Source organism: Schistocerca serialis, chromosome 11 (assembly GCF_023864345.2).
Source record: "Schistocerca serialis cubense isolate TAMUIC-IGC-003099 chromosome 11, iqSchSeri2.2, whole genome shotgun sequence".
NCBI lineage: Eukaryota > Metazoa > Arthropoda > Insecta > Orthoptera > Acrididae > Schistocerca > Schistocerca serialis.
In genome coordinates this window covers 81,047,574-81,119,662 of record NC_064648.1, presented here as the reverse complement: position 1 = coordinate 81,119,662, position 72,089 = coordinate 81,047,574, and the positions used below count along the sequence as shown (strand labels likewise).

General features: G+C 43.9%; 1 protein-coding gene across 1 annotated transcript; it reads left to right on the top strand.

Annotated features, from left to right (window-relative positions):
• Positions 1-50,594: 50,594 nt before the first annotated feature.
• Positions 50,595-69,701, top strand: LOC126426952 (uncharacterized). The gene is made up of 3 exons (XM_050089066.1): positions 50,595-50,708; positions 56,669-56,877; positions 67,165-69,701. The coding sequence occupies exons 1-3, from the start codon at positions 50,596-50,598 to the stop codon at positions 68,640-68,642; spliced, it is 1,800 nt and encodes a 599-aa protein (XP_049945023.1). The 5' UTR covers position 50,595; the 3' UTR covers positions 68,643-69,701.
• Positions 69,702-72,089: the final 2,388 nt, after the last annotated feature.

The window sequence follows — 72,089 nt, the reverse complement described above, 5'->3', positions numbered from 1 at the left end:
TGTCTCAAGGACTGAGAAATGTAACCAATTACGTATTGTATACCGAGTGAGTCCCCGTGAGATGGGCGAGAATGCAACGTGGCATTCTCCGCTCTGCTCAGGGCCTCGATGCACGGATTGTCCACACCGATGCTGCAGTCAGAACTTTGGCTCATACGGAATGACGGCACAGTGTCCAGTGTTGTACTGTCGCCGCAGCTCTTCCCGCTCCCTCGTCAAGAGGAGCCGCAGCAGTGGCCGCCGTGCTGACGATCAGCTGACTTGTTGACCTTTTGCTTGTAAAAGTGTGCAGCACACTTCACGCCGTGTCGTTGGCTGCAGCTCTCTTAGTGTTTCACTTTCAGTAGGTGCTAGTACTGATGTCCATATGAGTAGCCCGTGGAAGCTCGTGAGTCAGAGTGCACACCTCGAGGTGACTGAAGAACATTTTGCAGATTGGCCACTGGGGTTCACAACGTGCGACAACCCGGAGCAGGCGCCCCCCGCGTGGTCAGCTGCGCAGCGCCTGACAGACCGCCTCAGGGACTTCGGACCGCCGCCGCCGCCAGCAGGTGGAGCGGCGGAGGGAGGGGGGTGCCCCGGAGTCCTGGCGCAGCTCCGCCGACTCACGGATGACGAATTCCGGGAACTCGAGATGGAACTCCACTGCCGGATCGCTGACGACTGTATCGACTCCCTCTGTGTACCGAGGTAAGTAGACCACTCGACGCCATTACTACTAACCGTACAACTAACTCTTTCCTTAAATTTATTCTCAATGCTGTCACCTACTTTTCCTATTTTGCGATACTAACTATCTGTAAATAAGGGCGCATTTGTGAGACCCAAAGAGGAAGCGCGCTAATACCTTCTGCCGCCGCCTCTTCTGTTGACACTTTCCACCGAGCAATCAATGGAATGTGCCTGGTAGCATATGTCTCTCTCCGCTCGCTGTCTCCGCATATTGCTACAGCAGACAGTAAATGATCTGATGATGACAGTCAAAGACTGAAAGCGGCAACTGACAACAAAAGCTTTTGCGATCGAGACTGCTAGCCTTACTAAAATTGAATTTATATCCCTATTTCCTAACCGTATTATCAAAAATTAATAAAAGTACAGTGTCGTTTGAGATGACAACAGCAGTAGCTCGATGTCGTTGTTAGTTGTAAATCAGTTCAAAAGTGAACAATAAACACTGCAAGTGGCTAAATTAATTACTTTTCGAAAGAAGCAATTATAGAGTCAACACCCTGCACCACCAGACTACAGTAATACTCCACAACATTTGCTGTATATACGTAATTAAAATCTCTAACAAGGCAGCAGTCAGCAACAGTAAAATTATGGAAGCCATAGGAATCGTACAGCCAACCAGTGGCACGTCAGATGTTTATTCACACTTTTGCCTTGCTTTACTGTTCATTAAGCCATGTGGCTATACCTTAGCATTTATATGGGTCATTTTAGTGTTGACTGAGCTTTATGACCTGTTTTCTCTTTTCACACAACAAGTTGGCAGACGTTACTAGTTCTTCCAAGGAAGAAAGGTTTATATCTGTTTAAACCTAGGTAAGGATTCGAATAAACTTGTGAAGTACAACTAGCTGGTGCATGATTCCCAATCTTTCCATGCATCATTAAGTTATAGTAAGACAGTCACATTCAAGCCAACTTTTGCTTCAAGGATCATGAAATGGCATCACGGTATTACCGCCTCTAGCCTCCAAGACTTCGTCAACTCGCAGGGAAGAGAGTTCCGAAAGTTTCTTCAGATACGCAGCATCTCCCCGAGGCCTCCCACTGATGCATCAGATCCCGGCTGCCACGTCTCAGCTGCTGTCCCAGACAGTACCGTACAACGTCTGCGGCTCTGAGACCGGGTTGTCTAGTGGTCGCCTCGAGGTGCTGTAGGGCGCCTGAGTGTTCGTGAAACCGGGAGTGTATGCACGCAGCCCTGGGAACACGACTGTGTGTGTCATCTTCTACAACGCAAGTGTCCAGAGAATAGGGCAACACTTCGTCACCGACAATGTTGAAATAAACGTGCTGTTCAGGTTCACATTAACCTTGGTGACTGAATCCAAGTCGCGGTGATAGAAACACCCCTATGACACCATGGAACCACCAGTGGCTTGAACTGCATCCTCTATAGGCCGTCGGTCCCATCGCCACCTCCATAATTTCAGAAGAGGCGAAATCGCGCGACTCGTGTGACGCACCTCCACCCACCCACTGTCCGTCTCTGTGTGGTTTGGCCTACTCAAGACGCGCAGCTGTGTGTGTCTGTGTGAGCGGCGGCCGCTGACTCCAAATGTCGAGTCTGTGCAGCCGCCTTCCGTACGGTTGCTAGGCAGCTGGTTCAGATGGAGCTGCTTTGCCAGGCATTGGCAATTTGCGTCTCGTTTGAAACCGATCGCCAGTCACTTGGAGTGACACTCGTCAACAGCCCTGTCAGCTGGGATCTTTTTACGCCACTGCCTCGCATCACTACGAGTGGTTCACCATTCGTTGCTGATACTTGGACAGTCCTCATTGATAGACCAACAGATCGTGTAACTTTACTAGTGGTGTGGTCGTGGACATGTCGAAACGCAAAAATTCCTTTCTGCCACTTCTCGACGCAGGTGACCGCCCTGATCCCACGCCAGCGACTGGCACGTACACACCGGATTGTCACCTCACCGTCACCGCTGACGTCAGTGGTGGAGCGTCACGTGACCGCCTGGTACCTCCCCTGCAGCACGGCATCCAGCCCTCCAAAGCGACCTCTGTGCTCAATTAAGTGGAGGCATAGCATTTCGTCTGATGAGATTAGTTCATGCTTTCCAGGAGGTCTGCGTTTTGTACACTTTTAGCCAACACTTAATTCGCCTATGATAAGCATCAGGTGGGAAATAACTTTGTAGTTGGCGACTTCAAGCATACTTTGTTTGTTTTTAATTTCACTCATAAATGGTGTACCATAATCGGTGGATTACTTTCTTTCTACAAAAGACATATCGTTTTCCCATCGCCACCCAAGTGTTGTTATTGCTATTAGAGGCATATGTGTACTGTTCACTGAACATACACAAATTTCCAATCTTAGTTCCTCATTTGCATATAATGCCATTTTAATATCATAAAGGAAAACGTTCCCGATGTTCTGCAACTCGTGTTTACATAATCACGGACTAGGATTCATGTTCTTATGCTGAGATATGATGGGTAGTGATTAAATTCGTAACATCTGCACAACATTGGGAAAATGTTTCCGTTCTGATATTATTTTCGTGCTCTGTCGATGATCGAACGATAATTCATTTACTTAATTTCATTTTCTGTCAAATATGGTTATGTCTCCGTCATACACACATGAAAAAAGTTTTGCATCACCCCAGTTCCCAGAACTGCTGAAGATAGACGTTGATTGTGGATATTATATCACAGTTACAGCCCCTTAGACTGTTCAGAGATGTCACTAAACCCGCCCAAAGACGTAAACAACCGTGCATGAGCAGCGCTCATTAGACGGAAGGGATCCGACAGTTCCAGTCGTTCCACCAGGAAGGAGGTACACGGCTGGTGTTGTCTGTAGTTCAACCATGCCTAGACGGTCAATACCGCGGTTCGATCGCGTCCGTATTGTTACTTTGTGCCAGGAAGGGCTCTGAACAGGAGAAGTGTCCAGGCTTCTTGGAGTGAACCAAAGCGATGTTGTTCGGACATGGAGGAGATGTAGAGAGACAGGACCTGCAAATCACATGCCTCGCTCAGGCCGCCCAAGGGCTACTACTACTTCAGTGGATAACCGCTACCTACGGATTATGGCTCGGAGAAACCCTGACAGCAACGCCACTATGTTGAATAACGCTTTTCGTGCAGCCACAGGACGTCCTGTTACAACTGAAACTGTGCTCAATCGGCTGCATAATGCGCAGCTTCACTCCCGACGTCCGTGGCGAAGTCCATCTTTGGAACCACGAGACCGTGCAGCGCGGTACGTGACCCACCAACCAATCTGAGGGATCTACGCCGATTCGCCGTTGAGGAGTGAGACAATCTGGACCAACAGTGCTTTGAAAAACTTGTGGACAGCACGCCACGACGAATACAGGTATGTATCGATGCCAGAGGACGTGCTACTGGCTATTAGAGGTACCAGTGTGTACAGCATCTGGACCACCACCGCTGAAGGTCTCGCTATATGGTGGAACAACGTGCAACGTGTGGTTTTCTTGACCAATAAAAAGGGCGGAAATGATGTTTATATTGATATCTATTCCAATTTTCTGTACAGGTTCCGAAACTCTCGGAACCGAGGTGATGCAATCTAATTTTTCATGTGTGTATTAAGTAGTGAAATACATCTCAACATATCCATATCTTACTAAGCGAGCTAATAAGATTGCTGAAACGTTGACCTGTCACATTGAAAAGGGTAATTAGGTTAGGAAGGAAGACTCTAAAGCAGTAGATGAGTTGTCCTATTCAGGCAGCAACATAATTGTTTGCAGCCGAAGTAGACAGGACATAAAATACAGACTGGCTAGGGCTTGGAAAACATCTCTGGAAAAGAGTAATTGTTTTGCTCTTTAACATAAATTTGACCTTCACGCTGTCATTTCTTAAGGTACTTGTCACGAGTGTATTCTTGCATGGAAGTGAAACATGGATGGTAAGCAGCTGACACAAGTAGAGAATATGAGGTACTGAGATGTAGTGCTAGAGCAATCTGCTGAAGAATAGGTGTTTAGATGGTTTAATTAATGAGAAGATACTGAATCCAATTAGAGACAGTAAAAAATATGCCACAACTTGACTGAAAGAAGGGATCAGTTGACAGAACACCTCCAGGGACGTCAGCGAATCGTCCGTTTGGTAATGGAGAAGTAGTGTGGGGAGAAAAACTTGTAGAGGGACACCGAGTGATGAGTACAGCAAACAGGTTCAGACGAATGCAGGCTGCAGTAGTGGAGGGCTCGCACAGGATAGTGTAGCATGGAGAGCGGCATCAAACCGGTCTTCCAACTAACAATGACAGCGACAAATAACTACGACAATTGTAATTATAACAGAAATAGAGTTATTTCTCACTAACCTGAAACCTGAATCTTGCTGACAGATGGAAACTGTGTGTCAGGCCGGCACTCAAACCCAGTCCTCCTCCTTCTGCGGACACTTCTCACACCAACTGTAGTGTCGATGTGGGCATTGTCGGTCCGCCTTGATGCAAAATATATTTGTTGTTCATTTATTTATTTATTCATTGCCCATGTTAGTTAGAGACAAATATCGCCATCAATGTAAAACATGCAGAAAATAGCACAGCTATAAAACGCTGTAAAACGTTATTACATGTTTACTGTTTGTTTTTTAAATATTGTGTTCTGTTGGTACTTTCATAATAGCTTATTTATTATACATTACAGCGTGGTTTTAAGATTCTTGTTGGTGTTTGGGGCATATTTTCTGTGTTTCTCTGTTGCCGTTTTTCTCAACATAAATCATGTCATTTGCAACTGCGTGAGCGACTGTTAGTAAACAAATACGAAAACGTGAACTTACGTATGTCAGCGTTATGCAGCTGGGACTACGATAGTGTTGTGGATAAAGTTTTGGTGTGTACTAGGTTGTTACATAGTTTCTCGTGTACTCATGTTCGCTGGACGGCTTGCAGCTAGTTCCATTCACAGAAAAACATAACTGTCGCACTTCTTTCATAATGCATAACGTTACGCCAACTTGCCGCGGGCGTGTCTCGTGAGAAATGTATCACACGTTGCAAGAAGGTTATGAAAATTTAAGCGCGAGTTCTGACGACTTCCGTTCCTCATTTATGTGTCTCTGTCTGATGGGCGAGTGGTTCTTTTGCAAGTGTGTGCTTTCTGTTGTGTGTCGTGCGCCAGTTCTCTCAGAGCAGTGAAGATTGTGTCGTTGAAAAGTGTTGTTTCTTCGTTTATTACGTTTTTCCCTTCCACTATTGCTTTTTGTATATAATAATTTTCTTCTGTTGTTGTTGGTATAAACAGAAAAACTTCTGGGATAGAATAAAATGACCAACCTAAGTGATTATTCAACACAAAGAAATCAAAGGAACCCAGAGACATTAATAAAAAGCATCACACGCATCCTCACACAGAACCAGACAAAAAGAATGATACAAAGGAGTCCTAGAGCTCCACTCTCAACAGGCCTCCCAGAGGTCCACAAACTTCTCACTCTAGTCAGGCCAGCGGTGGACTTCAGATAGACACATGTACACATTCCTAGAGAAAACATACACATACACAAACAACAGAAGCTTCAAAACGCCAGAAGACATAATAGAGAAAATTAAGAACATCCCCCCAACAGCAAAACTTGTATCTTCTGACATTACATCCATGTACACACACATACTCACAGAAGAAACTATAAACACTATAGAACAACAGCTAAAGTACAAGAAATTCCCAGAAAGACAAATAAATGAAATCTCAACCATTCTTAGTCTAATCACTGAACAAAACTACTTCACTTTCAGCAACAACTTCTGTTTGCAAAAAGAGTGGCTAGCCATGGGATATCCCCTGAGTGGGAAATTATAAGGCATATTCTTGGATCGTATAGAGAACACAATATTCAACAACTTTTTAAAACAAAAAAATGGTTCAAATGACTCTGAGCACTATGGGACTTAACATCTATGGTCATCAGTCCCCTAGAACTTAGAACTACTTAAACCTAACTAACCTAAGGACATCACACAACACCCAGCCATCACGAGGCAGAGAAAATCCCTGACCCCGCCGGGAATCGAAACCGGGAACTCGGGCGTGGGAAGCGAGAACGCTACCGCACGGCCACGAGATGCCGGCTTTAAAACAAGATGAGTACAAAATAATTGACTCGTACCGATACGAGGATGACATAATTGTCTTACAGATGAAACACAAAACAGTTGAAGAGCTACACAGTAACATCAACACAGTACTACCTCAGTCGCACTTCACAAAGGAAAGAGAGAAAAAAAAAAAAAAACAAGAATCTAAATTTCTTGAATCTTACAGTTACAAGAAACAAGCACCAACATTATTTTCCCATCTTCAGAAAATCCACGTCCACAACCACTGCTACCCATATCTCATCCAACCACCATACATTCAGTAAATATGCCAGCTTTGCACCCATGCTCCACAGGATAAACAGAACACGCCTTAAACTGAAGAGTACACACAGGAACTAAATATAATCAAACACAGCCGGCCGGAGTGGCCGAGCGGTTCTAGGCGCTACAGTCTGGAACCACGCGACCGCTACGATCGCAGGTTCGAATCCTGCATCGGGCATGGATGTGTGTGATGTCCTTAGGTTAGTTAGGTTTACGTAGTTCTAACTTCTAGGGGACTGATGACCACAGCAGTTAATTCCCATAGTGCTCAGAGCCATTTGAACCATTTATAATCAAACAGATTGCTGTTGAAAATGACTACGAAACAGATATCATAAACAAGCTCAAAAGCAAGGTAAATATGAAACATAAAAATAGTGGCCACCCATTCAAAAGCACAAGCAAAGAATCTGAAAACCCACAGGCCAAACACACAGACAACACAGCAGACTACATTACTCCAGGATACGGAAACATATGGTACACACTGACATACAGTAATAAAATATCACATAGAACTGGAAACAACTTGAAAAAGCAAGGGATCCCAATAACATTCTAAACAAACAACATAGTTCATAAAAGGCTAAGACCAGACAAAAGAATCTCAGAAAAATTCAGCATGCTGGAATATACCAGCTCTTATGTAACTGCTATTATACCTAACCCATAGGAGAAACAATCAAAAATATCCGAACGAAGTACACAGAGTCCTAAAAAGTGACAGCACACATTCCACTTTCGCAAGCTCACATGTAACTGCTATCAGATCTAACCCATAGGAGAAACAATGGAAAATATCCGAAATATCTACTAATATCGAAAGTGATCTACACATAACAGAATGCACACACACACGCAAAAAGACATAAACGAAGAACAGAACTTCCGCTACAATTTTCATAGCGTCCTTGTAACATGCGATACATTTCTCGCGACACATGCTAATGGCAAGATGGCGTAATGTTTTGGATTATGAACGAAGTGCGAAACTTACGTTTTTCTGTGTGTAAAACTAGCTGAAAGCCGTGCCGCGAACGTAAGTACACGAGAAACTATGTAACAACCGAGTACACATCAAAACTGTATCCACAACACTACGGCAATCCCAACTGTATACCGCTGACATACATAAGTTAATGTTTTTGTATTTGTTTCGTAATAGCCGCTCATACAGTTGCAGATGACATAACCTATGCCGCGAAAAACGGCAACAGAGGCACACAGAAAATATGCCCCAAACACCAACAACAATCTTAAAACCAAGCTGTACTGTATAATAGATAAGGTATTATGAAAGTACTCACGGAAAACAGGATTTATAAAACAAACAGTACACATATAATAATGTTTTACAGTGTTTTATAAATCTGCTATTCTCTGCATGTTTCAGATATAAAGATCCCATGACCCATTAATGATGGCGACACTTGTCGCTGAAACTAGATTGGGGAATAAATAACTAAACAACAAAATCGTTTTGCAGCCAGAAGGACTCACAGTTCCCTTTTTTTGTATGCAAACACCATCTGGAAGAGTTCCAAATAAAATTATTCTATGGAGACATGACTCACGACTTGTACTTACAGCTTCAGTTTTGACATTTTCTTTTCTCCGGCACCTCGTTCTCGGAATGATAAGATGTCAGCCACGGCAATTTGGTATGCATGTTCCTGTCTTGGAAGAGGCGTATGAAGAGCTGGAAAGAAGACAGGACGACAGGCAACTCCTACGGATAGCTAAAGCAAGAGATAAGGCGACCAAGGACATAACATCAGTGAGGTCAATAAAGGATAAATCAGGTGTAGTATTATACGACCTTGAGAAAATCCTGAATAGGTGGTGGGAGTACTTTCAAAGGCTATTGAATGAGGAAAATGTATGAGAGAAGTATGAGTAAGGAGATATAAATGAAAGAATGACCCAAAGTATAAGTAGGAAAGAAGTCCAACATGCAATGAAGAAAATGAAAAATGGGAGGCCCTAGGAGCTGACCAAATCCCAATAGAAGCATGGAGAAGTCTGGAAGAACAGGGTACTGATATTCTCTGGGATCTAATGCAGAAGATCTGTAAAGGAGAAAGAACGCCGCATGTGTGGAGAAGCAGTATGCTTCTATACAAGGGCAATTACAGAGGGATAAAAGTGATGTCCCACACAATGAAGATCTTGGAAAGGATATTTGAGAACACGGTGCGTCTAGAAACTGACGTATGTAAACAACAGTTTGGATTTATGCCGGGAAGAGGAAAAACCAACAAAGGATTGGAAAAACCTATAAATTAACCTGCAAGGAGAACAACTGATGATCAAGAAATTTAAATACCTAGGCTCTTACATGAAAAGTAATGGAGGAATGGAGGTCGAAATACAGCAGAGGATAAATAGTTATGGATGAACTGGAGGAAACTGAGCTGAGTACTGTGTGATAAGAAGGTTAGCTGCAGAATGAAAGGAAAGTTTTACAAGTCTGTGGTGAGGCCTGCGATGCTGTATAGTGCAAAAACTTGCCCAATTACAAAAGTCCAAGAGAAAAAGATGGAAGTGGCTGAAATGAGAATGATAAGGTGGATGAGTGGGGTGACACGAAAGGATAGACCAAGGAAAGTGTACACCAGGGGAACAGTGAAAGTGGAGCCCATAGGGGAGAAGATCCAAGAAAGCAGGCTGAGATGGTATTTACACGTGCAGAGAAGAGGGGAGTACTACGCGGGAAGTTGAAGACCTAGAAATCGAAAAATCAAGGAGAAGAGGAAGACCGAATCTGAGGTGGAAAGACAAGGTAGCAGGAGACCTACGGGAGAAAAGATGGCTCAGAGAAGAAGCACTGGATAGGAATTTATGGAAGAGAAGGATCCGGCAAAACAACGCCGACCCCACATGATGCAGGAAAAGGCTGATATGACGATTATGACGATGGCAATGATGTTCCTGTCATTTCTTTGGAATGTTTTAGGCAAACAGTAGCAAGCGTAAGTCACAATAGACGGATCAGGTGTCCTTGTTTGACAAACAGTTTAGGAGCTTTTCAAATCGCTGCTTCTAACACTCTGACCTTGTATACAGGATGATACTGGCTGTGTAATTCCCACCAGATGTTCTGATTATGTTACTTCGTGATCTTCCTAAATTACTTCAGGCAAATGCCCAGGTGATTCCTTCCAGGACTTCACGGCCAACTGTCTGCTCATCCTCGTTAAACTAGACTTATGGGTGTCCACATGCCTCTATATACATGTTTTCAGTTGTCAACCTGCTCACGGGCAGGCGTGTCGCGGGGGAGCTGTGGGGCTCCTGCTGCACGTGTCGAACATTAATGCTCTGGCAGACATAGTTAACAGTCACTGGACAGACGGAGTAGTTGTCTGTAACAAAGTGAACGTGGTCAGGGAAGGAGGGGAAATGTTGGATTCTGCTCGCGACGACAACGCACAGGAGGTCGCGCAGTCAGGATTTATAAGCGGGCATCCGAGGCTGCCGTCGAATGACAGTACAGGAAAATAGCTAAAATAAAGAGAACATATTTCAGTGCACACTGTGCAAGGAGCGCGCCCAGACACGGAAGTTACCAGGTTTAGGCCATTCTAGGAGGCCAAACTACTAATTGAAGATGGCAACGGAAGGGGAGGCGATTCACATTAACTGATGTTGGTGGCCGTTCGTGGAACGTCTCCCAAGAAAGACGTCTTTTCTGCTCGAGGTCTGGATTGCAGAGTGCTCCAGTGTCCACACACGTGACCTGTATCCCACACACGCTACTGGGTAAAACCGATGGCGTGAATCCACTAGCAGTCTCAGCACAGGGCTCAAGGCGCCTCTTGTCAGCGGCTTCAACTGGACAGAACTGCCACAGGCAGGCAACTTCTGTCACGTAGGCACAGCGTAAGTTGCTCTGGGAGAAAACTTGTAAAGATTTCATTGGGCCTTTGAGGTAAATTCTTTGCACCATTTCACTAAAATATTCCTTTACTGGCTATCAGCACGTCCAAAAGTACTACCTCAAAGCAAAAGCACCGCATGTACCTAATCACATCTGGATAAGATCTTAACCTTCGAGCTGGACAGTGTCATTTATCACAAATTTCTTTCTATATGCATTGTTAGCTACCTTACGCATTTTCGAGAACTACTTGAAACTTTTCACATGTAAGCGCTATTCTATTGCCTTTTGCTAAAGAAAGCTGCGGTCTCAGCTGCAACTTAAGGTAGTAGAAGGGCTTTTTATTTTTCTCTCGTCCACATGTCACACACCGTCCTCTTTCCTTGCTGGCAGGCTACCCAATTGTTTCCACCCACGGATCTTTGAATTTCTCTAGGAAAGTTGCTACGTTGACAGGAAGTGAAGCAACCTTATCTGTTTTGACTAGCTGAAGCCTCGCAAGGGAAAATGCTAAGTCTTTCAAGCAAAATGCTCCTTTTCAGGATTTACCTCATTTGCGTCGAAAATGATTTGAGCTCTTATTCCAGCTATATCCATTGCAGAATAGGATAAGACCAGTGGCCATCTTCTTGTGACCCATGCTACGGAATACGCTCTTCCCAGTTGATCGACTATGTAGACCCCTCCATTTGAGACATTGTAATAAATGCCATATTGCAACAAGTTTATCAGTTGCTCTCCCTTCTTGTCTTGAGTTTTTGTCTTCAAAACGGATGCAACGTAAAAGGAACAGAAGTCTTCTATAGCTCATCACAGCTCCCGTAATCTCCATATTTCTGCCATCTGCTTTCCACAGTTCGACAACATTAGTGTGGCTGGCTTGCGTAATCCCAAAGAGGTAAAGCAATCCCAGTAATGCCATTATTTCTTCTTCTGTAGTGTTCTTAGCATCCCTTTCTCTTGAATACTGTACACTTTCTTTCTTAGACTGAGTACAGAAGAGTGTGTACTTAATATTTTGTCAATCGTTTCCAGTGTAACTACTGTCCATTTCACTTATGACCTCTCTGGATACACTTTCTGACCCAGGAAATATTTTTACAATATTCTTTCTTTTTGTTTTTATGACTACATTAGCGCATAATTGATTCCATTTTCATTTTTCTCTTTCCTAATAAAAATATAAAAAGCGGAGAGCGACTGTTTGCGGTCATCGTCTGAATTGTGTTCCCGTTCGGGATCCGAACCTCGGTCACGTCGTGTGGCAAACTGTTCCTCTTCTTCCTCAGCGTCGTCGCCAATTTTCTTGCCTGATTCGGTGTCGAACCCTGGATCCTCGTCGAGTGGCCACACAGCCTCCTCGTTGTCGGCCAGCTTTGTCGTGACCTGTACAGGGTGGCAGGGCCCGCTTGTGGACGAAAGGTAACGAGATGAGAGTGAAAGGAACGCCACTTACACGACTGGGCGCGTTGTGTACCTTGTATTCTAAGACGGCACACGCGTTGTTTATTATACGTTTCTACTGCTCACTTGGACGTATGACAACACAACTTACCACTGAGCTAGTTGAAGCTATAATGAAGGTATAGGTACGGCTGGCAATTTTATAACATCAATGCAATTTTTTTATTTATTATGCAGAGAATTGGCAAGACAATGCCATTTGCGGTTGGCCCATTTTATGCATAGACGCACTCAATCGAGAGTTAAACAGCAGTGAAGACTGAAAACTTCCTTTACTTGTTTGTAAACGTAAAACTGTGCACTTAAAAAATAAGCAGATAATAGTTATCCTACACCTGCCATACCAGTGAGTAATATTTGGAATCAGTCGGTTAACAGAAACACGTAGATGTACGAAACACAGAAACCTGTACTGGCATCCTCAATTATTCCCTTAAAGCCTACCTGTAAATAAAAGTTATTTGAAAACGTCCTGCCTTCAACAAAACACAGTTTCGGCGAAGCTTTACCGTCATGAGAGGTTCCCTTCATTTTTCTGCCGAACAATGAATATATTAAAACTTCCTGGCAGATTAAAACTGTGTGCCGGACCGAGACTCGAACTCGGGACCCTTGCCTTTCGCGGGCAAGTGCTCTACCAACTCAGCCACCCAAGCACGACTCACGCCCCGTCCTCACAGCTTTCAATCCGTCAGTACCTCGTTGAATCGTGTTTGGGTAGCTCAGTTGGTAGAGCGCTTGCTCGCGAAAGGCGAAGGTCCCGAGTTCGAGTCTCGGTCCGGCACACAGTTTTAATCTGCCAGGAAGTTTCATATCAGCGCACGCTCCGCTGTAAAGAGAAAATTTCGGTCTAAAAACATCTCCCTGGCTCTGGGTAATCCATTTCTCCGCAATATCCTTTCTTCCAGGAGTGCTAGTTTCTGCAAGGTTCGCAGGAGAGCTTCTGTGAAGTCTGGAAGGTAGGAGACGAGGTATTAGCGGAATTAAAGCTGTGAGGACGGGGCGTGATTGGGTAACTCAGTTCGCGTGGCCAGCAGTCTGGCTTTAGCTGTCGCCGCGGTCGCACGCTCCTCAAGTTTGCTCCGTAAACGTTCAGTGTTTACGTCAGTGTTTTCGTGTTTCGTGACTGTTTATTGGCTATTGGTCTTCGTTCACGTCGTCTTTCTACGTAGTGCTGTTGGGATTTCGGCGTTGTCCGAAATTTCTTCGCTGCAGAACACCATGGCAAACTCTGTGAGAAAAAACACCCTGACTTTCACCTTCAACAAGTACACCCGTCGAGTACAGCCCTCTGCAGTTGAAATACACGACTAGATTACCGAGGTATTTGGGCTTCATCCTGAATCTGCTCATACCATGCAGCTAGACTCTGATGAATACTGCATTTTTGTAAAGTTTAACGATTCCGTGAGTGTAGACCGCTTTCTGGAAAAATTATGAAACGGAATTTATACACCGTGATATACTAAAAGTACTGTAAAACTCAGGAATTCCGAGTCTGTAATTAGAAATGTTAGGGTTTTGAATATTCCGATAGAAGTAGACAACTCGATAGTTAAAGATGTCCTTTCAAAGTGTGGGGTTGTCAGGCAAATAGTCAACGAAAGGTGGGCTTCGCATTTCAAGCTGCAGTGCTTTAACGGCATTCGCTCCGTGGAGATGGAAGTGAAGGCAAACATTCCCACCCACATCTTTTTTGACGGGCACAAGGCGCATGTTACCTACTCAGGGCAAACCCCTACATGTCATGTATGTAACGAATCTGGTCACCTCCGTCAGGACTGCCCTCGCCGTGTTTTTGTGCAAACAAATAACCTCACGCAACGCCGGAAATTAACACTCAACGATTTGTTGCCAGCCAGTAATACAACAGAGGCGGCGGCTGTCGTGGATCCTGTTACTACCTCTGAAAATGTTGCACATAATGTTAATGACTTTCCGTCTTTAAAACCTGCATTAACTGCTGAAATTCCGTCCCGTGACAGCGAGACTCCCACTAAAAAGCGTCCTCTAGAGGACACTGAAAAAAATGTTGATGAGGACTCTTCCTGTGAAACACCCGTTGCCAGGAAGCCGAAGCCAAGATCTGCTGGAAGTGGTAAAAGGAGATGAAATGCAGTTCGATGTGGCTCCCACTTCCGCACAAGGAATTATACCGCCACGAAATGTGACCCTGAGCCTGACGTCACAGCTGCAATAACCGCATCGAGTGCACAGCCCATACAGTGCGAACAGTACGAGGAAGTACCAAGTAAACAACCTGCTGGCTCCGAAGCGCAACACCTCGCCGAAGGAGGAAATAAACAAGCATCACCGCCTCGCCAGCAGGCCAGTGGCGGTATAATTCCTTGTGCGGAAGTGGGAGCCACATCGAACTGCATTTCATCTCCTTTTACCACTTCCAACAGATCTTGGCTTCGGCTTCCTGGCAACGGGTGTTTCACAGGAAGAGTCCTCATCAAAATTTTTTTCAGTGTCCTCTAGAGGACGCTTTTTAGTGGGAGTTTCGCTGTCACGGGACGGAATTTCAGCAGTTAATGCGGAAAGTCATTAACAAGCAACCGACAACACCCTGGAGCCAAATATTGACGACTCGCAAGCCACCGCCGGTGCGCAAGACGGCCACCGTCGGAGGCTGCGACCAAAACCAGGTCTTGCTGTCACGCGTCATCAAGCGAAAGCCACACCAGAGAAGAAAGACATCAAGAAAAAGAATATTAAATATGAAGTCATCAGGGCCAACACTGACGAGGAGAAAGAGAAAGACCTCAGTGACTTATAGCAATGCATTGTCAGGATTTCAGGATAATTTTCTTTTCAAGCACTTTGTTTAAAAGCAGTAAAAATTTTTATATGAAGTTAGTGCATGTAATGGGCACAGAGCCTGTAAAGATCGTGACTTGTAGAGAAGCTCGTTGCTGCTATAATCATACCGACCAAATAGCTTCATCTGGTACGTCTGTGATGCAAGTTTATACCATTACTACTATTAACATCAATAAAATACAGTCACCCTTCAAATTGGCAGAATCAGAAGAATTCTTGTACCAGTCTGGGACAGATATCGTGTTGCTACAAGAAGTTGCGATGACGGCATTTCGGATCCCAGGCTTTTTTGAAATTGTTAATGTTTCTACGGAAGCCATATCGGTACAGCCATTCTTGTAAGAGAAGGCATTCCGGTGACTGAAATCGAACAACTAGAATCAGGAAGAGCCGTAGGCATAAAAATTTTCGATATGACCATGCTTAACCTTCACGCCCCATCAGGAAATTCCCATAAATTGGATGGTGCGATGTTTTTTCACGATGAACTAATTTATTTATCGAGGAAAAATCCGTGTTCTCTTATATTAGGTGGACATATTAACTGTGTTTTAAACCAGAAAGATCAACAACCCAATTTCAACAACTCGCCACAGTTAAAACAAGTTAGTAAGTGATCTACAACTCAAAGATGTATAGGAACTTCAGCATCCGACATCGGTCGAGTTCACGTATATAACCAGCCACTCCTGCAGCAGACTAGATATAATTTACGTGCCACCAAATTTGGAAAATTTTTTATTAAACGTTGAAACAGTTCCCGTGTATTTTAGTGATCACAGTACACTTTTAACTTCCTTTAATTTAAGTGTACAGCCAACCTGTCGATTCAGAGGGCAATGGAATTTGAATATATCTGTTTTAACTGACGAAGAACTGGACTATGTGCCTCCGCACAGCAGACAAGCACCCAACAGTCATTGACTGGTGGACTAGGAGGGCTAAACCAAGGCTGCTGAAAGTTGTCATGCAGTATAGTGTAGCGAGGCGCAGGGAGTTGAGGAATACAATGGAGTTTTGTTATAAAGTTATAAGAGACATATCAAGAGGCACATGATGACGTAATTCGTCTCAATGGTATCAAAAAATAAAAGCCAAGTTATTAAGCATTAAACAGCAACAGATGGAGGGACTAAAAATTAAATCGAAAGCCACATCAGTAGTAGCTGATGAAACTGCTTCTCTGTATCACTTGGTGCGGCATGCTAAAAACAGACGTCAAACTTTTATTGATGAAGTCCAGACGCATACTGGTACAAGGCTCACATGCCAGAAAGAAATACTGGACCAAGTCCACAGGTACTATGACAACTTATGTGCCCCTACCACAGTGTACGATGCAGCTCTCGAGGACTTTCTCACTATTTTAGGTCCACAGTTGTCGGGAACAGAAAACGCTGACATCCTGTCACCTATTACTAAAGACGAAGTACATGAGGCAGTGCGTAACTCACCTCTCAAAAAATCTCCGGGACTTGGTGGCCTCCCTGTGGATTTTTATGCCCGCTACTGGTCTATAATTGGGGACAAGATCACTTCCATGGCGAATGAGGTCCTGACCGGAAAAGCGGTCCCTGCAGAGTTTAAGGAAAGTAAAATAGTACTGATTCCTAAGAGTAAAGGCAAAACCAACTTAAACAATTTTCGGCCTCTTTCGCTACTAAATTCTGATTACAAAATAATTTCGCGTATTATCAACAAAGACTCCGTGCCTTTTCCAACAAAATATTGAGTCATCATTAATCTTGTTCTCCAACCAGAACGATATTCGAAAGTCTATCTGCATACAGAGACGTCATTGCAATTACGTCAGTGGCAAGTATAAAATGTGCTTTAATCTTTATAGATTTCAACAGAGCTTTTGACCGCGTTGGTCATAGATACCTCTTTGCGACGCTGTCAAGAATGGCTTTCCACCCTCAGATTGTCAACATGCTAAGAAACATTGCAACAGGTGTAAATGCGAAAATAGCAATCAATGGCCAAACATCTAAACCCATACAGATAAGGCGAGGGGTTCCACAGGGCAGTCCCTTATCTATGTTTTTATTTTCCGTATCTTTAGAGCCCTTTCTCCGCAGTGTCCACACAATATTAACAGGCATAACATTGAGTGGTGAGAAACTGTAATACGAGCTTATGCTGATGACGTGGGTGTTGTAATAAGGAATAAGGAGGAGACAGTTACACTGAAAAGAGAAATCCAAAAGTATTGTCTAGCGTCGGGAGCGACAACTAATGAAAACAAAAGTAAAATATTGAATCTGCGGGGCCTAGATCACCTCCGACTGGGATGGGCAAAACAAGACAACAAGCATAAAACATTGGGAATAACCATAATGGCATGTCCGATGAGGACGGCTGCTTTTAACTGGAAGGAAGCTAGGAGGAAAGTTCATGGTGCTGTAATGGAGAACATCCATCGAACTGTGGACCAGGTGCAAAAAGTCAGATTCATGAACTCCTGCATTTTGTCTAAAGCGTATTTCACTGCACAGGTATTTCCAATCCCCAAACTAGTAGCGAAAGGGATCATGTCCACTGTTACCAATTATTTATGGCAAGGAGACATATTCAGGGTTGGTGCGACTACCGTTATACTGGATATCAGAAACGGGGGCCTCGGTTTGGTGGACATTCGAAATAAAGCGTCTGCTCTGTTCCTCAAACGGACTTTCCATATACTCAGAGAACTTCCACAATGTATAATCGCAAAGCTCTTTGAGGCTGTGACACCCCATAGCCTGCAAGCACCGATTGATGTGCGAAGGATTAATGCCCGTCTGCAGTATGTGAGGAACTTTTTCCTCGAAGCAAGTTAGTGACGAAATCAGAAGCAACACATGTACCACAGCACGCGACATCATACTTGAAAATGCATGGGTGGATGCGAAAAATTTTTCCTCTTCATAATCAAAAAGAAAAAAATTGATAGAGCACTTGCCCGCGAAAGGCAAAAGTCCCGAGTTCGAGTCTCGGTCCGGCACACAGTTTTACTCTGCCAGGAAGTTTCATATCAGCGCACACTCGGCTGTAGAGTGAAAATTTCATTCTAGAAACATCCCTCAGGCTGTGGGTAAGCCATGTCTCAGCAATATTCTTTCTTCCAGGAGTGCTAGTTCTGCAAGGTTCGCCGGAGAGCTTCTGTGAAATTCGGTAGGTAGGAGACAAGGTACTGGCGGAATTAAAGCTGTGATGAAGGGGCGCGAGTCGTCCTTTGGTAGGTCAGTTGGTAGAGCGCTTGTCCGTGAAAGGCAAAGTTCGCGAGTTTGAGTTTTAATGCGCCAGGAAGTTTCATATCAGCGCACACTCTGCTGTAGAGTGAAAATTTGATTCTAGAAAGAATATATTGTTACACGGGGAAACGTATAATTTTAGAATTTTACATTTGCATTCGAAACGTTCTAAGAAGTATGTATGCGTTAATGGCACATGCTGTTGCTGATGTCCGTGTCTGCTATTTCCAGTTTGGCTGGTATCTCGGTATTGCAGATGACGTGCAGCGACATGAACAACGGCATGTGCTACTATGGTTTACATGTCTGTTATAACGTTCTGAGCAAAAATAACACATTCCCAAAACTATGCGTATCCCAATGCGATATTTTACTCTTTACTCTGCAGAAGAATAAAGCAAACCCGCTGGTGATAATGAAATATGGCTTAAATACGTATCGGTAAAAAGAGAAGAAACCGTGTTTGTTCAAGGTTGAATCTTTTCAAATTTTTGTTCTTAAATCAAAGACGAGATTTAAAAAAATGAGTTATCATGTAGAGAAATCACCTCAAGATGAATACCTACTCACAACATTCCAAGAAGCTGTGTGAAGCGAAGAACCTGAGGATACAAGACGGACGCCTGGCTGTCGCTCCCGTAGGGCCGGCAAAGACGAGGTCACACTAATTACAGGGCGCACAGGAGCGAAGTGGCCGGGGAGACGGTCCAGTATGTGCTACTGCAGGAAAAACCCTCTACCACGCACTTCGCAGGGGTTTGTGGAGTATGGAACTGGAAGTTGATTTAGATATTACCAACATGTTATTTTTACAGTCTTATGACTGAATATTTACTTTCGCACAGGAAAAAATAAATTTCACGAGCTAGGTGACTGACGCAAAAGCGGTAGTGCATGATATAGAAAAATATACTGTCCCAAATAATATATGATCTCAAGCACATGCACCCTTATTAATTGTATAATTACTGCTTCCATTTCGTTACAGTTTGCATCCTTCAGCTTTATCTTTAGTAGTCAACATTAAAAATAATGTTACAAGCAATTTGAGTGAGTGAGGCGCAGGAGTTTGAACTTTCTTCGACGTACAAGACTTTATTGTTTAAACTTTTGCATATCCCGTTAACGTTAGTAACGTCTTAACACTACGACATTCAGTAAACAGATAACCGAAGATTTCCGCTGCCCGCCTGGCATTGTCCTCGTTATATACCAGATAATTTGATGTTACTCTCAGATTTGTACATATTACTCTCACAGCTGATACTATCAGCTGGTCTAATGACATTTCTCAATATATTGCAGTGTTCTCTGTAATTATCTCTAGTTGATGGCTCTTGATATTGCTGTATTCCTTGGTAATAATATGCTTTTAAAATGTGTTATTCTGATGCATTGTGTTTTACACACATGCTTTTTGTCACTTTTAAAAATGAACATCTTTTTCCTGGAAAATGTGAAACGAACATATGTGAATGAAGTATTACATCTTACATCCAACCTGTGGCCACCGGTGACGCCTCAGGAGTTGACTGAATGACTTCGCCGCAGCTGTGTAGGGGCTCATAATCACGGCCGGCCGCGCCGTGCCACAAGTCACGCGTGCGGCGTGTCTGGCCCACGGGCGGCACGAGCCCGGCCTGCCTGCCGCTCGGGTCCGCTCGGCTCCGCTCGGTCCTTCTCGGAGGCGCCCGGTAGAGCGCCGCGCTTCATCCGGCGTCGCGGTGCGGCGTCTTCCGGCCGGCACAAGTCTCTCGAGTTCTGCAGACTCGCGCTGTTTACCCTTCGCTGTGTGATCTCGGTACGATGGAGGTCCACTGGGCCAGTGGCTGTTTGCACGAAGCAGGCAGTCGAGCGATCAACCGTCGCGACTCTTTAAAATGAGTGGCAGTGACAGAAGAGAGCGAAGAGGTTTCTCAATTCATATACGTTACAGGTAGTGCATATCAACTGTGAAACGACATTAGATGTAAATGTACATGGATGCTCTGCAGATCACACCTAAGTGCCTGGCGGAGGGTTCATCGAATGACCTTCACAACGATTCGCGATTATTCGAATATCGAACAGCGCGAGGAAAAAACCAGTGCCCATACCTTTCCCTTATAGCTCCCGTTTCCTTTATTTTATTACGACGATCGTTTCTCCGTAAGTATGTCTGCGTTAGCAAAATATTTTCGCATTCGAAGGAGAAAGTTGGTGACTGAAATTTCGTGAGATGATTCTGCCACAATGAAAAACGTCTTTTTGATGTCCACCCCAAATTCTGTATCATGTCAGTAACACTGTTTCCCCTATTTCGGGGTAATACAGAACGTGCAGCTTTTCTTTGAACTTTCTCAATGTACTCCGTGAACCCTATCTGGTGAGGATCCCACACTGTGCAGCGGTACTCCAAAAGAGGGCATACAAGCGTAGCGTAGGCAGTCTCTTTAGTAGATCTGTTACATTTTCTAAATATTCTGCTAATGAATCGCAGTCTTTGGGTTGCCTCCCCCTCAACATTATGTGTTCTTCCCAATTTAAGTCGCGTCTGCCCATTCTGATTTAGGTTTTCCGTGATTTCCCTAAATCGCTCCAGGCAAATGCTGGGATGGTTCCTTTGAAAGGGCACGGCCGACTTCCTGCCCCATCCTTCCCTAATCCAATGATACTGATGACCTCGCTCTTTGGCCTCTTTCCCCCAAACAACCCAACCCAACCCCAACCCCCAATCTAAGTGGCTCGTAATTATAATTCCTAGGGTTTTAGTTGAATCTGCGGGCTTTAGATTTAGTGATTTATCGTGTAACCAAAGTTTAACGGATTCCTTTTAGCACTCATATGGAGGACTTCATTATCTAGGATCAATTGCCACTTCCCAAAATATACAGATATATTTTCTAAATCGTTTTGCATTTTTTGATCTCAGATTGTTCCTCAGATTGTTACGAAATCATTTATATAGATAAGGAACAGCAGTGGGCCTATAACACTACGTTGGGGAACGCCAGAAATCACTTATGTTTCACTCGATGACTGTCAGTTATAAGGAACTGTGACCTCTCTGACAGGATACCACGAACCCAGTTAGCTAATATAGATGATATTCCATAAGCACCCAATTTCAGCACAAGCCGCTTGTGTGGTACAGTGTCAAAGGCCTTTTCGAAATCCTTGTCGATAGCACTCAACACTTCACTTCACGCTTCACAAGAATGATGTTTTCTGAATCCGTCTTTACTGTGTGTCAATAGACCGTTTTCTTCGAGATAATTCATAGTCCCCTCACGCAATATATGTTCCAAAATCCTACTGGGTATCGAAGTTAATAATATGGACCGGTAATTTCCTGGATTACTCCTTCCACCGTTCTTGAATATTGGTGTAACCTGTGCAGCTTTCCAATCTTTTCATACGGATATTTCGTCCAGTGGACGGTTGTATAAGGTTGTTATGTATGGAGCTGTTGCATCAGCATACTCTGAAGGAAACGTAATTGGTATACAGTACGGACCGGAAGACTTGCTGTTATTAAGTGATGTAAGTTGCCTCACAAATCGGAGGATATCTGCCTGTAGGTTACTCATGTGGAGAACTGTTCTTGATTCGGATTCTGGAATATGCAGAAAGAGTTTAAAGATGTGATTGACAATGAAACAGGATTAAATCACGAATGTCGACAGACGAGATTCCTTGTTTTGTACATCAAAAAGCACTTTGTGCTAAATTTGCAGGCCTTTGGCACATGGCGAAATTGGAAGAAAGCGTAGTATAATTGCTGAAGTCACACGCATCTTCCGTTTTCAGCTGCAACGCTTTTCAGTGAAACTGAACGATTCCTATGGAGACTTCATATCGTACTGCAAATTACGTAGGTTATGTCGAGAGACATACCTGGAACGACTTAAAACTAGCTAGCGTTTAATAAGGGAATGCAGGAACGAAAATGAAAACATGTGTAATCGAGCGCAGATTTCACATTTTAACTGGACTTGACTGCACACTGCCCACAGTAATGCACTGCAAGGTAACTTTTTCCTCATTTGATGGGAATGGATTTAAAAAGAAAATCGCGTTTCTGGAACGGACACATTCTGACAAAGACAGTGAAGTTCCCTAAGATCCCTGGTGTTAAAGTAAATACGGAGTTTGAAGAATAAGTTGTGGCCTAGAAAGAATTACAAGGGTAGTTTTATAAAGTTTTTGAGATTTTTAAAAGTTTGTTTACATTAGCGCTTCATTGCGTATTAATACAGGTTACGTAACATCAGTGCTCTTGTGCCAAGTTATCCTCTTCCTTTGTGTAAATTTTTCTGTCAAAACATGTCTAGCAAATGCGATGTTTGCTGCAGAAACCTGCAGTGGGGATGTGAAGTCTGTGTAGGTTATGGTTTATTGGGGCGAATGTAGCGGCGAGGAAACTGGCTAGATAAGACGCTCTCCATGGCAAAGTACGCTATGTAGAAAGGACAGAAAAGTCGCTGAAAAGGAGGCAAAAATTTGTGCCCTTAAGGCTGAATTAGAAAATGAGGACTTGGAATTATGTAGGCTAAGGGAAGAAACAGGGATGGGAAAGGTAGAAGCAAAAAGAGAAACTGTTGAAAACACTTCGAAATTCAGTTAGTAAACCAGTTTGGCTTGCTATCTGAAGTAGTGGAGGAAGGGCCTCATCCAGATGTAGTTGAATGTATTTTGAAGCAGAATATTAGCTTCAAGAAAAAAAGACATGTAGGGATCAAATCAGAATACGAAAAGAAGAATATCGCTTCTAGTTAACAGTCAAGGCCAGGAGCGTCAGGAGGAATTAGGTGCAGCGTACCAGCTCACAAGTTTTGTGAAAACAAATGCTAGGGAGATGAGGTAATTACAGTTGGCGCAGCAGGAAACAGCCTGTGGTATGAATCCAAGGTGTACTATTGCGAGAGACTTGGATGAAATAGGAACATGAACTGGCCACACAAATGTGGTGTCTGTGGAGGTCTTTCAGCGCTATGTGCGGTCCTGCGTAAACACTGCTGTAAGGCGTGATAACACTCTGGCTTGCTATCTGAAGTAGTGGAGGAGCGGGATGTTCCAGATACCGCCAAAACCTCACACACGCGATGTTCATGTTGACACTACTGGTAGGTGAGGACACACTACGCATGGCCTGCACCTAAATAGGAAGGGGGAAGATAAGTCAGCTTCTCTATTAGCAGACACTGTAAGGGGGAGCCTCAGTCACACGAGGGTGACCCCTGTGGTTAATGGGACCAGGTAGACAGGTTTCTTATGTCAAGGTCAAAGTCCAAACAGGCAACACTCAAGAAAAATGGAATAACAGAAGCTTCATGTACAGTAAATAGGGATGAAGCTAAGGGTAGTATCAACTGACTTCATCAGAATATCAGGGGAATCAAAAATAAAGTAAATGATCTGTTAGCATATGAAGATGACCTATTGCGCTGTCTGTCAGACAAAAACAGGAAGTTGTTAATCTGTGACGATTTCTATGTAACCTTTCTAACCAGTTCAGATGGGAAAAGTGTAAGTGTTAATAATTGCTTATAACATAGAATCAGCTATCAATTTCCCTGCACTATGACGGGTAGCCGAAAGGCACGCGTTTAAGCTCACGCAGGCTGGCGTGAGGTCTGGAACAGGACACGGAAATGAGACTAGTAAAAAAGGTACGTATCTTCTGGAATACTTAACTTTAATACATAATTGGTGAACATCGCTCTTGGCGGTACATGCATCACAAGATAAATAGCAAATGATAATGGCGCCTTGCTAGGTCGTAGCAAATGACGTAGCTGAAGGCTATGCTAACTATCGTCTCGGCAATTGAGAGCGTAATTAGTCAGTGAACCATCGCTAGCAAAGTCGGCTTTACAACTGGGGCGAGTGCTAGGACGTCTCTCTAGACCTGCCGTGTGGCGGCGCTCGGTCTGCAATCACTGATAGTGGCGACACGCGGGTCCGACGTATACTAGCGGACCGCGGCCGATTTAAAGGCTACCACCTAGCAAGTGTGGTGTCTGGCGGTGACACCACACATATAGCTCAAGGCAGTAGCGCTCTAATAGATAATGTATTTGTACAGCAAGAGGGTGTAAAACTAACATATGCTTTCACATTGATAAATGGATTATCAGCCAATGATGTACAATTGATTAGATTAGAAAACACAGCAAGGTGTACAGTTCAGAAACCATGAAATAAAACTGTAAGGTTGCTCAACCACGTGTTTATTGAGCACTTCAGAGAAAATTTAATAAATGTTAATTGGGGAGATGTATATAATGAGCCAAATGCACTTGTGCCTGGGCATGGCCCGTGAGCCAATGTCTTGGCCACCCCATTTCTACACTCCTCGTTTCTTTTGTAATTCCTGCAAACACTAACACCTGTCCTCGTACTGATAACTAATTTAAATACAACCTACTGGTGAATTTTGCTTAATGGGTATTAGGCCACTGTCCATGGCATATTTCTGTGCCTAAGACTTCGTCTCCTAAATGTGGAGGCACCACCAGAGACACCACCAGAGGCAATAAACAATGACACAACACTAACTTGTGGAAAGAGACCTATCCGAGATTTCAATTTTGATGCATTCTAGAGCTTCCAGCAGATAAGGGCAACGCCACAATGCTCATGAAATAATGAACCTACTGCAGAAAAACTTGCGTTGTATTACAACCACGAAGGTACAGTGAGATTAAAAGCAATCTCTCAAGATCAGTACTTAGGGTAACGCATCAGCTAGTAAAAGCCTCTTCGATTTCTCTCACCAACTAGAAATGTCTTACTAAATCAGAACTGGACCCATTAAGATTGTGTGGTATACCAAAAATTCACAAACCCGTTATTCCATTAAGACCAGCTGTTAGCGCTATGGACTGTTCAACAAGCGTGACTGCGAAATACCTGGACAGTCTTCTACAGACCTCTGTAGCAAAAAAAAGACGTATAAAAGGTTCAGTTCATTATACAAAAAATTGAATCCTTCATGTCCATCAGATGTTAGCCCATTTAGACTTTCTATTACTGCTTACTATAGTTGCTCTTAATAAAACGATGTCACATATGGAATTTACACTCTTAGACAAAAAAAGGAACACTCCGTGAAGGAAATATCCGAAAGATACAGAAAGTAGTAGTTGTGCTGTACATGAGCAGACAAACAAGTGGATGACTTATTCAAGACGGAACTTAACAAGTTAAGTAAGTCAATAATGCGTACTTATGTAAACAATTTTTCATCTTGGCATTGATTGACAGAGTAGTTAGATGTCTCCCTGAGGAACATCACGCCATAGTTTGTCCAAATGCTGTGGTAGATCGTCAAAATCTCGACCTGGTAGGACATCCCTGCCTATATTGCTCCAATTATTCTCAATTGGGAAGAAGTCTGGCAACCTTGCTGGCCAAGGTAGGGTTTGGCAAGTCTAAAAACAAATAGTAAAAACCCCATATCCGAGAGGGCATTATTTTGGAAAAAAAGTTAGCCAAGAATGGCTTACCTTGAAGGCAGCAAAACGGGGTGTAGAACAGCATAGACGAACTGCTGTGCTGTAAGGGTACCACAGATTAAAACCAAAGAAGCATGCTGTGAAAAAAATGACACCCCACACCATCACTCGAGATTGTCAGACCATATGGCGGACGACAGTAAGATTGGTGTACCACGACCATCTGGGGCATCTCCAGATGCGACTTCGGCCAGGAATCTCATTGACTGGAAGAGTCTTCTATCATGAACCTCACTTGTAATTGAGCCCCAATGTCCAGCAAAGATGTGTCTGGATACGCCTTGGTGACTGGGGGGGGGGGGGGGGGGGGGGGCGATTCCAACCTGACTGTCGCCCGCCATGAAGCCCAACAACCGGGAGTGATGGTCTGGGGTGCCGTTCACTTTCATAGCAGGACCACTTTAGTAGTCACACACACAGCAGAGCGATACGTCGACAATATTCGATGTTCCACGTCCAGTTTTGTTGTCCTTCATGGCAAGCCATACTGACATTACATATCAGCAAGGTAATGCCCGCCCACACACACAACGAGTGTTTCTATTGCTCGCCAAACATACCTTGACTAGGAAGGGCACCAAACCTCTCCCTAACTGACAACGTTTGGGGCATACTGGGCAGGGCCCTCCAACCATCTCGGGGTTTTCATGACTTAACCTGCCAGCTGGACATAATTTCGAACGATGTCCCTCAGGAGGACATTCAACAGCTCTGCCAATAAATGCGAAGCTGAATAACTGAGGCGGACCGGCGTTATTGACTTCGTTCAGTTTGTGAGGCTCTCGAATAAATCATCCAGTTTTCTGAAACTGTATTCATTACAACATTACAGGAAACACACTCAGCACAGTTACAACGGAGTTTTATATGTAAAACTGGAAGGAACAGCTCATCAGCCCAGCAAGAAAAATTACTATCGTTGGTTTTGTTATATTGATGACACTCATACTTCGTTATATAGCCTCATGGACAAAAAGAACTCAGAATTTCTAAACTTTCCGAATGATATTAGTTATAATATAAAATCCAGTATAGAAAAAGAGAAAAAAGTTGAAATATTTTAAAATGTACGGCTACTTAGAAAATCCACAGATGTTAGGCACAGAAGGTCTGCAAAAACCTCACTCACACATGTGGATACATTCACAAAAATTCCAGTCATTGTCACAAACTGAAAAGAGCGGTAATGAGAACATTGGTGGGCTTGGCTTAAATAATGTGTCACCAGAGTAGTTGGAGGAACGCTCCGACCATTTAAACACTACTTTCAGAATAAATGATTAATCTGAGAAAGAGATAAATAGGGCAGCAAGTCCATAAAGATATGGAGCTTCTCATGAAGAAGAAACAAAGATTTACTCCCATTCGTAAAAGCACTCATGGTTCATATGATCAGAGTACGAGGAATACATAGTATTGATGCAGTGTTTATACCAATTACGAAGGAGCGTGAATGTTTCGAACACTGTAAAGAATGTACGGCCAGCACTTGCCACAGGAGGAATATATAAATTGTCTTGCACACACAGTGAAGCACACATGTGTAGTATAAACAGAAGTACTCATTTCTTGCTTAAGGAACAGAAGAGCAGTTGTCATTTGCGAAATAGCAATAAATGGGCAGTCGCAGAACATCCACTCGGAGCAGGGAAACTAAAAATTCGTCTCTGTGATACAGAACCAATATTACTGTGCTTGAATTTAAAGAGAGGGCATTCAAATTCCAAAGCACGAAAGCAACTTTAACGGAAAGAAGAATGAGAGAAATTAGACTAGTTGCTGACCTCAGTGCTGAATACAGCAACCAGCGCCAAGTGTTCCCCAGCAGAAGCTCGACAACACACGCACTCGTGACTCTGAGCTCTTAAGCAGCCGTCTGATGACATCACAGCCCGACTGTGGCAGGGATCCGAACAAACAGTTCAGCTTATAGGGTTTATAGAAGTTTCAAACTGCTGCCTGAGCCTTTATAGCCGCTGAAGATGCCTCCAGCATTTGGAGACGAAACGTTAGAGACCTTTCCATGTTTATCTCTGTTCTCATTTCTGCTACTTCCAATTCCTTTCGTCTTTCTTCGATTTATTCTCAACCCATATTTTGTACTCATTAGACTGTCCATTCCATTCAGCCCATCACGTAATTCTTCTTCACTTTCACTTTCAGGATAGCAATGTCATCAGCGAATCATATCATTCATACCCTTTCAACTTGAATTTTAATCCCACTCCTGAACCTTTCTTGTATTTCCATCATTGCTTCATCGATGTACATACTGAAAATACGGGCGAGACACTACATCCCTGCCTACATCCCTTTTATACCGAGCACTTCATTCTTGGTCATCCACTCTTATTATTCCCTCTTGGCTTTTGTACATATTGTGTATTACGTGTCTCTCTCTACAGCTTACCCCTGTTTGTCTCAGAATTCTAACACTTTGCGCCATTTTACATTGCTCAACATCTTTTCCAGGTCGACAAATCCTATAAACGTAACTTTATTGTTCTTTAGTCTTGCTTCTATCACGTCGGAATTGCCTCTCTGTTTTATTTACCTTTCCTAAGGCCAAATTGATAGTCATCTAACTCATCCTCAATTTTCTTTTCCATTCTCCAATATATTATTCTTGTCAGCAAATTGGATGCATGAGCTGTTAAGCAGACTGTTCGATAATTGTCGCACTTGTCAGCTCTTGAAGTCTTAGGAATTGTGTGGATGATATTTTTCCGGAAGCTAGATGGTATGTCGGCGGACTCATACATTTTATACACCAACATGAATAGTCGCTTTGTCGCCAGTTCCCCCCAATGATTTTAGACATCCTGATGGAAGGTTATCTACCCCTTCTGCCTTATTTGATCTTAAGTCCTCCAAAGTTCTTTTAAATTCTGATTCTATTACTGGATCTCCTCTCTCTTCTAAATTGACTCTTCTTTCTTCTTCTATCACATCAGACAAATCTTCCTTCCTCATGGAGGCCTTCAATGTACTCATTCCATATATCCACTTCCTCCTCCTTTTTTGACGGTGAAATTCCCACTGCGCTCTTAATATTACCACCCTTTGCTAACAGTTTCACTCAAGGTTGCTTTGACTTTCTTATGCGCTGACTCAGTCCTTCCAACAATCATTTCTTTTTCGATTTCTTCACTTTTTCAGGCAGCCATTTCGTCTTAGCTTTCCTACACATCCTGTCTATTTCATCCCTCAGTGACTAGCATTTCTGTATTCCTGAATTTCCCTGAACATTTTTGAACTTCCTTCTTTCATCATGGGTAATAAAAGAAATACTTCAGATATTTATTTTAATTCTCATGGTTTCTTTGCAGTTACTTTCTTTGTACCTATGTCTTTCTTTCCAACTTTTATTATTGTCCTTTTCAGAGATATCCATTCCTCTTCAAGTGGACTGCTTACTGGGATATTCCTTGTTGCTGTATCCATAGCCTTGCAGATCTTCAAGAGTATCTCGTCATTCCCTAGTACTTCTGTATCTGACACATTTGCGTATCGATTCTTTCTGACTTATCTCTTAAACTTCAACGTACTGTTTATCATTACTACATTGTGATATGAGTCTATATCTGCTCCTGCGTATGCCTTACAATCCACTATATCATTTCGGAATCTCTGTCGGACCATGATGTAATCTAACTGTAGTTCCCCATATCACCAAGCCTTTTCCAATTATACATCCTCCTCTTGTGATTAAGAGTATTCGCTATTACTAGCCGAACTTTATTACAGAACTGAGTTAGTCTTTCTTCTCTCTCATTCCCTATCCCAACCCCACGTTCTCCAGTAACCATTTCTTCCACGTTTTCCCCTACAACTGCATTCCAGTCGCCCATGAGTATTGGAGTTTCATCTCCCGTTACGTACTGTATTACCCTTTCAGTACTTCATATACTTTTTCTGTCATCTTAAGCTTCCGAAGTCGGCATGTAGTATCTGAACTATCGTTGTCGATGTTGGTTTGCTGTCGATTGTGATAAGCGTAACTGTATCACTGAGCTGTTCGCTGTAACACGCTCTCTGCTCTACCTCCCTAAAGAATCCTACTCCCGTTATACTGTTTTCTGCTACTGTTGATATTAACATAATAGCAGTCCAAAATACGACCGTCCCGCCCCGCAGCAGAACCCATGGATAGAGAGAGACCTGCACTGGTGCCTGGTCACCTACACAGCCTTGTACGACGATCCCCAGTCGACATTCGAAACCTGTACTCGCCGGTGAACACAAGCCCACTCCACTGACCCAGGTTCCGTTTCACGTGTCCCCTTAGGCAATTCCTTCGCACTCCAAGGTCCCAGGTAGTTTGTTATTGTTGTTCGTAGTGGTCGCCTAGTGACCAAATTCATCGAGTGAAACTGGCTACTTACTGATTGTGTCGACGAGCCTCCGAGTTGACATCAAACTGAGGGAGTACTTTTACAGATAGAGGCTCCAGCAAAACACAAGCGGAACTGAGCCCACAGAGTTCTACCTCCATAATACAGAGGCACACAGGCAGTCATATGTGGCCCCTGGATAGGACCAAAATTTCCTGCAGCTACTTCCTTAATTACCTTGGTGTCTCCCTCTTCCTGTCACTGTCGTTTATGCAGCACTGCGCGGACGTGTGAGAGTCGTTTGGTTCTATTCTAAATCAACTGTACTACATTCCCGCAAAGAACTGTGGAGCAAATGTAGACAAACAAAACAACGCTGCAATTTCTCTTGGTTATTGAGCTGTAGCATATTGTGCTAAAGCGTGGGAGAATGGCACTCATACAGTTAAGACGTAAGGAGCCATGTTGACTATTAATGACATTGCTACAACAGCTCTCACTTAGGGGTTGCATGTTCTGTCAAATTTTGTCCCTGCTAATCTCACAATCAAGGATGCCAAGGTGCTAATTCCTAAGACAGGGTGCAATAAGTATTCAGTCCAACTGAGTAAGGTAGCGCAGTATGGTCTTTCTTGTCACGAAAGACCAAGATTCAACCTCATCCCAATGGCACAGGAGAGACATGGCAGCGTCTTGAAAACGTGGTATTATAGTGGAAGTGCTGCTCGTGACTATGGCGCCAAGGAGCAGACGGTGAGCCATGTTGTGGGGGAGCGCCCACTCCATGCCTCTGAAGGCGGTCTGCTGTGCTTGTCCAATTATAGTTCTGGCTGCATGTTTGTATGTGAATTCTTGTATTTCATCAGAAATTATCAGTTCGCCAGAATATGTTAGCAGACTCGCATACCAGCCATAATTTACGCCAGAATTCCTGTCTGACACCTCGATTCGTCTCTAATGGGCTGGCGACCTCTATCAATGGGAAACGTAAAAGCTGGAGAAGGGAGAGTTCAGTTTAGTTTTCACTATTCTAGTCTACAAAATACAGTCAAGTTTCAGAATATCATCTGTCACATAAGCTGACTCCATTTTATGTTGAAAGGTTGAACAACATGGAATGGAACATGACAACGCTGCAAGCGGATGATCTGAGGCATCATATCCTGTCCCAGTCAGTGCATGCTCTTCGACGCATCACAAGAGCCACGGTCAGCAGGGTGAATTGTGAGTGGTTCCGTGATGTTCGGTTTGAGTGGAAGAATAAATCTGGTGAGTGTATTATTTGGAAGTTCTTTATTGTTAAATAAAGCGTAATGTGCTCATTTAGGTTTTCTATAAAAACTGTCGTCGAAGTTAATCAACACATGGTGATGGAGCTGCACCACGTTTGAAAATTCTGTTCTAATTAAAGTGCACAGAAATAAAAACATAAGAACTAAATAATAATCACACTGAAGAAAAGAAACAGTTATCTAATCACAACCGATTGCATCTAACAAGAGAAGATCGCCAACCTGGTCTCATATACAAAACGCACACTTGCAAGGTGTGAGCCCTGGCTGTCTATGTCGCGCGGAGATTTGCGCCACGATTATGACTGTACGCAGTTAAGACCTTCTGAACATATAGCTTTTCAACGCTCGTGTACCACTTGTTTCTGGCACGCTCCGCGGCGTTCGCCCATTGTCGGAGCTCGAACTACTGTACAGTACGGTGAGTAAGAGGTTCGCGTTTATAGTGCCGGTGAACCGACAAGCGACGGTGTGGCACCTCCAGGAGCAGTATACAGTGACGGTCAAACTGCCACGTTTAGACGTCAAAGCTCGCGACAGTTGTGACCGGTAAGCGTCGTTATATGTGGCTATTCGACTAACTCTTACACGAGGCAAAAGAAACTCTGTGAGCGTTTCTTTGTGCTACTATTTGTACCTTGCGATTTAGTTGCGGCAGTCATAGAGAAGATCCGTTAAATGGAGAGAAGAATAGTTGATTGACGTTAGACTATTCTTTATGAGAGGATGGTGGTGACAATGATGACGATACCCTTTCACCACGATCATTTTCGTCAAACAACTTCATTGGCACAATGCGACGGAGACGTAAAATCACAAACTGACTGTTTAGGAAGCTTGCTTTGAAGAGGTAATATTGTCAGATTTTACCTTGCCTCTGTCCGTAACAGAGATCTGTGTGTGTGTGTGTGTGTGTGTGTGTGTGTGTGTGTGTTTGTGCGCGCGTGTGTTTTATAAAACACTGCTGCAGAATATGTCCTAAAATATTGCTAAACAGTGTTGACCATATATGCGCATGGCTTTGAAATACTATCTGCTCATGTTGCTTACCCGTTTTTCGTGTTAAATAACGTGTGTTCTACTTGAAGAACAAAGTTTCGAAACACATGGGGCAGACGTGACCGGCTCCACACACGTCTTCCCACACTTGCGACATGAAGCGGGTCTGAGGGCTCTGGAGGTCACCCCGCTGCACAGTACTCTGCACTCGTGCATCAGGCAGCTGCAGTGGGGCGGAGCCAGCGGGAGGCAACCTGCACCTACAGAACTTTAAAAACTCTGCATTCAAGACGTCTAAAATGAATATTATCTTACGTATGGCCATTTATTTTAAGAGAGGGTGGGTGTTTGGTATCTAGGGTTGAGATCTTGCAAGTGTACGTTTTTCTCCTTACAAAAGAAGGTCGAGTTAGTTATGTTTACGTGGAAGGTTACAAGTAATAAACATGAAGGTTGAGGACAGATTTCATTCGATGTCAGATAAGGAGAGATCATGCTGACACAGGAGTAGAGCACACCACCTCTAGCCCTGACAAGGGCCTGAGTTGGCCGACAAAGAGAGTCCACGAGTCTCTCCAGCTGTGTCGTGTTCAGCTTACGTCACTCAACAGGTCCCGTAGAGCCGCCAGACCGCAGCGACGTTGAGACCGCCGCTGTCCACACGCTGGAGCCAGACATCTGCTGTGAGGCTGAGACCGGATGGCTTAGCGGGCATGTCGGGATGCGGCAGGGCGGCTGAGTGGTCGTCCAGCCAGGAGCGTGTCCACGCGGTCTGTGAACACGGCTGCTGTCTTGGGAGCGTCCCCAGGGTACTCAGCTCGAAGGTAGCGCACAGGTCCGGATTAAAAATCACTATGCGGTGTGATGCGATCTAGACTGCTCGCTCACTGAACTTCAGCACAGATCTCTGACACGTGACGTTTTAAGACCCCCGTTCACTGTCGTTGCGATAAAGGTGACAATGCAGGAAGGTACTGTAACTTTTCCGAAATTTTTAGACCTTTAACGCCATACGCTACAGAGCGTACGGGGATCCACTACACGATGCCAACCCCAGGAGAACAGACAGTAAGAGTCGCAAGAACCGACAGAACCCGTGTCCTTAGAAATAGTGTAAAGTGCGTTATAAAAAGTAGCGGAATTTGGCACATTGTGTACATTTATTTACTTCTTTATGCGTTTATTCCACCTGATAAAATTAAGGCATTGGTGCACTCTCTTATATATAACCTGACATCTCAATGAGTCAACATTACGACATGCGAAGTTCAAATGGTACAAATGGCTCTGAGCACTATGGGACTTAACATCTATGGTCATCAGTCCCCTAGAACTTAGAACTACTTAAACCTAACTAACCTAAGGACATCACACAACACCCAGCCATCACGAGGCAGAGAAAATCCCTGACCCCGCCGGGAATCGAACCCGGGAACCCGGGCGTTGGAAGCGAGAACGCTACCGCACGACCACGAGATGCGGGCACATGCGAAGTACACGAGCAGCATACGGTAGTGATAACTATACTACTTCCGCTAATAACAAAAACAACAACAATGGAGACACATCAGAACACACGTTTCTCTTGATGGGACATGCACAACTGTTGATACACATCCCAGTGATAAAATCAACTACTGATGTACAATTTTGCAACTGTAGCAGGTATTGTCACTGATGACAGAAATTAATGTATGGGGTTTCATAAATTCCACATGTTATGCTTTATATCAGAATACACATACTACAAAATTGTAGCTCTGCATCTTTAAGTAGAGTTAGATGTAAAACAGTGTAACTGTTTCAAACTGTTGATGCATTACTTTTACATGTTTGTTCGCCTTTCTTTTAACAAATTACATTATGATAAGAATATCAAAACTTTAGGTACCGCAATTACATAACATTATTGCTTCAGTACAAACAGTCATGATTGCACACGACGTTTCGCCTTGGAGCGGAGTGGAAGAGAGGGGAGTCCCCTTTCTCTCTCCCTCTGTCGCTCTCTGTTTTAACTCGCATCCGTCGGTAGCGATCGAAAACTCTCGCTTCCCCACGGCAGGTATGCTTCGAAAAGGATCGAGGCACAGGAAAGTTCCATCTGAGGTTACGTCCTGGCGAGGCTCTTGTTAATACTCTTACATCTGTATTTATGGGAAGAATTGTCCGATTATCTATGTCTAGAAGTCGAAATCTATCGTTTTCTAAATCCTGCTCTTCGATTGTGTGGCATACCTAGGGCCAGATATAAGCTCAGATGTCAATTGAATTGCGATGAAGAGTGGATTGAAGTTTAAGAGAATGGTCCGGAAGAACAAACTGCGGAAAGGAGTGGGACACTAAAGTGCAAAGCAATCACGAAATTCATTTGAATTTCTCTTGGGCTGTAGATCTTACGTTGATGAATACCACACAGGCAGTTCATTTGAACAGAAATGGACACCTATGAAAAGGGCATCATAGAAATTGGACAAACAAAGATAGATATAAGGAGCTAACGGAAAAGAAACCTTGGGAAACGGAAAAAAACACAGCAGTTGATCAGCAAATCATTGGCGAAAGTGTCAACCAAGAATTATTGAACTTGGCGTCTAGAATATACGAGAATGGTGGTATACCATTAGACACAACCATGAAGATAAGAGCAGGAACTTGCAGGCCTATTGCACAATTAGCATAACACCTCATGTATGGAATTTGTCGACAGGACTAATATATACAGAGGAATGGAAAAGATAATAGAGAATATGATAGAAGACGATCATTTTGACTGTCAGAAGGCTAATAGCATGAGAGGGCGGTACGTCTGATATTGTGACTGATAAGAGAAACAAAACTTGGAAAATAAAATGGCCACATTCATAGACCCTATAGACCTAGAAAAAGCATCCGGAAATGTAAACTTCTGCAAGATGTTCGAAATATTGAGAAAAATGGGAGTAAGTTGCAAAGAAATACGGGTGATACATACAAGAAACAAGAGGAAACAATAAGGTTGCGTGACCAAGAACAAAATACTGTCCCATCTTCCTACCAAAGCGTTTGGTATGTTCCATTCTTCACCGATTCTGCTGAGAACCTCATCATTTTTTTCTTTTATCAGTCCATCTAATTTTCGGCATTCTTCTCTAGCACCATATCTCAAACGCTTCGATTCTCTTCCGTCCCTGTTTTCCCACTGTCCATGTTTCACTTTCACAGAATACTGTGCTCAAAACTTAAGGGGTGGATTTTGGGAAAGTGACCCAGAACTGTGGGTCAGGGGAAATTTACTGGACGAGATGAGAAGGGAAGACTAATTGTTGAGGACTGCATCGGACGAGATTTGAAAACCTGAGAGCTTAAGACAAGGTGATATGCACGACAGAGATTACTGCTAAAACACTGATCACAAGTTATTAAGAGTGAGAAGGTAAGCACATTGTACATAACAGAGGTGGGATGGGGCGGTGAAAAATAGATAGGAATGACAATGAAAGATGCAGGAAACTGAAACGGAGTGAAGCAAAGAGTAGTTACAGTGATAAAAAGCTGGATGGCGAGAACCAAGCAAGGGCAATTTGTAGAGTTAGTTCTCACCTACGGAGTCCTGAGATACTGGTGTCTGGGGGGAGGAATCAAGGTGGTGAAACAGGCGCTGGTGTCACGAATGTCACGTTGTAGACCATGCTCTGCAACAGGATATTGTGAGTTACCAGTATATACCCTCAGCCTATGCCCATTCATCGTAATTGATAATGTGATGGTAGTCATGCCTGTGTAGAAGGCTAAACAGTGTTTACGTAGTAGCTGGAATATGACTTGTATCTTTTCGCAGCTGGCTCTCCCTTTGATAGAATATGTTTTGCCAGTTACAGGGCTATTGTAGGAGGACACACTCTTGTTAACTCGAGATCAATGTTTTAGCAGTAATCTCTGTCTTGTATATTAACCTATCTTCCACCTTTAAGCTCCCTGGATGCGGTCCCCAACATTCCTTCTCATCTTGTACGGTAAGTCTCCTCTTACCCGCGGTTCTGGGTGACTTTCCCAAAATCTACCCCTTTTCCCCCTTTTCCCAGACCTGTCTAGTCCTTTTCCTTAACTCTTCTTCCTTCCGGTTCAACCCTTTTACCTGCAGAAGGAGCCACTGGCTCCGAAAGCTTGCCAATCTCAACAGTTTCTATGTGTGTTCTGCCGCTGCTTCGTGAGTCGATTCTTTTGTCTTTCCTATTAAATAATTTTATCAATGATTGTTTGATTTCGTTGTTACAAAACTGACAGTTGATGTTAGTTGACTTCGTTTGGCCGTGAACATCCTCTTTGAATGTTCTACTCTACTCTTTATGTTCTCTCTCATTTTTACATTATGAGTTAGTTTCTCCTTGGTTAAAACGGCTCTGAGCACTATGGGACTCAACTTCTGAGGTCATTAGTCCCCTAGAACTTAGAACTAGTTAAACCTAACTAACCTAAGGCCATCACACACATCCATGCCCGAGGCAGGATTCGAACCTGCGACCGTAGCAGTCTCGCGGTTCCAGACTGCGCCGCCTAGAACCGCACGGCCACTTCAGCCGGCTACTTTGTCCTCAAGGTAGCAGAATTCTTTCAGTTCGTCTTGATCCTCGTCTACAATTCTGACAAGTTGAACACTGATCTGATTTCTGCTAGACATCATTAATTTAATCTTTCTTTGGTTTAGTCTTGATTCATAGAGTCTCCCCTTAGATTGTTCATTCTACTCAATTTCTCCTACTGTTAACTCTGACTTCCATTGAGAACAGCAATGACATCAGCTATTCCTGTCACTGATAACCCTTCAACATGAATTTTAATTCCATTTCGGAACCCCATTTTTAATTCCGTCATTGCTTCTTCGAAGTACAGATTGAATCGTAGGGGCGATTAGATGTATGTCTTTTACCTTTCCTAACCTAATCTGTTTGTTATTGGTCTTCCTACTTTATCCTCTTGTTTGATGTACAAATTGCACGTAACCCTTCTTTCCCTAGAGGTTACACCCATTTTCCTTAGAGTTTCGGAAATCCTGCAACATTTTAAATTATCGTACGATTTTTGTCTAACTACAAATCCTACGGACATGCCTAGATTTTCCTTAAGTCTCGCTTTAATCATGAATCGCCAACTGAGAAGTCCTTCGCTGGTGCCTTTATTTTTCCTAAAACCAAATTGATCGTCATCTAGCTCTTCCTCAATCTACTTTTTCCTCTTACATACATATTCTTGTCAGCAACTTGAGTGTGAGAGCTCTTTAGGTAATTGTGCGGATGTCCTCGCATTTATGTGTCCTTGAACATACAGAACTATGTGAATGATATTTTCAAGAGATACTGATTCTTTATCTGGAGAACCAGTTTGAATAATAATTTGGCTTCCAAATTTTCGAAATTCCTAAGAACTCTTCCACATGCCTTCCACATCATTCGATCGCGAATCTTCCTAACCCCTGTTTGTTTCTGTGGGCTGGAGACGACCGCTGCTTCCCGTGACGTCTCACGAGGCCACCTGAGGACAGACCAGCCTCGACCTGACCGCCACAGGCAAAAGCGGCTCCCGCCGCTGAACACCACAGAACGCCCTACGCTATGCTGCTTGTGGTGTGGTGTCAGTGGTAGCCACAGATCTCAACCCAGGTTACACCGGTCTGTCTGATGGCTGGTGAACTTCTCAGCACTCTGTTGTCTCCACCCCAACCCGTGGCTATACATTCTGCAGTCGTTGCCCTACAGCCAGATGCCAGTGTAATGTGCCTGTACGATGCTCTCAAGTCCCTCATGCCGATGATTCGTTTTTTTTACAAAGTTATTAAGATGCACGTTCTTTGGACTTTCTCTTTTGCGATTTGCGCTGAGTAATTCCAATAGCATTAGGAACAGAACAAACATCCTGTACACACATCATTCTCCATCTGTAGCAATGTCTTTTTTGTACTGAAAATAGGCTCGCATAAGAACGAAATGCCAAAAGTCTCGCACAGGCATAAAAATAATGCAGTATTTTTCTTAAAGACGTTGTGTCTGCCATTAACTGTAACATTATTAGTTTTCACTACTACATTTTCGATCCTATGCCCTTTATACAGGTATACAGCAATAACCGAAAAGTGAAGTGCAGATGGCACGTATAGAACGCCACTATCCTCCCATACATGAGGCAGTTATATTACAAAAAATGCTAAAAACAGCACATCACTTGCATCGGGCCACTGGCGGTGTCAAAATTTACGAATCTTTTGACGTGTGTATATCTCACTGTTGTCTCTGTATGTTGAGTCTCCTAACTCCGAGTGTACATCAACTTTAGATGAGCGTAAGGATCATGTTTATGGCATAAGGTAAATTTATTGTTACTGATGTTAACATCACTAACATGAATCTCCTCAAATCACTGTTCATGTTGTTTATACGACAACTGAGGCGGTTGGTGGGGAACATATTCACAAGTCGTTTCTTCTTTGCCCTTAGCAGTGATTGTACATGCCACAGTAAACGTTTTATACCAGAGTATCTTAATATCGTGTTTACATTTGTTAACAAAATTTGGCATTCTGTTTACGATACAAGCATTTGGTGTAAAGAAATAAGATAAGACATTTCTTTATTGTGATAGTGCGTAATAGTACATATGGTATCCATCGTCAAAGGCTTACAGTAGCCTGGCTGCTCATAAAAACATGGCAATAATATATATATATATATATATATATATATATATATATATATATATATATAATTTTACATGTGTATTCTTTGTACCACATTAACATCACAAAGGTATAAATCGCATTCACAACAACTTTCGTACATGAATTGATCCGGTGGACAAATCAAAAGAAAAAGGAGTACAAAAAAAGAGATAAAAACATGTGATGGGATACATGTCACACATTACAGAACATTATGTGTATCATCATGTAATTGTAAAGTGTACTGTTAATATGTAAGGTACTGTACCAGTACAAATGTAGTCATACATTTCCATGGTCCTTAGGAAGTTTAGGCCGAGAATGGCTTTTTCAGCTACACTTGCAAAACACCTTATTCAATGTTTTACTGAATTACTAAAGTATATTACTTATGTTAAAATAAATACATCCTAAATATAAAAAGTTTATGAGTAGACATAATTCTTCCTGATTTCCATACATATCATACAATTCACGGGAAACGTTGTAAAGACTACTCATATTATAAAACCAGCATAGACACGATTCTGTGCAAATCGTTACGTCCTATGCTTGTCAGTAAGTCAAAGTCAAATAGCCAAACTATACATTCTCATTTATGTTACTTTCTATTATTAGCACGTAAAACTGACTAGAAATTATCTCGAGGTCTCTTATTTCTTAAATCTGTCTTATTGTTGGGCAAGCTGTGTGGGTGATTTTTGAAATAGTTGTACATTTCCACTTCTTCAGGTATTTTCATACTTCTACCATAAAGGTTAATTTTTAGTAATGGATCTACGTTAGGTGATGGTACTCCTCTCTCTTTGCTTGATGTGCTCTTTAAATTTGTCGCTGGAATATGAGCTTTGTAACGTCCGGTCAAGATGTCTGTGCTGTAACTCATACGATTACTGACATTGTATACTGATCTAGTTTCGAAAGGTAAATGCTACCTGCATACACTTTGTGGGGGCAGAAAGTGAAAGCTGTGCTTCCTACAGAAGTCTGATCCACTGGCTTGTTCACCAGTCCGTCGTTTCCCGTCTTGTGCAGAACTCCAGGACCAGGTGGAAGCTTTCCGGGAACTCCACTCCATCTACTGGCAGGACGTGGCGCAGCTGCTCTCACACGGTGCGACGCACACCTCACAGCTGTTGGTTCCCCTCGCATTCGAACGAATGGTAAGTGGAGCTTTTTCCTCCTCTTATAAACTGTATTATACGTACAGGGACTGAGAAAATGACACACATACCCTGGTCATTTCTTTGAGAGTGTTTCCCAGTTTACCTTCTTCACACTGTAGCTATCTTTGGCTCTCCAGTTCTAATACTAACCATCTGGAAGAATTCTGAACCAACCTCTACTTCTGTGAGCCTTTTGGGGCCATGATACAGGGAGACTAAGCTCGGAATGGTTAGAGATCGAAGAAAATCGTCTGTATCTTTCTTTTCTCGTATTTGCTAGCTACTTCTTTAACAGATTCAGATAACTTTGCATCCAGTTCTGCTTTACAAGCTGAAGCATGTTAGCTTCATATTTAGTGGAGAGTGGTCTAGAGCCTCAGTGTGGCATTTCAAGTCTCCATCAGCATCTTCTCTTCCTAAGAATCTCTACTCCATATGGAAGGCCTATAAAATTACTTCTCTCAACATGGAGGTTCGTCAACTTCAAATCTCCTTATTAACCTGTATACATACCACATAATCCATACATTTCGACACAACTGTTCAACGTCTTCCCACCTTAACATTCACGTGACCATTTCCCAGGACTCCATGACAAGACGATAGCGCAGCTGACACTTGTGGCTCGACGCCATTGGTGGCCCCCTGTGCTCACCACTGCCAGCCAGCACTGTCCGTGTGACACGGCAATGCCCCAGCCACCGCAGCCACAGAGGACGCGCGTCAATAACGAAAACCTGCAGTTGAGGTCCACCAGTTAGCGCGTGTTGCGTCTGCGAGTGGCTTTGTTAAAGGCACTGTGCTACTACAGTCACAAGCGAAATATCTGGTGAATGCGTCAAGGCCAATGAAAATCTGTGCCAGACTAACGTGAAACCGGATGCTGCTTTCTGAGAGCATTCATCTTAGTCGTTAGCCTTTCTGCACGTGTCTCGTGGCCTAACTCGAACCATTATCGAGTCTGAATTCTCTGTCTATGATTTATGAACACTACCACCAGTGATTTTTCACTACCGAGAATAACAGTTATGTGGTCTTAACACGTACACTGGACTCGCATTCGGGAGGACGAGGTTCAATCCCGTGTCCTGCCATTCTGGTTTAGGGCACGGCCGACTTCCTTCCCCATCCTTCCCTAATCCGATGAGACCGATGACCTCGCTGTCTGGTCTCCTTCCCCAAACAACCCTACCTTAACACATAGAATGGCAACTGTGCATCATGACTGTTTGGATTCTGACGGTAGTATACATGGAAAGTAAAAGGACGCAGTATGATCTGTGTCTTTGTGTAACTTTTTGTGGCGTATGTAGCAACGTGCTAGTCCCTAAAGTATCGTGTGAGCCTCATTTTGGATCCTTTGAGAAGAGAATTAGCCGATACCTGTTTTAGTGACCTGAGAAGGTTCTGGGTAGATTAAATCTTTTTCCTATAAATATTACGGATGTTTGCTGGATGGGAATTTCAACGATTGATAGTAGCGGGTTCCGTATTTAAGAATGGTTTCTGCCGACATCGTATCATGTCCTGTCATTGCATCTTGTTTTCGTTACCATCATCCATGCATTTCACTGCGGCAAAGGCAATTTACCTGATACGTATCCAATATTTTGTAGAGTTAGTACCTCACAGCTTGCGAGAATATTTAAAGGACGACTTCTTTATTACATTTGCGGTGCAGATACGCTTCGTTGATCATACACTGCACCTGCTTAGGAGATAGTTTCGATTTAAAGACACACTTTGCTTTCTGAATGAAACTTAAGTCTTCAGACAGCTGCAGCAGTCTCGAGGTATTCGTATTCGAGATAATTCCTCTCGTGGTTCTTCACTACAGACCTGAAGAGTAGTACGGCAAAGCGTGCTGTGGCCCAGGTAACGACGCAGCTTACGATTCTAACCCTGTGCCCCTGGTAACTGGGCTCTCGCATAATACTGTGTACAAATATGTATGTATGTATGGTCAGAATAGTTCAAATGGCTCTGAGCACTATGGGACTTAACTTCTGAGGTCATCAGTCCCTTAGAACTTAGAACTACTTAAACCTAACTAACCTAAGGACATCACACACATCCATGCCAGAGGCAGGATTCGAACCTGCGACCGTAGCAGTCGCGCGGTTCCAGATTGAAGCGTTTAGAACCACTCGGCCACACCGGCTGGCGTAGATTAGGTCTAGATGGCAGAAAGCGCAGTGGCGCCATGGCAAGGACGACGGATTCAACGTTTTGGAAGGTGCCGATTCAAAAGTGTGCACCACCTTCCAATTCACTGCTCCTGCACAACGTGGGAAATTCTGAATTTTATTTTTCGTTTTCTATACTGCTTATCGACGTACGGGTAAGAGTCGACTGCAGCCACGTGTCACCACTACAGTGATTTTGGGTCGGTCCATACGCCGGGCCCCCTGCTGTGTGGACTCGGCCCGTGTCGCTCGCTGGCCTCCCTCGCCCTGTGTTGTTGTGACGCCCACAGCCGGGCTGTCGGAAGCGCGAAGCGGCTCAGACCGCAAACGGGATGTTAGCTGACCGCTGACCGCTAACCGCATGCTGTCACAGCGAGGACGTGACGCACGTCCCACACACACACACACACACACACACACACACACACATGGACGCACCCAGTGTGCAATGAACCATTCATAATCTCAAACATGCACTCAGAACTGTGACAAACAGCTCATCAAAGTATTCCACACACACCCAGTCAAATGGAACACCTTTTTACCTTTTTACTAACAAATAAACCCACCCAGACACATCAGTAAATAGTCTGGGTGCAGCAGATTTCCACACCTATGCCCCCCGATGAACCACTTGTGATCGTGACAGGACACCCCTGCTTCCAGCTGGAATTGCAGTATATACCTCAGTATATAACCTCGGTCGAAAGGTCTCCTGATAAGCATTTGTGGTGCAGCGCCAATGCCCTAGAGGAGGCACCTGTTGAAGTCCCTGAACGTGAAAGTCTTTCAGGCTGTGCAAATCACCGTGTTTGTCATGCAGACTTGTGGGATAGTCCAGCTCTACCTCTAGGACATATCCCTCAACAGCATCAGCAGCCACATATTAGATCTCTTTCCTCAGTCTGCTGATTTCCCCTTTGGACATCCATCAGAACCCTCCAAATGGTAGACGTTGTTGCATGGTTTGCCTTTAGAGACAGTTTACATCCAGGTAAAGGATTAAACTGAAATCGTCAGACAACCTGTACTCCCCCTCGATCATTTGCAGGTTATTTGCCTTGGCATACCTGCGCACACGGTGGCAAAGTAACTTGTGAATCGCATGTCCCAGGAAGACAAGCATATCAACGTTGGTCAAGAATTCGATGCTGGCTTGTGTCTTTCTTAACATGGCATCCCACGAAATCTAATCCCTATGCTACAGAACTTCTCGATGTTGTCGGTCAGATTTACATTGGTGTTCATCATTTTACATGTTCTGATAAATCAGAGATGCCGTCCTGCCATTCATTCACCAAGTGCCTGCTTTTTGCATTCATTATGGAAATGCCTCTTAGTTTACTAGAGAGTCCAGATATTCGTATGGAAAGACCTCATCTCCATCACAAGCTGAAACTCTACACCATCGAGATAAGTGGCTCCCTTTGCTACGAATATCTTCAGGACGCATTGGTTCAGCAAATTTCTAAAGAGACGTGAGCATGAAGCGTTGTGCATCCAGGAAGTGGAGCATTATTCTTGGTGTGATCCTCTTGGAAGGGGCATGTATTTGTCAACAGTGTCAGCAATGACACTGATCTTATCATCCTACTACCCAGACTCGTCAAAGTGCTGAACTAGAAAGTGGGCATCATGATCACTGAAATTGTGGAAAAGATGGCTGTGTGCTGTGGCAGTTGGTACTTAAAGTTACATGGGTTGTCAGCTGCACTCTGGGATTCCCCGTTACATGTCGACAGTCTCTACAGGGAGCTTAATCACCTCTGTCCACTCACAGTCCCCAGATATAACGATCAGCTGCCTGCTTGTACAGTGCATCATTCTCCATCACGTTGGTCATGAGGACGTTTTCACTATAAATGTTATAAACATCCCGTACAAGACTTTCAAGCTCAGTGAGCAGCCATCTCGCACTATTCCCTTGACATAAGATTTTAATTTTAGTGCACAGAACTTGATGGGTAGCCACATATCGTATGCATCATTTTGTGGCAGTGATATGGGAGGCAGAGGCACCACGTTCACGCTGTACCACAGGAGCTAGGAGGCGCTCTAAATCGACGTAAACGACGAAGGGACAGAAGTGTTGGTGAGAGGCATTCTTAAACTTCGAGTACCGTTTATCCTTGATAAGTATTTCCACACCTATTGTTTCCTGGCTCTAGCAGTCAATCAGGTGTCTTTCAGGACACATGAAGGATTAGCCTTTCTGCAAATAAGTCAGTGGTATGGGTGGTGTCGTGCGAACAATGTACAAAAGGCGTATAGTGGTGGTGACACGTGCACGGCAATAGAAAGAAAGTTTTACTGAGACAGGTGTGGGGCACTTCATCGACACTGTCGGATAGGGAGCCCCAGTTCCCGTTTCCAGTGAAACGTACTGAAGGACAGTCGCTGTCCTAGGAATGGTACTAAACGTAGTTATGTATTTGGAAAATCATCCGTGGTATAGGAAAACAACAATTACGAATATACACTACTGGCCATTAAAATTGCTACACCAAGAAGAAATGCAGATGATAAATGGGTATTCATTGGACAAATATATTATTCTCCAACTGATAGTGATTACATTTTCACGGAATTTCTGTGCATAGATCCTGAGAAATGAGTACCCAGAACAACCACCTCTGGCCGTAATAACGGCCTCGATACGCCTGGGCATTGAGTCAAACAGAGCTTTGATGGCGTCTACAGGTACAGCTGCCCCCGCAGCCTCAACACGATACCACAGTTCATCAAGAGTAGTGACTGGCGTATTGTGACGAGCCAGTTGCTCGGCCACCATTAACCAGACGTTTTCAATTGGTGAGACATCTGGAGAATGTGCTGGCCAGGGCAGCAGTCGAACATTTCCTGTATCCAGAAAGGCCCGTACAGGACCTGCAACATGCGGTCAGGAATTGTCCTGCTGAAATGTAGGATTTCGCATGGATCGAATGAAGGTAGAGCCACGGGTCGTAACACATCTGCAATGTAACGTCCACTGTTCAAAGTGCCGTCATTGGGAACAAGAGGTGACCGAGACGTGTAACCAATGGCATCCCATACCTTCACGCCGGGTGATACGCCAATATGACAATGACGAATACGCGCTTCCAATGTGCGTTCATCGCGACGTCGCCAAACATGGATGCGACCATCATGATGTTGTAAACAGAACCTGGATTCATCCGAAAAAATGAAGTTTTGCCATTCGTGCACCCAGGTTCGTCGTTGACTACACCATAGCAGGCGCTCCTGTCTGTGATGCAGTGTCAAGGATAACCGCAGCCACAGTCTCCAAGCTGATAGTCCATGCTGCTGCAAGCGTCGTCGAACTGTTCGTGCAGATGATTGTTGTCTTGCAAATGTCCCCATCTGGACATGGCTGCACGATCCATTACAGGCATGCGGATAAGATGCTTGTCATCTCGACTGCTAGTGATACGAGGCCGTTGGGATACAGCACGGCGTTCCGTATTACCCTCCTGAACCCACCGATTCCATATTCTGCTAACAGTCATTGGATCTCGACCAAAGCGAGCAGCAATGTCGCGATACGATAAACTGCAATCGCGATAGGCTACAATCGGACCTTAATCAAAGTCGGAAACGTGAAGGTGCGCATTTCTCCTCCTCACACGAGGCATCATAACAACGTTTCACCAGGCAACGCCGGTCAACTGCTGTTTGGGTTTGAGAAATCGGTTGGGAACTTTCCTCATGTCAGCACGTTGTGGGTGTCGCCACCGGCGCCAACATTGTGTGAATGCTCTGAAAAGCTAATCATTTGCATGTCACAGCATCTTCTTCCTGTCGGTTAAATTTCGCGTCTGTAGCACGTCATCTTCGTGGTGTAGCAATTTTAATGGCCAGTAGTGTATAAACAACAACACTATAGAAAATATGTATACTTGCTTTCATCCTCAGCCAAGGTGACCATGATGAATGACATCACAGCGTCGTCGGTAAACAGTGACAACAGTGCGGCGTCATCATTGTTATGCAACGTGCGTGGCCATGACTGCAGTCACCATCGTCGTCACGGATACCGCACGAGCGCTTGACTCCGATATCAGGGCTGGCTGGCAGTCGGAGAGAGAGAAAGACTCAGGTCGCCCTCCGCAGGGCTGTTTACAAAACCCTTCAGCCACGCAGCGTGCGCTGATCAGCAATTCAAGACGCAATTCATCACGCTTCTCCTCTCCCCACTAACACTACTTACACATAGCGCAGTGCGACAGTGCCCAGCGTGTTGGTACACATTTGGACATGCCCCTCTCAACTTGCTACTACTCTCACTACTTACCAAGCGTGGACGCAAGGCAGCTCAAACGGTTTTATTTCTCGTAAGGAGAAGAACTTCCACATATTAAACGAGTGGGATTGTGCAGTGACAGAAATGCGCGAAATGGAATATGCTGGCTGCAAGTAGCTGCTGATCGGCTACGTTTTGAGCGACACATTGCAGAAACTTGGGAAATCATCTCGACAGTTCTCCAAAAAGAGTGTGGATGTCACCTGGTAAATAAACATAGCTGACAAAAGAACTGTAAAAAATTAGCTCGGGAGTATCTAAATAAGTACAAAAATTTTATTAAGAAAATAATTTTTGCACATATCTGCAACACAAGTAAATCCGTTTTTCTCTCCACCACCGTGCACTTGCCTAAGGTGTCTGACTGACATGCAGTTGAATGATTCCAAATTCAGGATGGCAGTGTTCTTGAAAATTTCCCACATTCATACCACCACCTCACGATCTTTGACTGCATGACGCTATCTCTGTGATCACAGTTTCGGAGTGATGTCAGCATATCCTCACAGTTCATTCCTGTATCCTGGCGGCTACTGCGATAGTGGAATCGAGTCAATCACGCTACTGTCTTCCAAGACATGTCACACTTCATTGTTCTGAGCAGCTGGGCAGAAGTGACAACTGTGTAGAAACTTGCCGAAACACAGACTGAGTCGATGCGTGTGACAACAGCCACACCTTTAATCATCTTTAAACATGAAGCGGCCGCACTCGTCGTGGAGGCCTCCCCCGTGAGCAACAATGTTGTACCAGGAGGCGGGCAGATTGGACCCTGGCAAGCAGGTCTTCAGCTGTATCTACAGGTGTTTTGTACATAACCTCAGAGAATGAGGTCTAGGGTTGTAAGATCCAGCGATCGCAATGGCCATCAGAGAGGAGCCCCCCTTTCCAGTCCTACAATGAGTGTCAGTATTCTTCAGGTGCTTGCAAACATTAACATGAAAGTGGAATGATCTTGGATAATGCCCTAAAATACCTTGACTGAGAATCTTTGCTGTTGGCCTCCGATATGGGTGGCGTGGGTGTTGTCCTCATTCTAGATCTGCCTGTTTGGCTTTTGAAAACAACATCACGGATGAATGAGGTCTCATCCACAAACAATACAAACTGTATGAAGTTGGACAGGACAGCGCTGTGAACGATACTGGATTGACACAAGCAGACATAGGGCTCAAAATCCGTTTGTCCCAGTGCTTGCACATTTCATCTTTGATTACTCATTGTGCACTGTACACAGCAACACACCTCACCATGAACACGACACAAGCTATCTGATGCAATGGACAGCTGACAGCAGGGTCAGTGGTGTGCTTGCGGCACAGGTTAACGCGCCACTGCGATGCTTGAGTGCTACGAGCCTAGTTGTATACAGTATATCTGTCTGGTGGTCAGGTGAGTACACTATCAGCTGCTACTGTTCGAGTGCACAACGGACACCCGAGATCTTTGCCAGAGTGTGAAGAACTGCAGGCATCATTGCAATACATGCATTCATTCAGACTGACAGTCGTTGCTTTGAAGAATTACTATGAGCTACATTGTTGTTAGGTGGTGTATGCTGTGTACGTCCTTAACACAATAAATATGCACTTTCGAGTATTGGTTCCCTATCTCAATACATTCTATTGTGGAACCACTGTCACCTGTTTCAGTGTGACACAAAAGGATCGGGGACCCCACGTACACAGAACAAGAGCAGTTTCGTCCCACTTCCCTCAGACTCTCCCGACGGCACCCATGTCTGTGGTGCGCACTCACCTTCCAGAACAACATACTGGGTGATGCTAGGGTAGATAGAAGAAAGGAAAACAGAATGGGCAAGTGCGAGAGGGAGTCACGCATTAAGGGTTCTGTACAAACTCCCCATCCTGGGAATTCAGATTCCCAATGATTTTTGCCTGTTATCGAGACTCTGTAACTTTACTGGCAAGATACTGGTCCCAGGAATACCAAGATCGGTTCAGAAATTCTACGTTATTTCCTCAGCCCAGCCCAAACAAACAAGAACAAGCAAGCAGAGGACTTTAGTTTACGTATGTAGGGAGAGAAGATTTAATAACACATTTCTGTTTACGTACTAAATCATGAATACAACATACATTTCATGTTTTAATGCAATAATCTTCGTATGTTATACTTTCAACAGGTCATGAATACAATGCATGTCCAAATCGAAAACGACATTTTTATGTGACGTAATTAAAAGTTAACAAGTTTCTGATTTTTTGCTTTTCTTGTACCGGAAAACTTAGTTGTTGCCAAATCTCACGATTCCAAGTCAATGGAGAGCACCCTATAGGTTTCGATGAGTGAGTTTTCGATTATCAAAACACGAGACATAAACGGCCGTATCTGTTGACTGGAGTGATTTATAAGCTTACAGTTTTTACGCCGCCAAGGGTCGATATACCTTTGTATGTGACATAATTTGAACATGATACCCAGAACGTATCCAGAGAAAAATATTCCTAACAGATGGACAGACAAATAGACAGACTGATAAAAAATAATACGATAAGTATTTTCTAGAGTTATATAGTTACCAATTATGGATTTTAAGATTTTTTTCCTTTATTTTTACTGTGAAATCTGGCTTCTTCCTAAATGTCATGGTTCTAAATCAACAGGGAGCACCTTATAGATTTTTGTGAGTGATTTTTCAAAAATGAAATTATGTAATTTAAATGGCCATATCTTTATTACAGTGACTTAGAAGCCTACAATTTGTACAACGTCAAAGGAGCATAGACCTTAATACGTGACACAAATGTGAACTTCTTACCCGAAAATGGTCCAGAAAAAATGATCTTAACACTCGGACAGTCAATACATTCCTTCAAATCTGCAATATTCGAGACGTGTTCAGATACAGACGACATCGTGTTAGATGACGAGCTACAAACGCAAATTTTCGGCAAAAGCGATCAGCCAGGCAACAGACAAACACTACAAAATTTTGAGTCAAACTGACATTTCGTGTGTGCACAATTAACTCAGATAATGTTTCAGATATGGAGCGGCTGATGTCTATCGTTGCGTTTGTAGAAGATCATAACATGTGTTCAGGTTTCTCACAGCGTTGGTAACGAGTAGGATTTTGACGGATTTGTCAACAGTCTGGCCATTCTATTTTCGAAAATCGTTCAAAAGTTTGAATAGAACCTCCTCAGAGTTCCAGCCACGCCATGTGGCCTTACACGTAGGAACTCGACGCTGCTGGCAGCTCCAGAACACTTCAGTTGGATACATCGTCACGGGAGTATACATACATACATTGAGACGTCTGTAATGCCAACTACCAAGAAATATTTGCACCTCTCTTATCTGATGTCACAGTTTGAGAAATGTATTTATTTAATAAAACCCCACTAGGCATCTGCTGTGCATTAATGTTTTTATGCCTGTACAAAACTGAATGTACTACACTCATGCGCTGGCAGTAATTTCAGTGTCATGTAATAGTGCTACATGTAACTGTATACTAAGACAGGCTGCTGCTTGTGGATGTTATGAAGGTAATTTGAACTATTTTATGTGTGTCTCAGGGTAACCACGCAAGTGATCAGCAACTCCACGGTTGGATTAAGGACATGGAACGTGTGAAAGACATGCTGAGCACGAAATTAACCGGATTGGTACATGACTTGCAATTCACCAGCAAACAGGTGGAGCACTACGAGGTGGAAGAAGACAAGGACAGGCCAGAGCACGGGATAATCAGGTATAAACCAGTGTACACTCAAATGTCTGTCGTACTCACTATGGTTTATGGGAGTTTATCTCACTTTTATCCATGGAAGTATTCATTAAAGTTATAGAAAACGCAGGGAACATTTAATTCAGAATGGAGTAAAGAACTAGCATTAATAGATAGTAGTGAAGGACATGGTTACAGAAACTCGTGATTTACAAAGTTTTTAGAATCCGTTTAGCCTTCGATTTTTTGATTCGTATTGTGTCTTAAAATGTGCAACGTATTACGTAACAGACCAGCGGAGAAAACTGACACAATAAACGATGTTACTGCATTTACTAGAGAAAGTATTGATCGTTACAGACACTTCCCAAGTTTTCATAATTTGTGGAAACAATGATGTGGAACCTGACACGAAAAGTGAGCGTGTGCTCGTCTTATTCGGGACAAAAAAAAAGAAAAAAGAAAAAGAGACTTCGGGAGAAATTACGGTAATACCATGTAGTAGCGACTCTAGTCCAGATACTGACATCCAGTCGGTGAGGAAAAGAGGCCACAAGTCATATTCATCTCAATAGATGGAGGAAAAATCCAAGCAGCGATGAGGGAAGATGGGAAGACGTCAGCAGAGGGCAGGAAGCGGATAGCCATCGTTCTTATATTTTGTCCTGTGGTTGGTGTGTTTAAATCAGTCCGTAGCATAGAGCGTAAATACTGGAGGTTGTGAGCGGGAGGAAAGCGGAGTAGTCTCTCGAGTGCTTGACATATGGGGCCGTGGAATGGAGTAGTGTAGGAGATATGTTGGTACTATGGAGGGTGACCAGGTGGCTTCCTATGTGGGAATGGGTAAGCTCCCAGCAGGCGCCACAGGTCTTGTGGCGGTGTTGTTGGATTCTTTCAGGTGGCTTATTGTGGGATAGCTATGGAGGTGGAGAACATGGATTACGATGGACAATTAGACTCAGTCCTGATTGCTATCAATTGGATGAAAGACTTCTGCAGTTATATCTGAAGAGGTCGATAGGGGAGTCACTTTGGGATGAGTGTGTATGGGAAATGGACTAGGTCTTCTGAAACGAAGGTGATCAACCGACATCCACAGTTAAGTTCATCATGGGAACTGATGTGGATATAAAGCTGTGGTCAGTGTGAGGAACGAAATTATGTGCTATAGGATGATGACAGAGACAGGCAGTAGCACAGGTCACGGCCAGGGTTGCAAAATACACACTCAGGATAAAGTATTATGCAGGATGATTGAACATGATTTGTAGCCCACTGGAGCTGTTTTTGAGGAACGGTATTGTTACTCCACAATGTTTATTGTGAGGGGATTTTTGGTTTGCTACTCCACATCTGTCATCAGAACTGTGAGTGGGTAACTGGTTCAATGTGTATAGAAACATGCAGATAGTGTGACGGAATAAAACTATCGATATTGTGTCAGGCAGTGGGAATGAAGGGAACAGTGATTTCAAGACAGGGGTGCAGTACACAGAGGAAGCAGCTAATCGGATAGCAGAGTACTTGTGAAGAGTACATGGGGGGTTTCAGGCTAGCCAGTAGTTTGAGGTACTCTCATGAACACTCGCCAGTTGGTACACATTTAGGGAAATCAGATAGCTTTCAGAGTAAAGTTAGTTCGACTCTGAAACTTTTATCAGTCAACTGTCGAAGTATTTGTAACGTAGTTCCCATATTTACTCTCCTCCATGAACGTTCTCAGCCTCAAATTATTCTTGAATTGAGAGCTGGCTAAGACCCAAAGTAAAAAAAAGTCTGAGATATTTAGCGAGTCTTGGAATGTTTATCGGAAAGACATATTCGACGCCGTAGGAGGCGAAGTGTTTATTGCAGTTGACAAAAAATATTCTTTTTACTGGGGTTGAATTTGAGTGCTATAGTGAAGTTACGTCGTCGCACATAACAGGACAAGGTGAAACCATATCAGTTGTTGGATGTTTTTACCACCCACCCGACTCCGCTGGGACAGATGTGGAGCCATTCAAACAAGGTAAATAGTCAGCATTGCATAAATATCCAGATCACGCGACACTAGCTGGCGGTGACCTTAACCTACCGAGTATAGACTGGGACGTCTATGGATTCACTGCAGGTCGTACAGACAGACAGTCTTGTGAAGGACTTTTGAACACGTTTTCCGAAAACTGTGTTGAGCAGCTGGTTCGGCAGCCAGCACAAACAGGCACGACTTTATCGATGGCGTCAGCATAGAGATGGAGATTAGTGATCATGATGTTATCATAGCGACTATGGTTACGAAAGTCAGTACATCAGTCAAGAACACTAGGAGAGTTGATATGGAGTTGTCAGCGTCTCACTTAGACAATAAAATACAATCATTTAATTCCAGAATTATGGCCATAGAGGAATTATAGCTAAAGTTTAAAGAGACTGTAAATCGTGATCCGGAAAAGTATGCGCCTACTAAGTGGATCAAGGGCGGAAAAGACTCATCGTGCTTTAATAACAAATTTCGGAAAACGCTGAGGAACGAAAGGCTGTTACATTCTCGGTTCAAAAGAGAACGCGCAAATGAGGACAGAAAGATTTGTAGACATTCGTGCGTCCGTGAAAAGATCTGTGCGCGAAGCATACAACTGCTACCACCGGAGAACCGGAAAAAGTTTTGCTCCTCTGCAAAATCGTTAAGCGGATCTAACGCTTCTATTCAGTCACACGTTGACCAGTCTGCTTTTGGCGGTAGAATATTCCAAAACGAAGGCCGAAGTTAAAAATTCCTCGTTTAAGAAATCGTTCACGCAGGAGAATGGTACAAACGTGCCGTCGCTTGACCACCGCACAGAGTCCCGTATGGAAATCATAGTAATGAGTACCGCTGGCGTAGAGAAACAGCTGAAACAGCTGAAAATAAATAAGTGGCAATGCCTAGATGGAATGCCAGTTTGGTTTTACAAAGAGTAGTGTACGGCATTGGCACCTTACTTAGCCTGCATTTACCGCGAATCTTGCGATCAGTGCTAAGAACCAAGCGAATGGAAAAAAGTACAAGTGACTCCAGTGTATAAGAAAGGTAAAAGAACGGACCCACAAAATTGCAGACCAATATCCCTAACACCTGTCTCCTGCAGAATCCTTGAACATATTCTCAGTTCGAACATAATCAACTTTCTTCAGACTAAGGAGCTTATGTGCACAAATCAACACGGTTTTAGTAAGCATCACTTCTGTTAAAATCACCTTTTCCTTTTCTCGCCTGAAGCACTGAGAGCTATGGATGAAGGGCAACAGGCAGATTCCATATTTCTAGATTTCTCGAAAGCGTTTGACACGGTGTCCCATTGCGGGGTGATAACGGAAGAACGAGCATATGGAATAAGTTGAGTGACTGCAGGTTGACACAAGAAGACGTCGACAAAATTTCTAGTTGGTGTGATGAATGGCAGGTGGCTCTTGCTGTAGAAGAAAGCGGACGAGTAGCAAAAACGAACCCGTAATATCCGGATACGGTATTCCAAGTGTCCTGCTTACCACAGTCACTTCGTTTAAATATCTGGCCGTAATGTAGCGAAGCGAGATGAACTGGAATAAACGTGTGAGGATTCTGGTAGGGAAGGCCAACGGTCGGCTTCGGTTTATTGGGAGAGTTTTGTGAAAGCGTGGTTCGTGTGTAAGGGAGACCCCGTATAGGACGCCAGAGCGACTTCTTGTTCAGCATTGCTCGAGTGCTTGGGATCTGCAACAGGTCGGATTGAAAGAAGGCATCGAAACAATTCAGGGGCAGCAGGTAGATTTCTTACCGGAGTTTCGATCAGCATGCAAGTGTTACGTATATGCTTCTGGAGCTCAGCAGGGAAGAACACCCTCATTTCGAAGAAAACAACTGAGAAAGTGTGGAGAACCTGGCTGCAGAACGATCCTAATGACGCCAGCATACATTTTCTTTAGAGCTTGTTTCAGTGGATCTTGTTTGTCCACTTCCTTGCTGCATCTAAATCCGTTCATTCGTTGCCTTATGGAATGAACGGATCCATTATGTTAAAAACAGCCCTTTCTCGAAATTCTTCCCCAACCAAATCTCCGTATAATGTTTATTCAGATCATTGTCAGTGTGCACGTACATCCTCCATCTGGGGCGTAGAAATGATGACTTTAATCACGGCGCGGATTCTGAGTCCCAGCTTGTCAGTGGAGCAGGTGTGGTACTGTGCCTCCAAGCAGAACAGCGTGCTGCTGTACGTAGCGTGGAAATGATTTGAGAGCCTTAGCACCATGGCACCACATGTCTTATGGGAGGGACAGCTTTCCGGTCAAACTGGAGACCCAGACATCACACGGAACTCATTATGATGCAGCTTCATGCTTTAATTGACAACGTCGTTGTCAAGTAACAGTGATAACCAAGGACCATACTACAAGGAGTACAGGGAGTAATGATTGTTCTGCATTGTATCTGGCAGTATGGAAACTTTCCAACGTTGATGGGCTATAGGGAATGCAGTCGTAGATTAATCAGGAAAAAAATTGTCTCATACCCGATTATGAGGGCTCCATTCTCATCATAAAATGTACCTGACACATATGCATCGAATCTATGTACGGAACACTGACCTTAGGCCAACAATTTCTGTATGATAATTTCCACTACCAAACGAGAGACCCGCACCAACCACTCTCGAAACGAGACCGAGCGAATGCTTCAGAGACAATTAAACAAACTTTTGTATGCAATAGTGAAGCGTCATTTTGTCAAGTTTTTCGTCAGCATACATGTACTTCTGGACGTCAAGCATACAAGTGTGAGATTGTGGGATGCACACTGCCGGATGTAAGCGGAAACGTTATAAAAATGCCACAACTGGTAAGGGTATAATGAGTAAGGTAAAACACGTATTGTGAAATAAAAACACATGTTTGGTATTTGCAAAGACGGATTTGAAATAGCTTAAGTCATCGTATCGCGCTGTCCTTAGCCGTTGGATTAGCTGAAAGGGACTGAATAAGTGGAGCTGCTTGACGGTACATTCACGTTTGTCCATTGAACTCATCTTCCTGTCTCACACAGTCTTTACGGAAAATTATCGCAGATGTCACATCACCTAATGCAGATAGGAAACTCCCTGGCAGGTCAGAGCCGTGTGTCGGATCCCCGACGTTTCAAGTGGCTGCACTCTCCACTGCAGAGTGAGGATTCGGCCAGGAAGCAACTCCCGAGGCCTCTGGTCACTGCAGTGCCCACCCTTCCGGGAGCGCTGGTCCCGCCAGCCGTGCAGGGGAGCTTCTGTGACGGCTGGAAGGCAGCGGCTGAGCTACTGGCGGAAGTAAGGCTGCGACGGCGGCTCTCGGTTCCTGCCTGCCCAGCTCGATGTCTATTTTTTTAAGGACGTCATATTCGCCATTGACTATAAAGATTGTTTTACAATTGCAGTTTCGGCCTTTTGAGCCATTTTCAAGTGGTAATGCGGAAGATTTTGCTTCAGCTCATGACAGACATGTCTACATGTCAGCGTCTAAAATCATCTATAATTAATTTGAACAAGTCATTAATATCCTTAACATAAATATCACATGTTCACTCTCTTGCAATGCATACGAAATTCTTCTTTAAAGAAATGAGGTATTCTGCAGGAAACGCTGGAGTTCTGCTGTTTGATGTGCCTGAAACCAGTTAAAACGATATAGCAGCACAGAACGGATTGGATGACCTGCAAGAAATAGTTATAATCGGTGTCTCACTCAAGTGCTCTGAAATATAAAGATGAAATCTCGATGCGCTAAAATGCTAAAAAGACCAATGGATTTGCGATTGTTTGCTGTGTTACAATGCATCCTTTAAAGAATGAAAAAGTTCCAGGTTTGTGTCCCAGTCCGGCACACAGTACTCATCTGCCAGGAAGTTTCTAATCCACTGCTGAGTGGAAATCCGTTTTGGATACTTGTACGTTCTTGCATAAACTATACATGCTAGGTTTTTAACTTTTAACCTGGCAGCTTGTGTGCTACAGGCGGCCGCTGTTGAGTGAACGCCTGCTGCGCTATCAGCCGTGGAGCCTCTCCTCTGACGACGACTTCAGTGCGCTGTGCAAGGAGCGGCAGCCAGAGGCTTCGGAAATGTTCAGTCTCGCTGATGAACTGTACGCCCTCCATCGTGTCTACTGGTCCACTACAGCTGAGTACATCGATACATTATACGAAGATGATTTCAAGATTGTAGGTAAGTTTAATACTGGAACCCGGCCACTTCACGGTTATGCGCTGACAACTGTTCAGTTGTTCGAGGAATGAGATTCAAATACCCTTCTGAATATGTAGTTTTAGCTCTTGCGTGATTTTGCAAGCCACGCTTGATCTCTGGTGCTCTTTCCAAAGTCAGTTTTTAGATTCCTCGGCAACTATCCGTCTGGATCTATGACAAGCTAACTACTTCATTTCGATGTAGTGTTGACTTCTTCATTATGCAGGGACTAAAGAAGACTACGTAGACAAAATTTTGGAGTGTTTAGAGAAGATTAAAAAGAACAAATTTTATGTGACACAAATTTCACAGGTGTGATGTTTTAGAGACGTTACTGAAGTGCCAGCTGGGTGCCAACGATTGTGTAACACACTCGAAACAAGTGGGTGTCTCACAAATAATGTTTGCAGCCTCAGCCTAACAGGCAACCACCTCGCCTGGGGTGTCTGCCAGTGTCTGGTACACTGAACAACTCGTCTCCCTCCCGTAGGAGGCACGCAACACCTCTAAAACAGGGCCCATCCCACAGCACTTTGAACACCGTCTCTGAACGCCAGCGCAGATAAGACCTTCATACGTGTGCGACACGTGCCTCATATAAAAAAGTATTCCTTTTTATCTTCTATAAACACTCTAAAATTCTGTACATGTAGTTTTTTTCAGACCTAGTCTAAGGCTTTTTAAAAATGGCGAATGGTCTCTGCAACAATTCGGCTACAGACAAGCTAATTTTCTGTCAATACTGTAACTGGTGCAGTGATCTAAATTTCTCATGTGTGATCCTAGCACGATACTGTTCGTATTTACTAATTTTCTTTGACGAATAATATTTCGATTTGTAACTGAACAGTTAATTGTATTAGATACACTGTTAATATTATCCTTAGAAGTATTAATACTGTGAACTGTAGTAGGACTGAGGAAACACAGCTATCGCACCTCTCTGCTAAACAACTCTATTTGTCCGAATCACTATATTTTTTTAAATTTATTATTTTATTCTCGTTGCTGGACTTTATCTCTTACTCGATCATCTATCTATCGTGCACCAGACATGAAACGAGTTGTAATCGTTCATTTCTCTCTTTGTGTCTGATAGCTTCTTGTTCGGCAGGGAGTAACTCCATTTAAATGAGAGGAAAGGAGGACAGTGGGCTTGTGCTCTCTCAGCGGAAAAATTATTTATGCCTGCCGTTGTCACTCTTGACCGCTTCAGGCAATCGAACTTGCAGGGTTTTCATTGGTAGTAAGCCGACAAATTAAGAACCTAAGGTGGTCGAAAAGGGTTACAACTGATAAGGAAGTAAGTTATCACAAAAATATCCGTATAGCAGAACCAGGAACTGCAATACTGAGAAAAAAGGCCTTTCCAAAATTTCGGCTGTCGCCGATAATTTACTGCAGACAACCATAAGAATAATACTGGCACATAAAAGGAAATACGCATTGTTAGCAAGTTACCAAACAAGCAGATCGTTACCCCATCTGTTGCTAGACTGAGCTGCATTCTGCAGCATGTCTATAAGTGTGACTGAAACTGTTATGTACATCGAGAACAAACGTGTGAGCTGTAGTTGATGTTTCTATTCCTCACGAGTGGCGACAAGATATTAAAGAATGAGCAGCGACAAGACCTTACAGAGTTGTGGACCACTAGCTGTTTGTCTGGAAGCTAACTTTAAGCCCGACGTTGAAGATATCTTCAGAGGCCGGCCGGTGTGGCCGTACGGTTCTAGGCGCTTCAGTCTGGAACCGCGTGACCGCTACGGTCGCAGGTTCGAATCCTGCCTCGGGCATGGATGTGTGTGATGTCCGTAGGTTAGTTAGGTTTAAGTAGTTCTAACTTCTAGGGGACTGATGACCTCAGATGTTAAGCCCCATCGTGCTCAGAGCCATTTTATCTTCAGGGGAAAGTGGTCGTGATACTCCAGAGAGATCGGAGAGGTCGTGGCAGTTCGGTCGAGATGGGGGGGGGGGGGGGGGGAGGGGGAAGGAAAGAAGAAACTGGTGCGAATCTCTTCTGAGCACGTGGCGATGTTCCAAATGGTTTGCACCATCAAACAGGCTGCTACAACGCCCCTGTCTGACAGAGTTGCCATCGCCACTATTAAAACCGTGGCGCTTCTCTGCCGGCTTCTTTACGCATCACTGTCCAGCAGAACTAGATGCTTGCCCACAACAGACCAACGTATCAAGAACTGAGCCCTCATCTGTTGTCGCTGCCATTGCGTAAAATCACCTAAATCGCAAATCCAAGCCCACAGATCTCACAAATACTTCCTGTGTGACGACTATCTGACCCATTATCGCAGAACCACCTGACCTATCCCAGTTACAAACAAGACCACCCATCAGTAGGACGAAAAACCCGTCCAAGTTGCAAATTTTTATTTTTTATTCGTTCGATGACTTGTTTCGGACCGAGACCCCATTTTCAGATCACCATAACATAGTCGAAAATGGCATTTCCGAAGATATCAATAACGTGCAATGAATATTTACAGCGCATACAGATAACTCATCGAATGAACAAAAACTTGGAACGTTTTTTCGTTCACTGATTACCAGGAGTTGCTGACCCAAACTACTGCATCATACTCGAAGTTCGTAAAACCACCCATGTTATCTGTGCCCAAATGTACAATCCTTGCACAACTGCATCATCTACACAGCCTCTACTCGAATGATCTCATAAGTATAAAGTAAACGCATTATTCACGACACTAAACTTACATTCCGCATCCCAACAACTACGTGCATTGCATCCTCACCATCAAACATACTGAGTTCAGATCCACAGTTTTCTACGCCGTCAGTCGAGCTCACCGTCATCACCTCAACAGTTTCTTGTGTCGCATCCCTAACATGAAAGACATCCAGTTTAGAACCACTGTTTTCCACAACATTCACTCTCTTTCAACGTCCACATATCGTCCAACAGATGACGATAACAGCCACAGTCATCTTCCATTTTAACATCCAAGTCACCTATTCCAAAAAACAATCCAACTTTATCTTCAGCCACTCCAAAACATCAGCTTAAAACCTATACCTAACATTGTTTCGCCACATAAAACATCAAGACAAAGCAGCAGCATAGCATTCCATCCATATGTCTGTTCCGTCAGCTCCAACGAGATCTCCATCACTCACATGTTATCTCAATGCTACAATTATACTTTAATGAAAATTGTTACAGTCACGTAACACAGTCCCAGTCACTCTACACTCTACAAAGCACAGATAATTGCTACAACATACAATCAGACGGTACTGCCAATGGGTGCTTGTGAGATATCCTGATACCAGCACCTCATTCTGCAGATCAGAAACCCTGGGATTGGTGACACACATGAACAAAAACACTGCCACATTTTCCATAAACTGAACAATCTATTGAAAAAGGATTCATTCTCCTCTCATCCATAACAACCACACGTTACCAAACAACGTCAACAAGCCAGACTCAGTGCTTTACATCTTAAAGATATACTCACTGTATCTAATGACTGCTCGACAATTCGGTACGTACAATGTCACATAAATACGACCACCATATCTGTTGGTCCCAGTTTAAAATACCTGTCTATAACGCCACAAAACGAATTAAATATAGCATTTACAACACAAGACTATAAAGCCACACATTTTGTGAGCGTGTGGGTTGGTGCTATTCTGTCATTCTGTGCAACAGATTAATCTGAGATGTACCCTTTACCCTTTGGCCCCTGCAAGATGCAATTTCCACCCCCACACTACTACAGAAGTCAGACGGACACTCCTAACGTTCTAAAGAGAAATGCCTGAAAAACTTTCAGCAATAAATACCTTCTGGAGTCGTCCACTGTAAGGAAATGACACAAAAATTCACAAAATGTCTTACGTAACTAGTGCGATACTTGGGTACTGGAGTAGTGCTAGTTAGTGTAAGAAAAACATGAAAGTAACGAAAATTATTATTTATTTTGCAAAAATTCTGAGAAATCACAATAGCACTTTTAGTTACGAATTGAACACGTTATTTGCGGGTCCTTTTCAGAATGTGAAGTTACCTCTTAAGGATAGGATTCGCTAATGAAATTTCTATACAAAGTTTAAAATTGTTATTGACTTGGCAGAATGGCTGCGAGCCGCACCTACTAGACTTCAATAATTATCGGTTAGAATGCTGCTAGGTGCAGTCGAGGCTGTCACGTGTGATATGCAGTGAAGGGTAATGTTGTGGAGGAAATGTGGGGGTCGAAGAGCTGTAGCTGTGATGACTGCTGTCTGCGCCGCTCGCTGCCGACAAATAAGATAACTCTCGTTCTATCTGGATTGACCTTCGCCAATCAAAGTCTGCCTACGCCTTGATGAAGTCAAGGACTCCTATTCGCCCCTAGTCTATTGGCGTGCGACAGAGGTGCTCTCCCAGTGAAGTACTGAGGAGAGACTTGTTCCTCGCTCTTTGAGCACATGTACGAGCGCGCACGCTCTCGTTACGTGTTCTCGCTCCAAGAGCAACAACGCAACGGCCCCTCTGCACGCCAGACGTGAAGGGGTATATCTTTCGATCTCTTCCATTACTCCTTCAGCTCAAGGCGTCAGAAATATCGTCTGCCAATCAGCATTGCTCTTCTAAAACGGGAGAATGACGTTTTGTTTAAGGCGACCAATCCGGAAATCTGTAGTATCGGTGTTTGGCGTTTGCTGTCTCCCTGTGAAACTGCGTGCTATGTGTAAAGAATGTGTAGGCTAACCGCTCCCACACAATGTAGCGGAATTTGCTTCTAAGCCGAACACGGGGTCGTCCTTTCACTCGGGCTAACGCTGTCTGCTCTACAGGCGGTCACTGGCCGACATAGATAGCTTGGGACCGGCCTCCTGGGGTGCAGTTGCCTCTCTCGAGCTAAAAGCTCCTGTGACCGTCGTGTCTGGAATGTATGTATATACGCCTGCCTCGAGTATTTCAACCACGGTGCACACTTGCGATTTATTAGTTATTGACATATCGTTTACATGAATTCATACAATACTGACTTTATCTTATCGAGTTTGGGCTCGAATGAAGCATCTTGATGTGCAGAATAAGATTGTGAGGGCGGTATATATAAGCAATGAACGAGACCATGACGTCTTACAACTTCAGGAAATTCTTATGAGAGGCTGCTCATGACTCCGTTACTTTCAACCTTCTTAAAAGAAAAAGAAAGCTCTTATTTCCTACTACCTATAGTCAATTTGTGTGATATCATACTGTATGCAAGTTTATATCCCACGGCTAACCTATGATTTAATGGTAGTGTCTTTGTATACTAATCAAAACGTCATGGAAACCAGGTTCGAACCTCGCTACTGCTTAAATTTAGAATAAAAATCATTACTAATGATGGATGGGCGGATAGAGCTTCAAGGCACTTTTTTCCCCTGCTCCTAAAACCGTGAAGAGTCAGCAGTGCTCAAAGGCATGAGAATGCAGAAGGTAATGGGAACCACTGGTGTCTGTCCACAGGACATGTGGCCTATAATTGAAAAGTGGTATGATGACTCCTCCACTGGCGAAATATTCCGCATTAGTCGCGCATTCGGATCTCTGGGAGGAAACTGGCAAGAGACAGGTGTCCCATTGAATTATGTTTACTGTATAGCTCCTTGTCTGGCACACCATGCTTCTTTTGTTACTGTAAATCTTACTCAACAGCATATCTCCATCTGCCTCGATAACTTAACCTCTTGGAGTAGCCTCTGCTACATCAAAAACACTTTTGTTAAAAACCCAAGAAATTATTACAATAAATACCACCAATCATTTCTCTCTCCCTAACTTCCACCATGGCACACATAAACATGACTGTGTGGTGGTACTCCCTTCAAAGCTAAGCTAGTTCGAATCCAGGTGATGGAAGAAATTTGCATTACTGGTATTTCCCCAGTAATGGGAGGGGGAAATGAAGCATAAAGTTTCTCATCACCAGACCTCGTGTCAGTGTTCTACATTACATTACCTCTCCTCAGTGTATCATGATACACTGATGAGGCCTGTGACACTGTTGAAGGTGACACATGTGGTGTCGACGATAATCGCCTGCAGCAAATCGTCAATCGACCACCGCAGAGATGCTGTAGATCTAAACAGCATCGCCACCGGCTAAGAGAAAGAAGTAGTAAGCCACTCCTACTGTAGCTTCGAGGCGCCACACACGACAAGTATTTCCAGCTCTGCCAGTGCCTGGTACGAGTTCAGCCAGAGTCCAGCCTGAGTTCTGTTCTGTCTACGAGGGTATCAACAGTTCCATGACGACTGCAGAGAAGGGACGAATTTCTGCCTTCAGAGTGCAGTGTCGGCGTAACGTCACTCAGTCAAGCCTAGGCCAAGCATGCACGTACAGAGAGTCGAGGGCCAACAACAGACACATATTTGGCACAGTTGTAGTAAACGTTCACTGCTCATCATCTGCAGACTTGCACTGTAATGCCGCTCAGTCTTTTCAGCAGCTCCTGTGTATTTGGACCCCAATTAATACCACACGTGCTCCCGCAGTCACAGCTGCGAGGAGCTAAAAATAAGTTTATCGCTTTCCAAACAACATGGCGTTCTTTTCATTGACTGTTTCATTTATGTACTTGTAAATTTATTAAAAGCATTACACAACAATATGTGTGTCGGATGTGGACGTTAAGTTCTTAACGCATCCATTACAGTCATGTACATTCAATAGATAACTTCGAGTCACAGTTCTCTCACAATGCAAGGACAGTGCCCAATTACGTGCAGTAAGATAAGCGCTCGCAGTAAGACCGCGGATCTGTTGCTCCATTTCTCTCTGCTGACATGGGCAGAGGACTCTCACTTTCTTATATCTTGGAATAATCACGGAACCCCAGCCTACAACAAACTCAAATTAAGAAAACAGCAAACTCGACAATGTGGGGATTCCATCATCCAGCCATCCTGTGTACTTGGAAAAAACCCACTGAACGAGGCGATGCTGCGGTAAGCTGGTGGCTACAAACTTGATTTTCGACCAAATTTAGTTTCTCTGTGATGTCCCTACACAGCGTAAGGTGAATGACACGACGGTTCCTATGGATGGACGCAGCTGTCCTGCTTCCCCGTTCTTCCATATTCTGGGTTATGCTCTAATAGCTGTTTCACCAACAGGACGTTAACCCCTGATCTTGTTTCTTCCTTCGTCTTTCCAAAAGCCTTAATTTCCCCAGTCTGTATCATATTTGCCGTCTCAGACGCAACCTCTACCAGCTGTTTACATTGCCCTCTCTTCTGAGGTTCCTCAAACTTTGTCACAAATTGCAAACATTCCATAAACGTGGGTAAGAAAAGCAATTTTTCTCGCCTATCCTCTGGATACCTAGGCTTCTGGTGCGCCTATACCAACATGTCATACCCATCCTCCACTTGCCCGCCTCTTCTGTATCCTATTCGAGCGGAACTTCAGCTGGCTGGTTCTTCCTGTTCCAGAATAGTATGTAGACACTTACTACTCCAACCAGCTATAATCCTATAGTCTACTCCTCTTCAATATGAAGATGATCCCGCTTCCAGCCTCCTGACCACTGCCATCCCTCCCTCACACCTCCCTCTACCCACATCAACTTGTCAATCATACTTCCCAGCCCACTCCAACACCTTGAATACCTACACCCTTTCTGGCCTGCACCTGCATCATACTGTATTACCCTCGTAGTAGTTCTTGGAAACTGACTGCCAGTGACTTGCCAGAAGCACGAGCCTTATCTTCACCATAGCACCATCATCGGCTTCAATGTACATGCGTTTATGTAGAGATGCTATGGCTTTTATTTTTTTGAAACCTATCATTTTATTCATTCTCCCCAAAAAACAGCAAAGTGTCCGAACCTTGCGCACCACACGATAATGTGGTGGCAATGGAATGAATAACAAAGAAAATGGAGTGTTTACGACAAAGTCGTGCATTCGGCCTTTCACAGAATGTGCCTGTGGATAAGAATCTTTCAGAACTTATTTGTCTTACTGGGTATACATTTGCGCTCAACACGCCAATGGGGTATACATTGGATGACGTGTAGCATATATCACTCTCCTTTGATTTGTACTCTGAACAGGAATAGTGCTCGAGGACAATGACCATCAGGACTTCTCAGAATGCAGGAGGTAAAGCCATCATCAAGCTGAAGCCTGGTTTGGTCACCACAGTGCTTCGCGAGTCATTGTCCTACTGCAGGTTGTGGTCACTCGCCGTCTTCCTACTTTTGAACTAACTTACCCAGTTAATAATTGTGGGGCACAGTTAATTATTGGGTCTCCGAACAATTCTACAGTTCCAACATTTTCGTTTTCCATAAATCAATGTCAGAGGTGAAAGAAAAGATAAGCGACAGAAGGAATCTCGGGAGCAATGCCTGAACCCCAAATCTCTGGAAGCGTAATCCCACGTTCATCCACTCAGCAGCTGAGGCATATATGTCCCAATTGCATTTATTGCTGCATTATTATCATTACACAAGGTACAAGTGAGGCGAAGTAATTACATTTTTCTGCGTGTTTTTGAATGTATGCAAACAGAGTATTAACAGTAAATCGTTCATTGTGGTAAAGGTACTTCCAAAATCGCCAGTCACTGTATTTTGCTGTGCTTTTTCTCGACAATCTCGTGCTAACGAAACAAACAGGTGACAAATATGCTCCATCACTTTTTTTTACGCTGCGTGATGGGATCACTAAGTTCACGGAGGAAAGTGAAATATCACAAAGACCAGAATTCAGCCTGCATCCTATTTCTTTGTACAGGACGCCTATGGAGTTATGTCAAAAGAGTATATTCTATATGGACGTAGTTAGATATAAAAAAAAATACGTATCCAACGGATCAGTGTATGGACGATCACACCTTCCTCAGATATCTATGTGTCTCGCTGTCCCCCTTGCTTTATTGCGGATCGTTCTAGTAATTCTGATTAGAAAGACTTGCTCAACACTAGTGTCAATTTTCCATTAATCTTTCAACGTTGAGCCAAATGAGGCATTATTATTCTTCATATTCAGTTATTTGCGTGGTAAGATCAAAAGTTTGTCATGACGTTTTCAAAAGGTTGTTGAGGTGGTAATGTTGGGATTTCGTGGTAACCATTTTAATGTGGCTTTAAATGCTGCAGAAACAAATACAATCCGAGAATAAGTTGTTCATTAAGAAACCCACACATCTGAACAACAAAACAAGACTCAAGCTCCTTCCTTCTACAACCACACAAGGTCCGTCATTGCCTTGTCATGGAGCTGAGATACTGAAAACTTCTGTTGTACTGAGAAATGGAAGTTCCCATTCATGTAAGCTTCCAAAGAATGTGGTCCTAACAGGTATTCTGATCACACAATATCCCACATAAGGTGAGGTAGGTTCCTTTCCAACTCTTAGTAATATGGGTACTTTTCTTAGACAAGAAAACAATTTTTTCCTGATCAAATAGTGGTATATGGCACATTTATACGTAAACAACACTCTTGAGCGAGACATGGCAGAAGTCGCCACAACAAAGTACGGTAGGTTACAAATCGTTGCTCCATACCATTGTCAGATAATTCAGTAACAAACATGGGCCTAAATCCTTTCGTAATCATATTTTTTCAATATGGTCGTGCATTGTTGAACAAGATGCTTGAAGTCTAACTGCTCTTTTGCAAATTGTTTTTATTGGAGACTGCTCATCTGATTAAGAGAGGGTGACACACGTTTCCTCTCACTTTTTATTTCTTCCAATACGTGACATTTGAGACAGCCTGCAAATACAGGACATTTATCTCAATCAGGCATGGCTTCTTTACGAGGTGGACTGAGGCAAATGGTCTCATCATGCGTTACATAGTTTTTCCTATCTGCGGATGTTCATGCACCCACAAATCGGCCACTAAACTCTCCTTTACAAGATGGATTCGGAACTCAAAGACTGCAGTGGTGAAACAAATATATTATTCTGATAACATTGTTTTTTTGCCATCTTCAGTGCAGGACTATCAATAAAACCTATTTACTTCCTCATTTTTACTATGTCAAGAGCGATACAGGGACTTCTTGGACACCCTGTAGATGAAATAGACGTGCATAGTAACATGATATCTGTCTTTGTTAGTACTCTTACTTTGTGTTGACATGCCGCCTTACATAGCTCTGGGTAACTGAACCTGGGTAATGTGGGTAAACAACGCCCAGGCTCGTCATCCAGAGAAGACTTTGGATTCAGCTGCCTGCAGTGTACGGCCACCACCTACTTGCTGTCGTTTTCTTGCAGAGGAGGAGTGGCAGCTGGAGGACAGAAGCCACGCTACGCTCTCCGTGGACACTGACTGCGTGCAGCTGTTGGTGAACGCCCTGGACCACCCCACGTGTCCGCTGGAAGACCTGCCACTGGAAGCCGTGAAGCAGCGCGAGCAGTGCCGCGAGCAGCTGTGGGACGACGTGGTGCAGAGGTCGCCCCACATACCCGTCACCAGCTACCTGGCCTACACGCAGAGGATAAACGTCAACCTCTGTCTGCTGGCCTGGATGGCGGTCAACTCGTACGGCATTTGTCAGGACGTCCCGTTTAGTATGATACAGTCCGTGCACGATGCTCGCTGCTATTTCGATAGTCCCGACGATCAATCATGTCTGCAGTCGAACGCTACAGACGCCATCTGCTCTGTTTCCAGAGCTATTCTGTTGCTAAAGTGTCGCAACTTTTCCTCCATCAGGACTTCCCATGATTGTACGTTGACTAATTCCGCAATGGGATTAATGCGTAATAGTAGCAGTGGACTGCATCCAAAGCTAACAGAAGAAACACTGAACTACAAAAACAGTTTAACCAACGCCACCTTGAAATACAAGGATTTCAAAATAGACAGCTTGAAGCCTTTAGAAATCTCATTTATACTGATAAATATCATTTTCCGTTTTTCGACTGCCGGAGTATACATGTACCTTCCCCAGTTACGTAACTTGCCTGGAAAGATTTTCTTGTCCTTTCAGATCACGTGCATAACCCAGATCCTGTGTTCTGAGGTCGTGTATCGTATGGCAGGCGTCCCTGACTTACCTACAGCAGTGCTGATAGACAGCGCCCTCACACTTCTCAGCTGTATCTGGCTGAACTCATTCTGCTACCACATGTATGCTTGTGTTCGCCACCTCAGGCTTCCTGACCAGCTACTACCTGCTGAAGTAAGCCAGTTATTCCGTCGTGAGGTGCTGTACGTGTTTATACCGTGGAGTATAGTATGTGTGGCAGCTGTTGCTTTGGAAAAGACGAGTAAATATTACCTGATCCACAGTCGCATAGTAGTCCTTGCAGGGATTTCAGTGTCTGTGACATTCAACTTGGTTTGTCTCGGACTGATTGGATACATGTACCTACGTACTCGGTGCTCCATGCGGCAACTCAAAATTGTTGATAACAAGAAATTTGCCTCAAAGAAGCAATGTCTTTTTATGTCAGTTAAGGCCATTATATTAAGTGGAACAGGAATTATTATTAGAACTGGGTTCCACCAGGCTCAGGGAATAGCGCAGTTTGTGTACTATATGCATCTAGTTACGATGCTGCAAGGACCAGTGCTCTTCGTCTGTTTCGTTTGCAATGGAACGACGCTCCCCATACTGAAGAACAGGATACTTCTTTGGTGGAACCCAACCAACATCCCTGCAGGTCTAGAGCTGTGTTCGGCAGCCGAGAGGAATCTGGCCAGGAGAAACAATGAACAGTCTCCCTTTTCAGAATCCTCACTGTAGCCTCCTTCAGTATTTTTCGCAAATAACCGTTTCCACACTACACTGCATTAAACCCAACAATAAAAATGGACTCTACCTGGTATGACAATATTAAATGTCATTAAATCTGATATCGTACAGCCAGTACTTCTCTTTCCTAACGTCCCCTTCATTTATAACTGTGTGCTTAGTTGTGAGTGGTAGCCTCTGTCTACCTATTCTAATGCACTGAGACTACTTACTAAAATTGTTGGGAAATGCTTTGTGTATACAACAGGCTACCTGAATCCCACGGCCTGTTATATACAAGGAAAACGCAGCACGTTGTCGGAGGAATTCCCGTTCGTCAGTGTCATCTACCGTGTCGATGGTGCATTTCTGGACACATGTTCGTAGGACGTTTTTTCTCCGTTTTCCTTCGAGGATCTGTTTTTGCAGTTTGTCGGTTTTATTAATGTATAATGTATGATATTAGTATATAACATTATGTCTGAAACAAGGAAATTTTCCATATGTGTTTGAAAGATGTAGTCTTACACGATTTGTAATTCACGTACCATGACAAGAGACATTCAGATACTTATAAAATCAAAAGAGAGGGGCCAATGACTGAAGTGGTGTGTGCATGAAAGTTTAAATGGGTTTGTTGAGCTTATTAGTGGTTCGATGACATAGAGTGGCTCAAACAGGTATAGTAATAAAGTAACAAATGACTTGTTGTGTGAAATGTGGCTTGATGTGAACGCAAAGTGTCGAATGGCAGAGTTATATGAGATTAGCGTTATTGGGTTTGTGAGACAAGATGGTGATTTGTGAAGCTAGAGGTTTGTAAGGGTACTATGGCAGATGTTAATAGTTGATGTTCCATGTGCCACTCTTGAGCAAGGAAGAACATTACTTAAAGGCGTATTTACAGAAACAGTACTGTGGAAGGATAAACTCGTGCCAGTACTGTGAGTCCTGGAAAACATGTGCCATAGTAGCTTCACTAGAAGCACACAGTACGCCGAAATTGTTGTGATTCGTAATAAATAGACGATCTTCCATTTGTTCAAATAAAACCTGAGTGAGCAAAGTAAAGGAGTGTCTGTGTGAATTTAGTATCCAGCCCAACTGAAAATCCTGTGATAAGTAGTACTACGTGGAGTGATTTCCGTGAATTTTGCATTTACCACGCACCCGCAGTGTTAACCGCGATTTTCGTACTGGACGCAGTGGAACCAGAGGCCGCAGCGCCACGAGGGAGGCAGGTGCCGGGTGCAGCCCGCCTGGCCACAGGGGGGCGCCGGCAGCTCAACAGATTGTGTAAAACCGTTTGACGAAGATTTGCAGGCAGTGCGCCTCGATTCTGTTAGCGCAGCGCCAATCCAACCCTGGCCCGCTCTGCGTGACGTCACAAGAGCGCTCCGCTGCCATCTCTTTAGGTGGTGGTGGCCAGAGCCGACACGGGGCGCACTGGGGGCGCTTAGCGGCCCACCCAGACAAGTGTCCTGCACCACCGGTACACGCGTAAAGTCAGTCCGACACAGTGGTCGCCAGCCGAGCCTCGACCCGCTGGAAAGTATCGAACCTCATCGCTCGAGAGCCAGTAGTTAACGGCTCTCATGCTACCTACTTACCCCCAGGCAAGATCCCGAGTTCCGACCGCAGTACTGGGAACATTCACAGCCAAGTCCAGGAAATTACTTTCGACTGGCTGTACGAAATACACAGTTCAAACTCAACAGGAAGACGGTCACTCAAAAAACATTACTCCGAGATTTGGATAACAGAGATTATCGCTATCCAATTACCCCCAGCCAAGTCAGTCATTTGAGTCGGAGCACCACTGCCACTTAGCTAACATCACCGAGTTTTCCCTGAGCTACAATTCGCCGTAAACGCCCACAGTAATTACTATGCAACATTCGCAGATAATGACAGGAAACTTCTTAAGCGGTAATCGATGCGCGCAAACGAGAACGCGTTTGGAAACTCGAGAACACTGTGCGTCGCGACACAGAATTCAGCTCCAGTGAGCCCGCGACCCGCCACGTCGGCCACACGGGCGCTGACGGCCAGCTTTCGGTTCCCCGAGCTCCGAACCTCTCCACGAAATCCTTCTACACGTGGGCCTTCAGCCAATCAGGAGCAGCAGAGGACTGGAAGCCCCACCACTGGCCACTCCCTGCTGCTGCTTACAGCCGCTGCTGACACGTTCTGGTCTTCAAAAAGGCGAACCAGCGAGCAGATATGGGTGGTCGGGGAATCACCTGTTACAACCCTTTGACTCGTGGGTTTCAAGCATTAACTTCTGCAACCGATATACCTATTAAGGGCTTTCCTCTGACATACCTGGAGACAAGCATTCTTGAACTGTTGTTACATGTACGTAGTTGTTTGACAGCACACGTGTTACTCAGACGATGTCCCCTGCAAAGTTCATCGTGCGTAACTCGCGTCACTATCGTCAAATGCATCATTGTCAGAGCGATTCAGACTTGGGATCAGCAGTCTGCACAACCGCCACACTTTGAGACAGGGACGAAGAACTCGCATCTGCCGAGGCTAAAGGCACAGAACTCAACGCTGACTGCGTTCTCAAGCAGGGCGTGGGGAGTATGGATCGTCCTGTTTCCCATATGCAACAACAGTTTTCAGCGCACCGGACTGAAGTAGAGATCTCTGTCTCCACCAGATCTCCAGAAACGCAATGCTACGCCAAAAACCCAGACAAGAAACCCGAAGTAAACAGGCTAAGCCGCCACAAACACGATACTCCAATTACAAAAAGTTTACACTCATCCAAATACATCTCACAAAGAACAAGGTTTACAACTGGTTGGATGCAGATGGAATTAAAGCACATCTAACACAACTTATGGCACTTTAGCAAACCCTTCAATAAACTATAAACAAAGAAGGTGGCACAGAAACCACCAAATCGTTGTAACCTGCACTAAAACAGTTGCCTGGGCCACCAAGTCGTTCACAAAAAAATCCGAAAAAATTTGCCAATATCACAACACACCCATCAGATATCGAAACCCGAGAGAACAGTTTGAGTTACTTACCGATCTGAAGCAACAGTAGCAGAATTCACACCGCACGCCAAACACTAAGCAAAAGAGAAACCACACAGATTCACGCTCGCCTTTGTGATAACCAATTTTGACCGTGATACAACAAACGAAAAAACTGAAGAGGACCTAAAGGTACCGGGAAACTAAATCAAAATTCCCCGCTATTCCTTCCAGTCATCTATAGTTACAAACAACCAACTAACAAGCTACTTGTTCAACATTTCAGAATGCACTGTGTACCTCACAAGGTTGGACTATTTAAACACTACCTCCTCAATAACAGAAACGTCCATATTGCAACACTTTCCAATAAGCCACGAAAAGCTGCGATATAAATTGAAATGTGAAGAACGGAGTCGAGCACATCGAATTTTTAATTGCAAAATAGACCCGAAACAAGAAGCAC

Bases quoted from the DNA above. Each gene is read 5' to 3' on its own strand.
- LOC126426952 (XM_050089066.1), top strand. From the start codon at position 50,596: ATGCTGAGCACGAAATTAACCGGATTGGTACATGACTTGCAATTCACC. The intron at 50,709-56,668 runs GTATAAACCAGT...TGTGTGCTACAG, and splicing joins CCAGAGCACGGGATAATCAG to GCGGCCGCTGTTGAGTGAAC. The intron at 56,878-67,164 runs GTAAGTTTAATA...GTTTTCTTGCAG, and splicing joins AGATGATTTCAAGATTGTAG to AGGAGGAGTGGCAGCTGGAG.